The 72,089-nt window shown below is 39.2% G+C and overlaps 4 protein-coding genes across 5 annotated transcripts; 3 read left to right on the top strand and 1 right to left on the bottom strand.

Moving 5' to 3' along the window:
• The first annotated feature begins 5,717 nt into the window (after positions 1–5,717).
• On the top strand, positions 5,718–6,832 carry LOC139742748 (uncharacterized). Its single transcript, XM_071653273.1, has one exon. The coding sequence runs from the start codon at positions 6,032–6,034 to the stop codon at positions 6,830–6,832; it is 801 nt and encodes a 266-aa protein (XP_071509374.1). The 5' UTR covers positions 5,718–6,031.
• A 6,322-nt stretch (positions 6,833–13,154) lies between these two features.
• LOC139742737 (serine/threonine-protein phosphatase 6 catalytic subunit) lies at positions 13,155–22,152 on the top strand. The gene is made up of 8 exons (XM_071653264.1): positions 13,155–13,238; positions 15,059–15,154; positions 15,515–15,580; positions 17,035–17,176; positions 18,144–18,223; positions 19,566–19,683; positions 20,393–20,484; positions 21,502–22,152. Exons 1-8 carry the CDS (start codon positions 13,161–13,163, stop codon positions 21,748–21,750), a joined length of 921 nt encoding a protein of 306 aa, XP_071509365.1. The 5' UTR covers positions 13,155–13,160; the 3' UTR covers positions 21,751–22,152.
• An 8,870-nt stretch (positions 22,153–31,022) lies between these two features.
• On the bottom strand, positions 31,023–51,228 carry LOC139742718 (RNA-binding protein RO60-like). 2 transcript variants are annotated; one of them, XM_071653246.1, is made up of 6 exons: positions 51,169–51,228; positions 42,401–42,997; positions 35,516–35,736; positions 34,215–34,499; positions 33,068–33,304; positions 31,023–31,511 (listed from the first exon to the last, which is right to left on the bottom strand). In XM_071653246.1, exons 2-6 carry the CDS (start codon positions 42,930–42,932, stop codon positions 31,212–31,214), a joined length of 1,575 nt encoding a protein of 524 aa, XP_071509347.1. In that variant the 5' UTR covers positions 42,933–42,997; positions 51,169–51,228; the 3' UTR covers positions 31,023–31,211. The 2 variants fall into 2 exon arrangements, with proteins under 2 accessions (XP_071509347.1, XP_071509354.1); XM_071653253.1 differs by lacking the exon at positions 51,169–51,228 and adding an exon at positions 47,532–47,570.
• Positions 51,229–51,719: 491 nt separating this feature from the next.
• Positions 51,720–66,695, top strand: LOC139742706 (parafibromin-like). The gene is made up of 15 exons (XM_071653236.1): positions 51,720–51,872; positions 53,482–53,587; positions 54,182–54,251; positions 55,974–56,036; positions 56,659–56,741; positions 57,529–57,593; positions 58,227–58,446; positions 59,528–59,638; positions 60,453–60,531; positions 61,278–61,360; positions 61,736–61,917; positions 63,694–63,831; positions 64,920–65,017; positions 65,550–65,691; positions 66,178–66,695. The coding sequence occupies exons 1-15, from the start codon at positions 51,742–51,744 to the stop codon at positions 66,212–66,214; spliced, it is 1,608 nt and encodes a 535-aa protein (XP_071509337.1). The 5' UTR covers positions 51,720–51,741; the 3' UTR covers positions 66,215–66,695.
• The last annotated feature ends 5,394 nt before the right edge of the window (positions 66,696–72,089 follow it).

Here is a 72,089-nt window from a genome sequence, read left to right as displayed (position 1 = left end):
ATAATATCTTAGAACCTGAGGTGATGAAATGTGGAAGATATTAGCCTCTAAATATGCTTTGAAATTTTCAAAATTAACATTTAACACCATTTTCGGTGACCTCGTGCACGTTAACGAAAAGTCAATTTCGCGTCAAAGTCACTTTTTCTTGCAAAGACTATAAAGTTCTCTCAATTTCCAGATAATGAACACTTTTGCATAAATATCCATGCTACCACAATCGATCAAAAATGCATAATTTTCTTTTAACTTATATTTTGGAATGCGCATTGGTTGCTATGTGAGGCTGTATCTTAGCAACCAATTGACCTTGGGGCAAAATATTTTGGGATTTTCCGTCAGACACTTTGGGGAACATTTGGTGCGATTTTAAAGAAAATCGGAGGGGGTCGGGTGACAAGCACTGGATGATTTGACGTGGATTGACCCATGGCCAATTGACAGCATGTTGTACTGCAATCAAGATCACCCCTTCACTGTGTGATTAACTCATGATATTTTATGTCAACTCAGCATCAACATAACATCAGAATTTTGTTAAATGCGTGATGTAATGTGATGTACCCACTTGTACATGTGTCAAACCTAATCAGAGATTGGAAGGTAGAAAATATATATGAGACGATAAGAATGTAAAGCATGCTCAAAAAGGTAAGTTGAAATCATGAGTGATTCATCATACTGTAGAAGTGTGCGATGTACAACTGTACATGTTCCAAGTCGTCATCTTAAACTGATTTATGTGTATGACTTCAAAAGCTATGTCAAGCCATTCCTTAAACATCTCAAGCCATCCCGGTAAGCCCTCATGTGCCCATACTTTTTCATGCCACAGTTATCACAGCCGTAAGGTGTAGCAGTTTTGCATTAGAATATGGGTAAGGATGTTGATATTGTGTGTATCGTATCTACTGCCAGTAAGTTTCAGGAAATGTTGTCTGCACGACAGTAAGTGAAGATTGGCAGTTGATATAACAGATTAGCCATTGTAGCACAGTAAAGATTAGTGTAGGGTCTTGGGCGTACCGAGTTTATGTCGCCCTTCCTGTGAAAATTTTGTCAATTGGATTTATTATGAATCCACTATTTGCTTCCCTGTGGAGTTATTAATGCTTCCATTGCTTAGCATCAGGCAAGGTCTTATCTTGTTTCTGGGTAAATTTGTTCTCTGCCCCAGTGCCCCAACACCTGAGGTCTAAGGACAAACAGGTTTCAAGATGTCTCACTTGTCTGCCCAATAAACCATTATTTCATCTCTCCCTGTAACTCGAAATAGTATTTTGCCAGTTGTGATGTGATAAATGTAGCTTATTTGTGTATATTGTGAGTGCAAATTGGAAAATAACCCCCAAATATAGTCTTAAGCCCGCCGCACACTACGCGATTTTGCCCCGATTCACCGGTCTTAAGACCTTAAGACTAGAAGTGTGACGTCACAGTCTTGCCCTTTTCTGGTCATACGACTGGGTCTTAAGCCCGCCGCACACTACACGATTTTGCCCCGATTCACCGGTCTTAAGACCTTAAGACTAGAAGTGTGACGTCACAGTCTTGCCATTTTCTAGTCCTACGACTGGGTCTTAGCGCCAGTCGTAGAGATTTGACATGCTGAATCTCTACGACCAGTCGTGAGCTTTCAGCCATTCACAATGCAGTAAAATGCAAGCGCACGCAGTGCGCACTGCGCGCGCTTTACAGTCGGGTCGTATAGTGTGCGGTGTCCGGTCGTACGACTGGTCTTAAGACCCAGCTTGGCTTAAGACTTTAAGACCAGTCTGATCGTGTAGTGTGCGGTGGCCTTTAGCGCCAGTCGTAGAGATTTGACATGTTGAATTTCTACGACTAGTCGTAGGCTTTCAGCCATTCACAATGCAGTAAAATGCAAGCGCACGCAGTGCGCACAGCGCGCGCTGTACAGTTGGGTCGTATAGTGTGCGGTGTCCGGTCGTACGACTGGTCTTAAGATCCAGCTTGGCTTAAGACTTTAAGACCAGTCTGATCGTGTAGTGTGCGGTGGCCTTTATATGTCAATGTCTTCTTTGATGATATAAAGTGCAATGATGGTGCATTTGCAGTTGGTGCAAGAAGATCCTTTGCATTAATGATGTTGTTGTCCTTAATGCCATTAAAAAGAATAAAAAGATAGAGTTTCAAAACAAAGTACAAAGTCTGGAGTGTGAGAGAGCTTTATGTGAGTAGATTGAGGTCCAATGTTTGTGTGTGATGATAAAGAGTTTGCAGCTTGCATTTCTCTGCCCCCCCCCCCCCTTGTTACCCTGGAGGGCTGACCAGTGCATTCATCACCCATGCCTGTCTGATAAGATAACCTGGTTTTGCGGTGTTTGCATTATGATACAACTGTACAAATTGACATAGATATCATAACCTTAATTTTTTAGATAATGCGCAATAGGTGGGTTACGCAAATAGCAGTTCCCTGCCGCAATTTCCCAGTTGAGTTGATGTTCAAAGGAAAGGAATAAAAAGCATTGTATAACAGCAATCACTTAGCTTCATTGGTATAAATATACCCACCTGCTTTTTGCCCCCAGGAGCAGAATATGTGTAAGTGCACATTGTGTAGTTACATGTTTGATATTAGTCTCATTCATTGCCTTCATAAAACTGTAGGATTTCCAAATTATTTTCGAATATTTTTCTGTGAGAAATCCAGATATATCGAACTCCACTTTGTGTCCAGTGTGGGTTTGATGTAATGAATGGAGTAAAATCCGACAAATGGAAGACGGGTAGTATAAACTTCATCAAAAAATGGACAGGAAATAAGGAAGCTAAAGTGTGTGTGGAGTTTAAACTTTTCGGGGTGTTTTCATGAAACTATTGCAACAACCTCTCAAGTTGCAATAACCTGTGCGCAAGCACTTGTCTGTCTCAAATTGTTTCTGTTATATATTTAACTTGAAATTGGAGAGGCAAAACTTGATATGAAGTCATTTTTGGCATGATGACGAGTGGTGTGGTATTGTTTCCAGTGCATTTGAGTGTTGTTATTACCTATTGCTACACTAATCATTATGATTATAAAATCATATTGGTCATCGACTTGTGTATAGTGGCCACCTGTCTGAATGAGAAAAGGCAAGTTCCATTTTGTATCCGTTGTCCCATCATTTTCTGCTCTCCCTCCAAAATACACACCCTCTCCCCCTCAACCGACAAGTCTGCACTGAGAAAAAAAAAAATCAGATTTTTTTTTAAATTTTATTTTTATTTTTTTAGTAGGTGTGTCCCAAAGCTGTGTTCATGTACATGTATATTACATTCAATTCTCATCGTCATTCTTTGTCGTCATATGACGAATTGTTACCTTGGTACACTTTAGGTTGAAATTTTATTTCCATGCGAAGGATGTATAGTTGATCAGATGAAAAGACATTCTGGTATCATAATTACTGTCATTTTCTTTGTCATTATTGTTACAATATTATCATCGTCACGTCTAGGATGATTATGATTACTCTTTATTCGTATCATGATTATTGTCTCATTTATTATTGCTGGTTTTTCTCTGCTTCCACGGTGAAGAAATTTCGCAGTCTTGAGGCTAGACTAGGAGTATAGGTAATCGAGGTTGTGCCGATCTTTGATCCCCGTTGCCATAGCAACAGAAACACTCGAGCAACGTCTGTTCTCTCCTGCATCAACACGAGGTCAAGTTCGCGATCACTCAGTCATTTCATTTGCTGTCAGAGAAGAAGATTAAATAGAACATGTATGTTCCATCAAGCTCTTCCGACATCAACATAAAAATTTTGCTTTAGAATCAGAGTCCACGGCTTCCAGTAGTGAAATCGCGGGCAATAAACCATCCACACAACAGGCCGCGATAAAACGAAGCAAGACGAAATGATAAATGAGACCAAACCAGGTTAACCTTTGATGATAAATGACGTCAAGCTGCATGGTACAACTGGTAATGGGGTCTACAGTATTAGACGGTTTAAATGTTACCACTTTTCCTTCGTGAGCTGTTCACAGCACGCACGCACACACCCACACACACACCCACAAAACCCAACAAAACAGATAAAAATGGTCGAACAAACTGAGAAAAGTGGGTATTCTGTCACCATTTTTGTGCGATGAGTAACAACAGCAGAGAATCCAATCCTGATGAGGTAGATGAAGATTATTGCTGTTAAACTGTCTTTTTTTTTCACATCGATACTAAAAGCCCAGAACATTCTCAATTTGTCTGTTTGTGTTTGTTTGTGTGTGTGTGTGTGTGTGTGTGTGTGTATGTGCGCATAATGTGTGTGATATTGATCGATTGATGTATAGGAGAGAAATTAGTGACATTTTCTTGTCTATAATGATGCTCTGTTTCAATGATTTTAATCGTGTTTTGGTGTACACGTTCAAGATGAAATTTGCGTGATGAATGTAAATACAGATAATTGAAAAATAGAGAAAATTTATTTTTCGTTTGTGTATGTGTGCGGTCCTGGCTATGCCGTGAAACATGAAACAGACAAAAATTAGACAGGCGGAGATGAGCCTCAGACAGGGTGCACGTGTGTCTGTCATTGTTTTGATGTCGAACTTTGAGAAGTTTTCCATAGCAGATTGAGGGGCTTATTTACTCCTTGCTTTACAGGTGCTGCTGAGCGTTTGATAAACATTATTACAGGCAAAGGTTACTGTTCAAATCATAGTACGTAATAGCCGGTAAATTGACTAAATTCATCATTTTCGATGATGAAATCGTTCGATTAGGAAAACGTGGGTACATGTATTTTTCATCATGAAGTCTGAGCATGGCGACACTTGCGTTGACAGAGGTGCTTGATGTGTTTGTCACGGCCAAGTAAAGAGGGTGAGAGAATGTCGCGTTGCATAGGCCTACACGTGATTGTATCGTGTAAGAACAAATGGATTTCCTCCGGGGTGCAAGGTCATGTACAGCGTTACGTATGTCGTTTGCAGACCACCTGCGAGGATGCGGTACAACAGTTTGGTTTTGACTGCTCGTTTGTTTGTTTGTTTTTCTTAAATGTCTTACTATTGATCTCTTTTGTCTTCCCTGCAGGCTAGACGGAACATCCTCACCCATGGCAAGCTGACCGAGCCCCCCTTGCCTTGTCGATACTGACAAAGCAAGGTCAGCTCATCTGGTTCCTACTAGTATGGTTGCTTAGACGCGCCGACATCCGACGTGAGTCCCTCTCTACGTGTGCGATGCAAAAATCGACCGATCAGATGGAAATGTGGCGTGAACAATGCACCTGAGCGTAGCTGGTCCGAAGGATCACCATTCAGTCCCCTCGATCTTCCTTTGTTTTGGGCCTATAGAAGTCCTTTCGCGCGGGACTTGATCGATCGAGCCTCGTTGGTTTGGCCACTGCCACCGTTCGTGTAGAGGAGTTCTTGTCGCCGTCTTCATACCCGTCCTAAGTTCGAAGAAGCACTGACAAGTAGAATTTTTGAGCAGCAAACATCTTCGCGCGTTTGTTCTCTGCTTCCCATTTTTTTTCAGGAACGCATTGATTAGTATGAAGAGGATTTGCGTTTGCATCATCGGAACCGTGATATAACTCGGGACAACCTCAAGGAAAAAGGTGCTATCTAACTGCGTCCGTCCTCTTTGCGTACAGAGGTGCGTCGTAAACAAAGATATCTGAAGGGCACGTGGGTGCTTGGTGTTTGTATTCGGTTTTATCTTATTTTTCCTTCCTAAGATTTGTGCCCCACCAGCTTCTTGGACCCGCTTATCAGTTGTGCTATTTTTCCAGGCGACACTATCGCGTATTATTCGCAATGATTCACTCGCCAAGCCTTATTCCATTGCGCTCATTTGTCCTCCGCGAAACATTTGCACAAGTGCTACAGTATTCAGCCGCCAGATGTCTTCATTGGTAGGAACAAGATATGGTCATTGTTTCGTCGATATGAATATTAGTGCAAGCAGGGTTACCCTGCTCATAATTCAATTACTGTCGAATCCGTCCAAAGAAAATATTTGATGCTGATATAGGTATAAGTGACTTGAAAAGCAGCTGATATTTTGAAAATGGATGCAATTTCGCCGACGATTGGCGAGAACGGCTGTCCGGGCAAGCTGGACAAGCCTAGCGTGAGCAGAGAAGAACAAGCTATACAGACTACTAGTACTTCCTCAGCCAATCAAGAACCGATGTCTACCAGTGGTGCGGTCTCCAGTGGGGCACGCCCTCGAGCTGCCACCGATGTCACTCCGCTGATCGCACGTCAGCGCTCGCAGATTTCGAGTCCGTCCGAGGAGCAGCAACCGCAGCCGGGTCCCTCCACGAGGGCGAAGTCGCACAGTCTCTCCAACTCGAGCAACGACGTGCTTTCCGAGGACTTCTTCAGCGAAGACGACAACAAAACTCGCGAGCGGGAAATGTGGGCGATGCTCGCGGGACAGACCGCCTTCAAGTTTCAGTCGTACATCTTCCAGCGTGTGCTTCCAAAGACTCTCATCAAGCCGCATATATTCCCCCGCCACGTGGAGGACCTCGAGGCCGTGATCGAGAAGTATGCCAACACCAGCAAGGCGGCCCGCCTGGACGGCGCGGCGGAGAAGTGGGCGGCGCTGAAATCGGAGTGGAAGTGGAGGAAGGCACACGGACTTGTCCTCGGCGCGGCCACGTCGGCCTACCTGCACATCTCGAACCCGCTGGAGGTGATGATGAAGCTGGACCGCGAAAAGGGAGACAGCCTGGAAGACGCGCGAAGGGCGTACCGGAACGTGGTGCCACCGAACCTTCAGGAAGCCGGACAAGAAATAGTCGATCTCATGCACATGATAGGTCTCTTGACGGACAAGTCTTCCCCACCAAGTCCACAGTGATCCAGGAGTACTATACCCCTTGTGAGGATTGGACAGATTTTTGTCTCGTATTGGGATAGAGAAAATGACGCAATCTGATATGAATTATTGATTTTATTTTGCCATCCATTAGTTGAGATGAGTTTGGGTTGTAAACATTGGTTTGTTAAAGTCGTGTGTGCAAATATCATATATATATCTCATCCTGTATTTATTTCAAAGATTGATTGCTTTTGCTCCTTTGCTGTGAAATGGCATTGATGCCGTGATTGTTGAGTGCACAGCGAGCTGAGTCAGAAAATTACTGCCCACGCTCTTCCTTGTATGTACCTTGGTAGATTGCTACATATGGTGAAGGTAACAGGTCTCCTGTCACATTTTTACATTCAAAAGCATTTGTTGAAAATAAGTCTGATACACCCAAAAGCAAAAGTAGAAAATTAAGTTAGATTTCAAGTTTTGTTGTCTGTCCTTGGAGACTAAAGAGCTCTAAATTCGAGCAATACTCGTAACATCGAAATTTCGGCAAGTTAAAAATGTGTGGTTACAGTATGTAGCAATCTCTTTGGCTATTACACGGAAACGCAAGCCTCGCTTCATTGAAATCTGTTCTGCTAATACTGTTATTTCACTTGAACGTAAAAAGCTGACCAGAGTGAAATTTGAAGTAATCAGCCCATGGTACATTGCGTTGCATTTCTGCAGACTTGCCCGTTGTATGTCAAAAGTGTTTTTTTTTTCTCTCTCTCTCTCTTTGAAATTCCCATGTACAAAGACAGTAAAAGCTGTAAAGCTGTTATAAAGCTTGCTGTGAAAGAAAATTATCGGAACTTTTCAGCTGCTTTGCCTTTATATTAATCTTGTTTGTTTTGCCAAATCGTGAGTCAAAAATAGTTACAAAGAGTGAATGAAATGTAGTGAGGATGCATATAATAAGGTGTCCATTATTCCCACAGCTAGCATTGAACGACGACGCTTGATATAAAGGACTTGAAAAGCATCACTCATTGTCTTGTTAATGTGGGCGTTCCAAAAACACGTGCGACTCGTTTATTAATTTTTATAGGCAGGACTGCTGTGTGGGTGTGGCATCTGTTAAACCGTGTGTGTGTGTGTGTGTGTGCGCGCGCGCGCTTATATCCTGTGTTTACCGCTTGGATTTTCTTCCTCCGAAATGTACGGCGCCGGTTTGTCTACCTCCAGTTAAAACACTGTTACATTGTATTTAACCACATGTAACTTGACTCCCCGTAAATGTTTACTCCATGTAACATCTGGGAACCTCGTAGGTTTAGTTAGTGTGTCAAACTTGGTGAATGTAAAGCCAGTCGCACTTTATGACTTTCGGTTGCTCGACTAAGCGACTTTGGATCTGAAATAAACAAACGTGTTTATTCTGAGGTTATTATGGTTTATTTCGGATCCAGAGTCTGTCAGTCGTGCGACCGACAGTCGTATAGTGTGCGGCGGGCTTTAGGCTGTACAGCGACAGGGATTTCGCCCATCGTCAATGATGGCGTGTGCATGTTGTGAGTTTCGCTGCTTCCCGTTTTCTCGAACCCTGTGCTTGTTAAATGTCTTTTCAAATATGTTCACCGAATGACGATAAAACGTCAGGTATGTGTTTGAAATGATCGTCTATTTAGACCAAGGAGATAAACCTCCTTGGCTATAGCCGTATCACATCAATGCAACTTTTGTATTCGTCACAATTTGGATATATGTAATTGTCTGAAATATGTGCTGCACGTATTATTCCGAATCGGATAAGAGTATATATTTGTTGAAATTTGAACGGTTTGTATATTTTGATTGAAGAATGATTTATATGTGAAAAGTTATAATGCGTGATGATTTATTCACAGTCATGAAGGGATGAAATGGATGATTGTGATTTTTTTCTTTGTATTTTGTTGTTTGTTTATCTTTTAAGCAAAGTCTGGGAATCCGTTGCTACAGCGATGTATACGTGGTATTTGGAAACAATGATCACGAACTGTTCTGATTTCTTTTCTTTTTTTTCTTTTTTTTTTGTCAAACAAAAGGAGAGCGCATGCCCGACTACAGCTCTGTGAATGAAAGATATTCTTTTTTTTTGGGGGGGGGGGGCACTCTATCATCCAAGTGAAAGAATATTGTCATCGGTGTGTTTATAAAAAGTGTGCTATTTGAAATGCCGCTAATGTTTTTGCCTCCTGAGGAAGTACTAAAGCTTCATTTGTAATGCAAGAAAAAATAGGGGAAGGGATCTAAGGAGAAACTTAACCGCCAGTAAAAACAACTCAGTGAGTATTCATGCTTATGTCACATATATCTGTTATACGTGTAAAATCGTTGGGGCAGTTACTACAGATATTATTTATAGTATTTTTCGTAACGTATGCCAAAATACCTCAAACAGCTTTGAGAAACTTAGTGTATTCAAAGAGTGTTTGCTTTTTTTAAGGTGCACAAAGAGGAGGTAATTTGATTTCAAATTTGAAGAAGAAAAAATACTAGTGCAAATGACAATGTATATCAACAGCAAGACCTCATACGTTCGAGTTATAGTCATTAGAACACCGGTAAAATATAATGTTAAGCGGGGTAAATAGAAGCCATCAAAAGTGAAATTTAGGAATGATTTAATCATCTGCTTCTTCTTTTGAGGTCGGGGGCTGTGTATGCTAGGAAACTTACCGTAAGGAAGATTTGGAAAAGAACCCCATGCTCTTTATACAATAAAATTTATGCGGTTATACTGTACCACCTCGTGTTTATGGTTGCAATAACAAAACAGTCGGTTGAATTCTTTTAGATCGCGTGATGTTATAGCATGTCATGCAATGGTAAGTAGGTATATTGCTCTATGATAAACAAGTTAACTCACATTATTGTCAAAGTGTGCTTAGTCATTGTTAATGCACTTCCCTTCCCAGGTTCAAGTAGTAGAGGTATGGACAAAATGGGTCAATGGTGCGATTAAGTGAAGAGCGTTCGTGCTTCTACATGTTATGCTAGTGATATTATCATGTGCTACTGTCACATATTGCTCCGAACAAATTTGATCAAGTTTGTTTGCTTGCTTCCAATATACGGAGCACTTTTGCGGGGCATATTCCAAAGTGGAAATGTTACGCTTAGCAGAATCCATATCATATCGTAAAAGTCTTCCTGAGTGACATCATAATAGCATCGCTTACTACGTACGCGTCGTGTGCCATCACGTGACATAGAATAATTGTTATCATGATTGGGTGTACAGATATGGTGTGATTGCCGTGGAGCAAGCTGCTACAGTGTAATTGAAATTGCGCGTTTGAAGCACACATACAAATTGATTTTCCGTGGGGTGTATAATCACTTTATGATATTACTTTAGTTTTGAGTGAATGTGAGTGCGCGTCCTTGCCATTGCGCTTGTACAGTACTGACTTGGTATTCGAGTTCCCATCTGATTCAATAAAGACTTTTGGTGAAGTGAACCTCTGATTGATCGTGTTCTGTGTGTTGGTTGTGAACAAATAATAATAAACCGTTGTATAAGACACGACTCTACAACACAGACTGTTAGCTTACACAACATTAGTATGCGAGCAATCCTATCACTAAATATATTTATTGAAGGAATGAGGAAAAAAAACTACATGTCTTATAAGCTTTGGCGTAACGGCAGTCCCTGACTATTCAACAGGAAATACATTGTACAGTTATACACTTTATGCTTGCTATTCAGGTTGCGTAAGGGAGCTGTTGGCTGGGTAATTTATTCAAATTTGGATACTTCATTCGTTTCGGAACCTTTAAGAGTCTGCTCCAGTCATTCGTTTCAATATTCATTATATTTTCATACATGTACAAGTGTAAATTGTATTTGTACTACCATAAACATCAGTTTGTAAGTAAGAAATCCAGTTTGCGTGCGTAAAGTTGCTCTGACGTAAAGGCATGCAATCCTTGGGGAAACGCCCTTGTAGTCGGAAGCAACCACTGCGTTGCAGGTTGGGGTTTTCAGTGGGTATAAATTTGAATGTTGCATTTATCGGAAATCGGTCCAGCTGTTTTATATACACCGACGCATTGTTCCATGGTCATTGACGTGCAAAATTCCGGTTCTCCAACAAAGTTGAATGAAATCGGATGAAAAATAAGGAAGTTATGACATTTTGAAGTTTTCTTAATTTCTGCATAACATTTCTTATACAGTAGATATGAATAAACTACGCAAATGAGTAATCTAACCATGTCATAACCTCAATATTTTCCATTGATCGTGTTTGTACAACAACAACAACAACAACAACAAAAAGACAAAAAAAATCAATGTTTCTGTCCTTGAAGTCTGAAACATGATGTTATTCCTGGTTGAATAACTTCGGAATAGTCATCAGTTAGATAAGGCTTTGAGCCTCGGGCATAATTGCGTTTGAATGAAAAACCGGAAATTTAAAAAAAATATATGTATATATATATACAAACTATAATGGTAAGTTGTGAGGGGATGACATGTTCGCTTTGCCATTTGCATATTCATATTGACCGTTCAAGTAATGTTTTCTGAAAAATGGCGAAATTTCAAAATGTCATAATTTCCGTAGGCCTATTTTTCATCCTATTTCTATCAAAACTATATAGGGTGCCTACTTGAACTTGTAATATTTTACTCTTTCTTATCAGACTATACATGTATATAACTTATATTTTGACTGGATTAGCCCCTTTTATTCACATACACACATAATTATCATAGGTCCCATTCTTCTTTAAAGACTTAGTTCCATAGGACAGGCTTTCGAAACCCTTGCTGTCAGGGACCTATACATCATGTGTCGACTGTAAACTCATAGGCCTGCATTAAGTTGCTGAAAGAAAAAAAAAATGTTGCTAAAAGGTTGCAAAAACAAATTAAAGTTTTACAGACTTCAAATACTGTAGTGAATGGGCAATACCGGGTTTACAATCTATACTACAAGTCTTGTGCGCGAAGGTACATGAAAGCGATTGCATGGCTCAGACTATTAAAGACCATAGAGAAGGGCACGCACTGATTAATATTGCTAAAACGCCGTAAACCGTGTGGAGCCAGGATTTGTAGACACGTCTCGCCGGGAAATTGTAAAAATCGATCCCCAAAATTACATCAAAGGGAAATAAAAAAACGTCTCGCCGGGAAATGTAAATCTGTATGTTCAATTTTGCCGGAAAATGTAAGAATCATGCTCCTCAACGGCACTACGTACCGATGTTAAATGAACTCCATGTCAAATAAAACTGCTCATAACCGTTACCGTTTTCATCTTTATGGTTTATGATCTTATTCGTTTAATTAGGGGGGCAGAAGCTTTCAAGTCCCTGAAACTCTGGATTTTTTTTTTTAATTTCCTTCTTTCGAATCGAAAAAAGATAGAGCTAATTATACTGGTGCTATGAAGACATTAATGACTGAAATTTCATGTTTGTTATCAGTGGCTAATCCAGGGGTCATGATTGGTGGTGGGGGGGATTTTCCACATTTTTTTACTTCTTCTTGAAAATCTACGATGGATTTTAATTAACCAAACTTGGCAGATAGCATCTTTATGGTGATGATAACCACCCCCTCCACCGTCGAATGGGGGCCAGTGGGGATTAAGTCAAGTCTCTGGAATTTTTTGTCTTCTTCTGTCGAACCGAAAGAGATAAAGGTAAGTTAGTGCTATGAAGACTGAAATTTCATGTTTGATTATGGCGGACCCATGGGTGCCTTGATAGGGACGGGGGGGAGGGGGACGCCATAGGCAGATTCCGTGAAGCCAGACGTATAAAGATCCTATAGTCTCAGCGAAACATGATTTATTATCCCACCTATCTTGTCCCACGACAAGATAAGACTGATCTTTCAATCAAATCGCCATAAAGATGCTGTCTGCCAAGTTTGGTAAAAATATGTTGTGGGGTTTACAAGAAAATGAAAACGGTAGGTCCTAAAGGTTCTATGAGCAGTTAAAGTTTTGCTAGACGTCGCGTTCATCTTTCTATTAACATCGGAGGCGTCATACCGTTGAAGTAAGTCATGCATGATTTTTGCATTTCCTGTTCCTGGCAGCGTTTTTACATTTCCGTTGATACAATTTTCGAAATTTATACATTTCCTGGCGAGACATTTTTACCATATTCCCGGCGTCTTTATACAAATCCCGGCGTTTTTACAAATCCCGGCGTTTTTACAAATCCCGGTTATCAATGAACTACTTGGGGAGCAGTATGCATGCAGTACGCAGTACAGGTACGTGTAGATCTAGATCATGTTCATAAACGCTGTCTTGTCTGTGAACTGCCCCATGACGTCATCGAACGTAACGTTATTCAATGACAAACTTCCGCAGTCAAAATGGCAGATACGTCGAACGTTGATCGGTGGATTGAAATCGCCAAACAGTGCAAGTACCTCCCAGAAAATGACTTGAAGGTGAGATTTTTAGTTAAAATGTATTTGCTGATATAGTCTGATGATGACTGTCAGTGAGTAATGACTGTTTGGACGAAATTGTCTTCCAAATCATCGATGTGAATTTGAATGTGTACGCAAGGGTTACCTACTTCCAACAATAATTCGAATATGTGGGACAATACACTAAACACAGATTCACACTGATTTTGGCTGAAATGGTTTGCCTGTCACATGCATAGACTCCTACTGTAAGTGCTGTATTAAAGCCTCCATTCTTCTTCTCTGGATTGTAGGGTGGACGTCATATTGCGTTTCTGATTAAGCCATGAAATGTGCATCATTCGTTTGTGATATTATATTTGTTCAATCAATAATGTCGCCAGCACAGCCATTCAGACAGCGACAGACGCTAGACGCTCTCGTTTCGATCTCACACACTCAAAAGTAAATCCCGGGGCGCTCCTTTATCCTTGTACGCAGTATCATTCGCGTTGGGGCTGGTCGCAGTTAACTCGGAAGCAGCGTTGCCAGGTCCCAACAGAACAAAATCGGCCACAAAATCACCAAAAGACGTGAAAAATCACCGAAAGTCATCTAAAATCACCAAGTGAGAGTGACAAAATATGCACAGATTATTGTTTCTACAGGAAATTGCAATGTGGTACAGCTGTATGTGTACTTGATCGCGATTAGGGGAGAACTTTGGGCGAAATGCATTTTCGTTTTCATTTATTGTGATTATTTGTCATTGGTCTCAAAATCACCTAAAAATTACCAAATTTCACCCTTTTTTCTAACCGAAATCACCATCCAGCAATGCTGCTCAGAAGTCACAGTCAATCACGACTCACACTCTAGACTATCTAGAGTGTAATACTCATGTTGTGAGCACTGTCTGACTAAAACCAGTCATCATTAGAATATAATATGGGGCATTATCGTGAAAAATTACCCCACTTATTCAGTGCGCACATGCATGTGCATGTAAAGTGAATGGAGGTGGGACAGTGTGACACATGCACTAAACGATACTTTGAAGTGAATGAGTTGGGTAATTTTTCACAATATAGCTTAATGGTTTACAGCCTGGGCAGGAATATGTTACTGAATGATCTAAATCTAAAACCCTGAAACAATAATACTACTGGAACTCTCATGGCATGGCTATAAGGGTACCGTAATTTATAAATCTACATGTAAGAGTCTATTGTGGTTAATGTGGCTTTTCCTTTGCTTGACTGAAAGATCAGTCTGTAGTGTATCTTGTCGTCGCGGATATGTTCCGCGGAGACTTTGGCTGGCTGCACAGAACCCCCTCCTATACGGAGGAGAACCGTAAAGGTCAAAAAATGATAAAAAACTCCTAAAGACAGAGAGTTTTTTGGTCTATTTCTCAGCGGTAGGATTCACTGCTTGTGCTTGGCTTCAGCAATTGTAATGACCGCACATGACAGAAACTGTAGTAAAGCAAGCTGCCCGTATAATTCGACCATAACACTGTCCAAAATTTGACCGTCGGCTGCGTGTAAAAGCCTATGCTTTTGCATGTGGTTGACTTGTGGCATGGGGGGTCGAATCTTGGTGTGGGTTTTTTAAATTGACAACTTCTCCATATTCTGTTACCCAAACCAGAGTGTTGATGTTGTGGTCATTTGATTAACAGTATTTTAAGCTTCTACATGGCCGTGGTCTGTGAGGCTTGATTGCATTTGTCCCACTGGAACTGTATATCCTGCATTAAGCAACTTCTTTCCACAGGACATGCCAGTTAAACACAAGATGTTTTTATTGTCTTTTTGCTGATTGTGGCTAAGCCTTTCCTTGTTCTCTTTGTCCAGAAATTGTGCGATGTTGTGTGCGACCTTCAGCTAGAAGAATGCAATGTCCAGCCAGTCTCGACCCCAGTCACAGTGTGTGGTGACATACATGGCCAGGTAACTTAATGTCCAATCTTGTTTTGTTGTGTGATGTGTGCAGCATTTTTTTTTTTTTTTTTTTAATCGAGAGAGAGAGAGGTATACATCATTTTACACCATGCATGTTCAATATCAAACTGATATAGGAAAGTTATGTTTATTCTTTTTTTTTATTTAATTTTTTTTTTGGCTGTATGTCCTTAGTTGTTTTTCACATGCACTGTGTTTATATGTTGTGCTTAGGTTATATACTTTAATATAGAAGTGATATTTAAAGTTTCTGTATGATTTTAATGACAAAAGAAAAAAAAAAGACTTCTCATTTCTCAGCAGAAACTAATTGCATGGTGTATCTCACATCTTCACCTTTTTCTTCAGTTCTATGATCTAGAAGAACTCTTCCGAACTGGAGGCCAGATACCAGATACAAGTTACATCTTCATGGTAAGAGGATTTGTGCTGGAATTGGTTGCAATTATTTATGGTTAGATGAGACAGATAGTTGCCTAAGCAACACAGTTGTAGATAGTGTTGTAAATGACATGACCATTCATTCTGACTGTCTAAATTATACATCCTCTTTGGGTATTGTCTCTCCTTTTACATGTACTGTAAGTATTCCCTCACATTCCCTGAACTTGTTACTGACAATGTCAAGGGCAACATTATTCCCCTTGCTTTCTGAAGGAGGTAAGTCTAGTGCTCTTTCATTATTCGAAAAAAGTGAAAAATCTTTTAATTTTCTTTATATTTTCTTTATATGGTAGTCCATATGTGACCCTCTACAACAAAATGATCCTAAAGTCGGGCGAGGTCGATTATTTGAAAATTGCATGATATAATCCCCTAATCTTTCTGCTTTAAATTGAGTATCACCAGATTTTATAAAGATAATCGGCTGCGGAGATATCGATGTTTAAAAGAGAGCATGTCGAGACGTGTGGAAAATCACAGTTTCGAGAAAAGCGCCCTAAAAGTCTTCCTTTCGACGCAATCGCGATCAAGGGACACGCAAGTCAGCTTTCAGCTCTGGACGATAGAAGGTAAGCCCTAGCAACCCCCGAAGAGGTCATTCAAGCACATCAGCGTCGGCGGTCTCCCCACCAACCAATCAGTGACCAGGATGTGAGAAGCGGCTGAGCATAGCGCACCCCGCCCGCCCGCACCAGTCGACTGGGCAGTGTGCGAGCTTCACGCTTCGGTTAGCAGCAAGCAGCAAACTGACCAATGAGATCACTCTGGTCGTTGTTAGGGGTGGAACCTATCTGTGGCGCTCAATCCAAATTTTCGAACCAGTTTCTGCTTCGTTGAAACGCAAAAAAACATGGCTCAGAAAAACATTATCTTTTTAAATATCTTTCCTTTGATCATTTTGCTTCAAAATTTCGACAGATGATAGAAGACATGTAAGACTCCAATAATATATCAAAATCAGAAAATCGTAAGTTTTGACCAATTTTAATGCTCTGACTTTAAACTCGATTTTCACGGCTTCCACCGTGCGCGACTTTAGGACCTTTTTGTTGTAGCGGGTCACATATGTGATGTCATGATCGGTAGTAGTCTTCTGATCCTGCGGTCTCGTCACCAAAACTTCACAAATTTATAACTTTTGAACGGATTGCCCGATTTTCCTCAAAATTTTGCTGATGTATTCTACTAATATTGCTCCATTCACTCAATCAACATTTTTTTTTTCCTTTGGGGGGGGGGGGGGGAGGGGGGTAATTCCCCTCTAAATGGTAATTTGCAGGGAAATTTAAAGACTTAAAACATCAAATAGCTCAAACATATAGTGCATCTCAAAATTTCCAATGGGTATAATTTTGTTTTGCAAGTATTTCTTTCTCATGACATACTTTGCTCTTACATTCCCCATCACTCTGTGTGCTGTGCAGGGTGATTTTGTCGACAGAGGTTACTACAGCCTTGAGACTTTCACAAGGTTACTGACTCTGAAGGCAAAGTGGCCGGACCGCATTGTTCTGCTGAGAGGGAACCATGAGAGCAGACAAATCACTCAAGTGTACGGCTTCTATGGTAAGTGGAAGTACTGTGCATATTGTAAATGCACAAATTATTGCGTTACATTAATTTTCACGCATTTCGCGCTACCTTTGGCTAGTGCGAATTCTAAAACCGGCGAAGATACCTTCACAATTTTCTCTGCATATTTTGAATGGGTTGACAATCGTGCAGCGCAAATTCAAGAACCCGTGAATATGTTTTTGAGCTACTTAGCTCAAAAAATTAATGCCCCAAAAATATGGACATTTACAGTATGAATTTTAACTGCAGCCATTCCTGTTTGCAAAATTTTGCATCAAACTTCTTAGAAGATTGCCTTTGCCACCAGCCTAGCTAGTTTCAAATTCCAGCTCAGTTTTATTATTCTGATGCATTGAACAGCAGAAAGAAATGTTGCTGTATCATCAAATAGACCCCTCCCCAGTTAATACAGGGTTAAAACCGTCACTGACGAGGAAGTGGGCTCACTTTGAAAGATGCTGTTGAGCTCTGAGCTCTGCTTTCTGAGATGTACAATAATGTCCAAAGGGATGAAGGAGTTCTCAGGCATGTGTAGGTGTATTAAAAATTATGCCATCACTCACAAGACCAATATGAACAGATTGTCAGCATGCTATTAATTGTTCTGTATGGTTAATTCTGACACTAATGTGTATTGCAAAAATTTAGTTTGATAAATCTTGAAACATAAACGATTTGATGATCATTTTCAGCAACTTTGATTGTTCAACAGCTTCATTTTTAAACAACATCAGTTACACAGCTAGCATGTAAGACCATTTGGGACAGTTTTTTCAAAGTGACAACATGATAAAGAATGCCTTTTAAATCCTGAAGAGGGATATGATATCACTGATGTATTTGCACAGAGATGTGTTTTCAAATGTTATATGACGTGTCATTTATACATGGAACATTGCTCTTGGGAGTTAAGAGTTCACAGTGTTCCATCACCAGCAATTTTTCCTTCATCTCACAGATGAGTGTCAGACAAAATATGGAAATGCCAATGCCTGGAGATACTGCACCAAAGTCTTTGACCTTCTCACAGTGGCAGCGGTAAGTGATGCTGTTTTAACCACATACGTTTTTTTCCGTATTTGAATGTTGGCTGTGAGATTAAAGATGGAACTGAAAGAAAACATGTCACACATATTGATTCCCTACACACAGAAATTTTTGGCCAATCACAATACTTCTTTAACAGATTGCTTGACTCCGAGCACTAGTGTTCCCATTTAATCAGTTTTTAAAGATTTTTTCTTGAGAGAGAGAGAGAGAGAGAGAGAGAGAGAAACTTTGTTCATTTTTTTTTAATTGTTGATTTTAAGTGTTTCAATATGTCAGCAAAATAGAAGAAAGAATGAATAGATCACAGAAATATGAAGAATATTGTCATGACAAGCCCCAATAAAACAATGGAAAAGAGATGGTTGTGCAGTTATTTTTTGTTGGTTGAGTATAGCAGGCCAGAAAATCATAGTCATTTGTGAACGTGTAAATAAAGCCTTTTGGACATGTGATTGTGAGAGTTATGTACAGATATTCTTTATCTTTGAGATTGCTATTCTTGTTTACACCTGTGCTTTGATGTACATGTACAAACTAGTATATGGATGACACATTTATGACTGCCATTCACAGTTTGGAAGATGGAAACAACACATTGCAGCAAAGTCCCTGTGTAAACTGGGCAATCAAACTATTACGCAGTCTGATTGATCCACTAAATTGATAGATAAACAATCGCTTGAACAGTACATCAAAATTGTCGCTAGAAGTAGAAAGCTGTATCTCAGAACAGGGAGGAAATGATGAATTATGTTAAAATTGATTTTCGATTTACAACCACCATAATCAACACATTGACTTATCAAATTATACTTATAAATGGAACTGTATCTGTATCCTTAGAGGGATCGTATAGTTTTGGTTGAGACCTAATTTCAGGTTTCTAACAGGTTTTGGTGAGATAGTGAGAAACCTCTAATGAAATATGAAAGAGCATATAATTCCATGAGGAATTCAACGTTTATTTGATGAAAATTGGTTTTGAAATGGCTGAGATATCCAAAGCGTAGCGATTCTGATAAAGTGTTGGACCCAAACTTTATTACGATCCCTTTGTTTTACTTTGTTTTTGGATGTTTCAGTTATTCCAGACCCGATTTTCATCAAATAAACTTTGAATTCCTCTTAAAATGGTATGCTCGGTACTATTTCATAAGTGTTTTCTTGGTAACTCGCAAAAAAGTTAAAGCCCAATTTTCATCTCCACCAGTACTGTACCATCCCTTTAATGAAAAATTACAGGATGACATAAATGTAGGCAGCATTGAAACGATCAGAGTGTCCTCAAGGATCAAAATCCAATCTTTGTGTAATCTCCCCGCCCCATTAGATCATCGATGAGCAGATACTGTGTGTACACGGAGGCCTGTCGCCGGATGTCAAGACACTGGACCAGATCAGAATGATCGAGCGCGCCCAGGAGATCCCCCACAAAGGAGCCTTCTGTGATATCCTTTGCTATGCTGCCCAGATCACACCTTGTAGCTCAGTGCTGTCTTTGAGATGAAACGTGGTGATGATGGGGGGCTGGGGAACGTGAGGGGGGCTTGATAGATTCTCTTCCAGGGGTTTTAATACCGCTATAAAGAGGAAAGTTTTCAAAGGATGTCAGATAATTCTCTTCTGCAGGAAATTCTGATGAATGATTTGGACCGGTAGTTAATATTCTTGTCCTCAGTGTATTATCATGATGAGCACATCTTTCCACCTCTCTTGCTGTTGTTGTTTGTCTTGTTTTGTTTTGTTTTGCAAGTGGGAGAGATACAGGATGTAGGGAGAATTGCTTCAGGGAGGAATTGAAATTCATCTGTCTTGCATTTGAAGTAATTCTTGGTAACTGCACAATTACAGTGCATCTCGGTTCAAAACCGGGAGTAGATGAATATCACATGATTCAGAAATATTCTTTTATCATCATCATCTAGCTCTGGGAAAAAGAGAAAGAGATCTGAATTTGTTTTGCAACTTATTTTCCATGTGTACATACACTGTGTACATGAGCAGATGTACCAGGTATGTCAACATTCCTCTTACTGTACGGTGTGCACAGTTTATTGAAGCATATGCATAGTATAATATGCTTTCACCTCAAAATAGGTGGCACATTTTTGTATCTGACTGTGAATCTGTAGTCTTCCTTGACAATCTGTTCTTCACATTTGGTATGGTCTGACCCAGACAATGTAGACACCTGGGCCATCAGTCCCCGGGGAGCAGGCTGGCTGTTTGGGTCAAAGGTCACCCATGAGGTGAGAGGTCGTGAATGTTGACAGCTTGTGAGAGAGAATGCTGTTTTGAGGGAAAAGTTTTTTAAAAAGCAGATATTTGATAGTGAAAATGTGCTGCAAAGTGAATTAATGAAATCATTACAGCATGACAATCAATCATTGAGTTCAGTGATGTCTAAGGAGCACTTTAACAAGGTCCTGTTCAAATATCATTTTACTGCAAGGTTAGTTCTGTACTTTGTGTCTACTCCGTTGTGATTGGTAAAATTCCTCAAGAACTTGTGTGAAGAAATGAACTCCCCATTGCTCGGAAGTAGCATATGATTTTACAGTTGTAGTAATATGGTTTTTATGAAAGAAGATAGCTAGGAGAGAACAAGATGATGTGCACTGTACTACAGACATCTGTTTTTTTTTTATATTTTATATTCGATTAAAGGAATCAACAGACTTACTCTTTAGAACTGTTCATATGTGTCAATACACAGCAAGCTCCTCATTTAAACAAATGAATATCACAGAAGACACTCTCAAAGTACAGCTAGCATTTGTTTTGTGGAGGGAGAAGATTTGAAAAGAATCTACCTTTATGTAATGCCCTAATCCTTCACAATGTATTGCTGGAGTTGTTTGAATGTCGCAGACGTCATTTGCGATGTTTCATTTCACCTGCGTAACAAAATGGATGGAAAAATAAATAAAACAATTACAGGTGACTCTTGTTACAATAAAGTCCTGGAGACAGCAGTGTCTTTCATGATGTCAGAAATTTGTTATATTTGGGAAAAATAAAGTGTATAAAGATAATATAGAGATGATCATTTTGTTGCAATGGGCATGCACTGAGGATTATTTGCAAACATTTTATGTAGGCAAGAAAAAAATGAGACTTCTGTATCTGATTTATCTGATCCAGATGGAGTCCCATTTTCTTTGCTCATTTTTTCACTAATGATTTAACTTTGAATAGTTTTGATTTCAATTCATTCTTGCCCCCTGTCTATTACTTTTCGCATGACCTGTCCCCCTGTCTGACAGTTTGTGCACATCAACAACCTCAAGCTGATCTGCCGGGCCCACCAGCTGGTGCAGGAGGGCTACAAGTACATGTTTGACGACAAGCTGGTGACGGTATGGAGCGCTCCCAACTACTGCTACCGCTGCGGCAACATCGCTTCCATACTGGCCTTCAACGACTCCAACAACAGGGAGCCCAAGCTGTTCCGCAACGTTCCGGACAGCGAGCGCGTCATACCAGCGAGAACGACCACTCCATACTTCTTGTGATTGCTTTTGTGGTGTTATTCGTATTTTGTTCTTTTATTTGTTTTTGTCATTCCGGTGCAGGTGTGGACCTTTGGACACCAAAGAATGTGATAAAAAGATTTTGCGATTGAGTGCAGGACAATTGATCAAATGTTACCGAGGTATCTTGGCAAGATGCATCACTCATCCCAAAGTTTGTCATTGAATTAAAAATCTGACATCACTTTTGCCATCTATTGTGGTAACCTTTCACCCTGACAATGACTCAAATAAACTTAAACCTCGATAATATAGGTATTCCAAGAAAGTCTTGCCTACATCTTTTCTTTCTGCGTAAACCAGCAGTGGGGAGGCCATGGGCAAGTTCCATCCGTAGTGATGTCTGCTCTCGCTTTCTGAGCGCTGTAAATGTTGATGAGTCAAAGAAATATACATGTCCATTTCCAATACATTTTGTCCAAGTCAATGTGCAGTGATTTATTGCAAAAGGGAATTTGTTTGGTAGAGAACAAAGAGTGCTTACAATGTAGATCTTTGTAAATTTGTGGTGTGTTATCATTCCCCAGTTTGCATCTTGCTGCACATCGCTGAAATTTTTCTGAGATTTTGCGCTCGACGGAAATGTCCATCAAATAATAGAGCATGCAAGAATTTTGTGAGAATAACAATTCTTTACAGACATGTTCTCATCTATGCCATTAAAAAGTAAACTTTCTACTTTTATGATAGTGTGGGGAGGGGGAGGGATGGGAAATAACTCACTCTTTTGTTGTCTTGTGTCAAATCAGAAACCCATGTCAATTATGAACATCAATGTTGTAGTTATAATGTAAGATCTTCATTGTATTTTCAGAATACTACTATTTCTAGACTGACAGTGACATACTGAGTATATTTGAGTGGTCCATGTCAGTGGCACATAATAAAACAACAACCTTCTGTCGTTCATTTTATTCCGTGTATGACTCTCCCCCCCCCCCCCCCCCCGATTATTTATGCTCAGTTTAAAAAAACCCCAGTTATTTGTTACTGTACAAGAGAGATGAGAAATGAAATTATTTGTGCATTGCTCCATTCATATACTCATTTTTAAAAGCATAGTTTGTCGGATACTATACAATGATATAACAATTGTTCATACAATGTACAGGGGAATGGAAATGACCATTTCTGCTGCAGAGCATATGTAGAGCTTTAAAGATTTGTTGTACGTCACCATTTCTATCGCACTGTATCATGATGTAGATACCATCTCATAGATTGTATGCCAGACTGTGGTTTGATTCAGATGTAAAATATATTGTACATAATGATTATCAATGTTGTGCATGTGTAGCTAGAATATCCATCCGAGAATGAGCGAAGAAGAATTAAATTTTGATACCTCGGGCATTGTTGATTAGGGCATCTAAACAGAAAAGACAGAAAAATATTGCAGATGAGGAAATGTCCGTATTTTTTAGAGCAGTTCTGCTTCAAGCCGTAAAGACAAATTTGGAAATTTATTTACCAAAAAGAGATATTGTTGCCTGTCTCCTGTAATGTTACTAATTTAAAGTTAGATGGCACACTCTGCTTAGATCAACTCTCAAATAACCTTGGGCCAAATCTAATCAACAGAACTGAAGACTTTTTTTATTGGAGTCTCATTTTGATTTTATTCTGTTTTCCAGCATCAACTTGAACTTGGGGTTTCAGTTTTATTCAAATCATTTGATTTGTTATGTTTCATACATGTATATTTTTTTTTTCCATGGTAAGGGTACTGAGTGTAATAAACAGCTTTGCTCATTTTATGCCTTGGTAATTATGTTGTTTTGTTGAACACTACAGTTTGTGTATTATTTTTTTTTTTTTTCATAGTTGATGAGTGGATTGGGGGGGGGGGGGGGGGGGGCTTATGATTATGAATTCCTGAGTGCAGCTAAAATAACTCTTTATTTTGTAAACAGTTGAATATGACCGAGATTACAAACTTTAAATCCATGACCAAATACATGACAGTACAATGTACACATATGTAGCTTTTGTACAGTGAGGCAGTACATGTATTGCATTGGAATACATGTATATTCTGCTTAGCTACAATATTGGGATTGTAGGCAGTTTCCCAACCCTAGACATGACATTTTTCTTAATGTAGGGTTTGTTCTCACTTTCAGGGATGCATTTGCCATATGTGCTTGTGGTTTTCAGTGAGTTAAATGATTAGATAATCTCTCTACATCACCTTATGTAAACTAAATGGTGAAGACATTTCACTAGACTGTTTTCCCTCATTGTTTGTTCGATTTTTTTTTGTCAAAGAAACTGTAACTGAAAACATGGCAACGATACATGTATTTATCTGATGTAATAAATGGATAAAATGATTTAAAGTTTTACTGTCGCAGACATCTTTTATGTCATGTGTAATGGGAAAATATTTTGAAGACAGGTTACTTTACAGTACATGTAATGGATTCTTATACACTGTATTGTATACGCCATATATTTCTTGAGTCTAGATTTTTGCGAATCTGGAATTCCCGACAATTTCGCGAGTGGTTAAATTCGCGATCGTGGAGTCAAGTACTGAACGGAGAAGTGTACACGTGTACGTTACATTCACATCGGGATCAGAGTCAATATTTTCGCGTGTGTTAATTTCGCGAATAGCACCCGACTCACGAAATTCGCGAAAAATAAAAACCACGCAAAATATTCGGGGTATACAGTAATTCTGTTGTGGAATAACCCAGACCACATTAATTTTTTAAAGGTTTTTATATGCAGGTGCAGTGCACTCCTGTTACATGTACACCGAAGACAGTTACCAAGGTGCATTACGTTGTATAACCTTTCATTATGATGAGAGCCCACTTGTATCTGCTTTTCAAGTTAAAGTTGATGAATTTTCTCTCGAAAAAAAGTCCCCCTCCCCTCCCCCACCACAGCTAAAACCACCCTAGATGGCATCGTGAGAGACACATGTTGAATGTTACTGAACTTTGGTGATGGCATGAAAGCATTATGCTGAGTGTGCAAGATGTGACACCTACCAATATTCTGAAGAATGAATTTTTGATGACAAATAATAGATGCGATAATGCCCTTAGTGATGAGCACTGTTTATGTCTTCCCAAGAAGTAACATTTGTATCACACCTTTATCTACCCATGAATCTTTTACCTTGTGGAAAATTTAATTGCCATTACACTTGTGACCCTTCATACTGTATATTGTTTGCTTTCACAAACTGGTGCTTAGTGCTCTGATACACGAGCATGAAACCAATAAGGATCGATGGACACCTCTGGGAGATACGACATCCCTGACGTACATGCATAGTCACAAGACACACACACACAAGCATACTTGCATGAAATGACTTTTAGGCCCGAATTCGCGAAGGTGGTACAAATTAAACCATGGTTTAAACCATGGACAAAAACCATGGAGCGCCAAGTGTCGCACAGAATATTTCATTACGAAATTGGTCATTTTGTCAACAAAATGACCGTTTCGTTAACGAAATTATCATTCAGTGGACGAAATGTTCATTTAGTTACAAAATGTTGTCATTTCATTACAAAATAATCATTTCATTGACGAAACGACTGATTTCATAACGAAATATTCCATGCGACACTTGGCGCTCCATGGTTTTTGACCATGGTTTAAACCATGGTTTCATTTGTACCACTTCCGTGAATTTGGGCCTTAGGGACTTGACCAAACGCTTCACATTGGTATCTGACCACAGTACATACGTCCTTCATGCTTTATCTCTCCGTCCCTGTGTGGCTGTTTGGAGATAATTTCTCACTGTGCTTTGAGTTGGTATCGTGAAGTTGGCAGAATATATGTACACCTACTACTGATAGTAATTCCACTGCTATGTACAACTACAATGTACTACCACCACAAATATTACTACCTGGTACATACACAGGAAAACCCTGATATGACAATGCTGTCGTGACCACCTTTTTCACCTAGTTATAATAACAATATCTGTACAATTTATATTGCGCCATTTCCATTAAAGGGGAAATCCAGTCCAAATATGTTAGTCTGATAAAAAAAGAGTTAAATCTTACGAGTTCAATGGTACAAATTTAACTGAAATCAGATGAAAAATAGGAAGTTATGAAACTTTGAAGTTATGCTAATTTCTGCAAAACAGTTCTTGTACAGTGGATAAGAATATGCAAATGAGTGAGCTAACCATGTCATAACCTCACAATTTTCCTTTGATCGTGTACCAAAAAAAAAAAAAAAAATGATGAAAATTCAATGTTGCTGTCAAAGAAGTCTGAACCATAATACAGTATTATTTCTGATTGAATAACTTCAGAATAGTGATCAGTTAGATATACTAGGATTTGAGCCTCGAGCATAATTGCGTTTGAATGAAAAACTGGAAATTTCAAATTTCATGTACAAACTATAATATGGCAGGTTGTGAGAGTATGACATGCTCACTTTGCTATTTGCATATTCATATTGACCGTTCAAGAACCGTTTCCTGAAAAATTGGCGAAACTTCAAAATGTCATAACTTCCTTAATTCTCAAATGATTTCAATCAATTTTGTTGTTATTGTTGAACATGAAATATCTTATTCTTTCTTTTCAGACTAACTTATATGTGGACTGGATTTCCCCTTTAACGAAATGCTCAAGGTGCACTCAAAGATGATTATGAAACAAACAATTTTTCAACTCAGTCTTAAATAATTCCGTCCATGCTTTTCATTTGTGAAGTGGCAGTGAATTCTACAGAGATGGCCCAGCATGTCGCAAGCTGTACACGTATGTCATTGTACACATACCTGGACTTGAAAAAAAGAAAGAAACAAACAAAAGAGACCAGCTAAATACAGTCCTGGAAAATCAAGCCACCAAATTCACCTAATAAAAGCGGTACCTCATATTAACTTATTCGTGAGCTCATTATAAAAGGGTTTCCCTATACACGTACTACTTGTTGAAAGCATGTACTATCCAGTTTTCTCATTTTTCTCGCACAAGCCAGAAAAAAAAATGCAGCAAATCAAACAAGAAATTCACAACAAATTTTCATATTTATTATGTTTTCTCTTGCTGTTGGATCAATTCTGGTAAATTCATGTGTACTTTTGTGTATTTCATTGTTACATAACAAATTACTAGTAGTGAGCACTTTCTACATACTACTTTCTACATATAACTCATTCAGTCAACCAGGAATATGTTTAAATGCAAGTCCACACACAATACTACACATTCCTCCATTTCAGTCAGGCACTGTGTTTTGTTAGAATAAAACTCTTTTCTGAATTATTTTTTCTTGTTATAATTGCAGTACACTCCTCAGAAACATTACATAAATACATCTTTCCTTTTGGGTAATCACATCATTTATGATCCAAGGGGAGGGAAGATTGGTAAACTTCACTACTTTCCCCTTGTTGGTAAAGCCATTACTTGCTAGAAAACTAGAGAGTAAGGAGGCAGAGTGGTGAGGCCTAGTTAACCACACCATGCATAATGTAAGATTTCCAAAACAGCAGCGGTGAAATTACAGTGTGCAGTCTATGACTTTGCGACACTAAATATGTGGTTCATTGTTTGATGAATTGACGTAAGACCAATAAAGTGTACAAGTGGGAAGTATGCTGGCTTGTGTATAACCACTCAAAAGCTCTGGTACATTAGCCACACCACTTTCCTCAGATTTGTTCTCCCATCAACTTCAAACGAACACACGAAAATTTCACCCTCTCCACAACAGTTCTCCATGATTCCCTCACCAATGGTAAACTTTCAACATAATATACAACACAAAACTTCTAAAGTGCAAGGAAAATCAAATGAACTTCAGTTCATCAAATTCTACTTATTGAGTAAAAAAAGTTAAATGGAGAGAAAAAACGTTTTCTTTACGTCAATGGTCAAATATGTAGATTACCATACTGGAACCTAAATTGGCACTAGTGCAATGTAATTGATATGATAGTGGGTGGGTTGGATCGTTCGGATGAAACAAACATTTATTGAGGTTAATCTGTGATACTGTAACTCAATCTTACATTTATTTTTGAACACTAGACTGAAGAAAGATAGAAAGAAAGAGAGAAAGAAAATGGGGAAAAAAAGAAAGAGTGATATCTTCCTCTAAAACATTCTTCAAGAATAATCTAAGTTGTAGATTAATCAGCTGTAGCACATTACACATGAAACTTGCTAAAAAGGAAATTGTATTACACCCTGCATGTGCATTCAAGCAAAAAAAATTATGCTTACCCATGAGAATTTTCTCTAGGTGTTGCCCATTCATAAACTATAACAAAATTAAAAATCATATAAATTGTTTCATTGGCAGACCACAAATGCATATATACAATTCCTCGATAAAAAAAAATGCAAAGAAAATTAAATCATAATTAATAACCCACCTGTGGTTACAAATGGACATTAGAAACATTGTACAAAGTAAAGATTTGTAAAAGTTGCAAAGAGCTAACAATTATTTTCCAATATACATTAATGCAATGATCTGTCACAAAAAAAAAAAAACCACGCAAAAAGGCAATTCTTCAATTTCCAAATAGTTTTGGTGAAATGAAAGAAACTGGCCAAAATTTTGTTCAATTGTTAACAATGCAGTTCAGTTGCAAACATTTTCCATCAATGAGGAGTCAAATATACCTGTAATTATGAAAAATTAACCAGTCCGTCAAGCTTACAGGAGAATAATGATAATAACGTAGCTATGTCATAGCATCAATTCTTGTCATGGGTGATTTTTGCAAACATGAAACATTACTTTTTTTTTACATGACACACAGGCTTCTATTTCATATGGCATTAAAGGAAAAAAAAAATTGGTTTGAGCAATACTCAATATGGTCCTTTCCCAAAGCTTTACCCAAAGTCTCATAGCACTTTTTTTCCCCCAGATAGAACACCGTAAGTTCTAGACAGAGTTGCGCACACAAAAGAGGTAGAAACACAAGTTAGAAAAAAAAAGGGGGGGGGGCATACTAGTAAACAACAAATTGGTACAGAGCTGCCAACTTTTGTGAAAGCCTTTCAGTACTTTGATGGCTGAAAATCAGTAATTTGCACCCTTTTTGAGTGAAAATCAGTAATCCTTAACAGTGTAATAGAATATATCACAGACAATAATTTCTAAAATCAGTAATTTGCTTGCAACCTTCAGTATTCTTCTCCAATTTCAGTAGAAATTACTGAAAATCAGTACTAGTTGGCAGCTCTGTTGGTATTAAGCACAAGATCTACACTTACTTTTCAAACTTTCCCAAGCCAGGTGAGGTGTGGAAAAACAGGATCCACTGTTGACATTTTTCCTGCTCAAACTGCATTCCATTTTTTTCCCCCGAGATATTTCCCCACAAAAATATGATATTTACTTGTAAACTCAAGTTGGTACTGATGCCTGCTGTTCATGCAGCCAATCTATCATGTCATCATTAGGCACATTTAAATCATCACAAATACTCATACAAATACTTTACAAGGTGTTAATTATGTGTTGAAATACTCCTAGGTGGGGAATAAAAGCCCAGATGGGAATAAAGAAACTGGAATTTTAATGAAGTCAGCAATATACGAACTTTGAACACTGTCTTCATTAATCTTAGGCTAGTTTTTGGTCTTCCTTTTTCATGACACATTAAGTACCTCACTCTCCATTTAAGATGGAATTCACAGGACCAGGGTAAGCAGTTTGGGCAAGTATTGAGAACCACGATTCTTGTGGGAAGAGAGTTAAGATTCACCTTGAAGTATTTTACAGCAAGAATAGCATTATACTCCATACAAATAGCTAAAACATATTCACCTGTGTCGGGCTGAAACTAAAACATAGCTACACTAGGTAGAATAACACAGGTCTTTAAATAGGAAAATTTGACAAAAAGAAGGATTAAATCTGACCATTACTACAGCTTACAGACTTTAATTACATTGCAGCATTAACTTAAATATCTCAGCAACATCAGCTGGTCATGACTTTCAATTTTACTCTTTGCTGGATACCCTCAAGAAGCTCTTACATTCCATTCACATACCGGTATTTCCTCCTTCATGGGAAACCAAAATGCATATCTCAAAATGTTCTGGTGGGATTCTACAAAGCACATGAAGATATCCTGATTAAAAAAAGAAAAAGTACTTGTAAACTAAATGAGCAAAAACAAACATACCCATACTGCTTGATGGGCATGTACCTTTGCAAACTCACTCAACATTTGCATTATGAAATGAAGCAGTACTTTTTTTCCTTTCATGTCCTGTAAAAATGAATAAATAATGATTCGCAACATATGCATCACAATTTCCCCTTTACTCTGCTTACATTTTCTAAAAAGATTTCCAAAGATTATCCAATTCTTCAAAACAAAACAAACAAACAAACAAACATGAGATGGAACTGTATGGTCCCCTTCTTGTATCGCTGTGAGAAAGTTTAAGTATTGGATGAAGCGGAAGGCTATAAGTAGTAGCTTTGAAACTCGCAACAAATATCAGGGGAATTGGTGCATCAAACGCATGAAACACGCTACAGTGGAGAAAGTGGCAATATTTGTCGGAATACATTGTTGCTCGGGTGTAGCAAATACAGAATCGGAAGTATCATCATACACATTGTAGCTTCCCTCATTTTCCCTGACAAATATTGCCCTGGCCCCCTGAATGTGTAGTGATGTTAATATGTCGCAAGGATCATCCAGTGCCTTCATGTTCCCTTAACAATGGTTTTCCTACCCTCAAACAGTTTACTCGAAGATATTCCGCGTCACAACTACTGTCACAGTGGAAATTTTTTGTGTGGAAATGTTTGCACATTTCGTGCAACTGGATGCTAGCGCAAAAATAAAAGCATGCTAATATTTTTGCATGCTATATGTTCCAGTAATCAATGTCCCGATTCCGCAAAATAAAAAAATTCATCTTACCTGGCCAAGCGTGAAAAATTACTCGCACGAAAATATCCTCTTTTACAGTATTATGACTTGCAGTGACTTGCACCCCATTACAAACAAAACAAAAAAACTTTTTTTTTCCTTGCACTGTACACTACAGTAAAAAATAAGAGGGGAGGGATAATTTTTGTCTTCTTTTTCAAACATTTGACACCATTGAAAGTGCAATTTCAGAATGTTGCCAAAAAACTTTTCAGTAATGCCTGCTGTGGAGTTTGCTACATTTGTCTTGCTCTCCTTTCATCCCAGTTTTTCACTCACTTCCTCTGTCTCCCTATTTCTATCTCTCCATCTATCTCTCTCTCTCTCTCCATCTATCTTTCTCTCTCCAACTCTATCCCTCTCTCTCAGTCTCTATCTCTCTCTCCCTATCTCTCGTGCGCTCTCTTTTATCCTCGAGGAAATAGGCCTTGCATCCATCTCTCTGCTCTCACTGTAATTGCGATTCGACACTCAATTCATATATATGACAATAAATATTGATATATTAACGATGACGCGGACATCATCATTGGAAGTCCTGCGCCATGCTTTGTAAGATGCCGGCGGCAGTGCCGTTGAACCCCGCGATGTCCAGCATCCGAATGTCGCCGGCCGGGGCCATCGAGAAGTTGTTGGACGTCATGGCCACGATGGCAACCTTGGCGTCGATCTTCATGGCCTCGCGGTACTGCGCGAGGGCGTCTGCCGCCGACACGTCCCCGTTATACGTCTCGCAGTCCGTGCACATGATGAAGTGGTCCACGGCTACCTTGTTCTTGGCGGCCCACAGCATAGGCTGGGCAAAGTCGGTCTGGCCCATAGACAGCTGCGTACAAAATGAACAAAAAGTAATTAAGAAACAAGTCTTCTAAATTAAAGGAATGGCATAGTTTTGGTTGAGATGGGGCTTCAGGTTTTTAACTTATTTTGTGAGATGAGAAATATGAAAGAGCATTAATTCCAAGAGGAATTCAAAGTTTGTTTGCTGAAAATTGGTTCTGAAATGGCTGAGATATCCAAAACAAAGTGATCCTAATAAAAGGTGGGACCCACCTTTTATTAGGACCACTCTGTTTTACTTTGGTTTTGGAAATCTCAGCCATTACAAAACTGATTTTCATTGAATAAATTTTGAATTCCTCTTGAAATTGCATGCTCTTTAACATTTCATGGAATGGTTTTCAAAGTATCTCGCAAATAGTTAAAAGCTGTATCCTCACCTCAACCAATACTATACCCATCCCTTTCATACCGATGACATAAAAATATTCTATAACATCTGATTCAACAATAATTATGATATTCATTTCTTGGTAGGCATACCACCATGCAGTCAATCTAATCATGTTGATTACAACAACAAAAAAATATTCAAGATGTCCGTTCAACTAACTTGCAGGAGGTGATTGATCGATCAAAATACAGCAGTTTGTGACATCAATCTAACACTGGTCAAATTGTTTGATTCCAGTAGAAAATTCCATAAACTGGTGCCCCTGTGTCAAATGCTACATTTCCAGAAGTTGAAAGTCTATGAAACCCTTGAGCCAACAAGTTTCTGAGCTGGACTGAAATTAACTCTTAATGTCCTCTGCTATACGAAAAACAAAAACGAGCGAATCTTAGTACAACCATTTACAGCATTTACAGTTTTGTAAAGTGATATGGTGAAAAATAAAAAATAAAATAAGAATATGTAAATATATATATGCATATATTGGAATGTGAGCACTGCAACTGATTGACAAAGTGCCTTTCAACTCTACAGTTTTGTGGATTGCATCGCAGGCAATGTGTGTGCCGAATTTTGTTGCAATCATGTGGTCAAAGACTGAGATCTGGAGGGGGGGCCTCGGACCCCCCCCCCCATTATCTATCTGAATAGCCTGGCCTACAGGACTTTGACACCGAGATTGCATAGGGTAGCAGCAAAGTGTTGCGTACCATTTATGCACAGGTTACACTAACCTACACTGTGCTTACATCTGCCTATGTACTTTTTGTACATGAAATTCTTAATGCATACTCTCAGCATGGAGCACAGGACACATAAAAATATGCAGTCAATATGCTACTCTGTGCAACAACTACGCTACTGTACACCGTGCCTACACAAGGTGCGCAACACTACATTAGGGTGCGGCAATGCCTACATAACAATACTCTACCCTATGCCAGTCCGATGAAAAAACCTTTGAAGAAGGGTCCAAGGATTGACCTTTATACATCTTTTTCTCATTCTTGCAAAACTTACTTCTGTCAAAAAATTTTTTTCATGGGTACACAGCATATTTTGATGTAGTTGGTACGCATCACTACCCAACTCTACGCAGGTACGGTGTGAAAGCTCTTTGAAAGAAACAAGCTGAGCAATAAATGCACCTCTCCCATCTTTTTCACAGCATCCTCCAGCTTCATGCCGGCCGTGATAGGGATCTCCGTCAGTTCAGACGTGAAGCCCATCACGCGGCCGCCCTCCTCTTTCTTGGCAATCATCAGCGCTATCGTGGCCGCGGCCTCCCGCGCCGCGATGTTCCTCGTCCCGTTCACGCCGCTCAGCGCCATGGAGGAACTGACATCCACAGCTAGCAGGAATCTCTTGCCTGTCTTGTCTGCAGCCTGTAGAGGGTCAAAGGTCAACACTGGGCTTGACTACAGTAGTTACAGTACAAGCAAAAGATGTCATACTGCACACTGCCTTTCCCTTACCTTTTTTTTTTTTTCAAACGCAAGTCACCAAACTTAGGGCATTGCAATGACTATATGGAAAATTTTTGCTCTTCTATCCCTACATTTTCAAAAAAAATTGCAACTACCTTATTACTCATCACTTGTGAGTTAACCTCATATCCCTGTTGGCGGTATACAAGGCATATGATCCTCAAAGATTTCGTCTCCTCAATTAAATTTTTTTTTCCAGCTTATGGGAGCACACATACAGTGCACTCTTGTTATAACGAACAAAGAAGCAAAAATTCAGGCTGCAACATTATCCACTCTATGTATTTTACTCTTTATTTGTTTGGTTATAACGAAATTTCGATATAACGAAAGAAAACTGCCGGTCCCGAGGACTTTGTTATAACGGCAGTCCACTGTACATGATTACAGGGGAATATACAGAAGCTATCATTCACAGTATCACACACAATTATGCTTGTTTATTCCCTCCCCAAACCAACTTTTCAGGTTATCAACTCTGGACACAAAACAGTTAACAATTAAAACATAGTTTTCATATGCAACTGATTGACAAATTGCCCTACATCGACGTAAATAAACACTGAATTGATCAGTGTTTTTAGTAGTAGCCACGATAAAAAATCATGGGCGTACATACTCGAGCAGGATTCGTAGTATGTACGCCCATGATTTTTTATCATGGCTACTACTAAAAACACTGATCAATTCAGTGTTTATTTACGTCGATGTAGGGCAATTTGTCAATCAGTTGCAATGAAACATCTCGACAAAAGAATTTCATGAATTTGAATAGTTTTCATATGTTTCACATTTCTTTGCTTCTGACCTCAAACGCCTTGTAGTAAGCTTCTGTCAGTGCCTTCATCAGCTCCTTGTTGATCTCCCAGTGTAGCTTTGTCTTCTCCACCTTCTTGGAGCGGTACACCCTGAGAGCCATCAGGAAGCTGAAGGGGTGCAACCGCGCCCCCCTCAGCTCCTCGGTGCTCTGCAGGCGCCGGCACACCACTTCAGCCTCGGCGCTCTTGGGCTTGAAGGTACCCATGGCAGCCAGCTTGACAATGTTGGCCAGGATACTCTGTAAGGGGACGTGTGGGAGAAGGGCTCCCCACACCTACAGAAGAAAAAGGGAGAATGGAATTAGGTTTGTCAAAGATTGATTTTCTTGGTAATGTAAAAGTGGTTTCTTTCGCGGTGGTTTTATTTTCCCGCTTTTCGCGTTTTGAGGTTGAACCAAGAATTTAACATCACGCGAAAATGTTTTGAACTCGTCGCTTGTTACAATGCTATCAAAGTCGGCACCGATGGAAACCGCGAAAGTTTCTGTACGCGAAAGAAACCACTTTTACAGTACTACCACAAGATCAGAGAGGAAACCTATGAGTCTAGTTGGTCACCTGAACATTGCACTTTGCCTCCATGGTGCTCCACTTGCGAGAAAAAAAAAAATCTTGTGATTAACTGCAGGCCTCTGTGGCAACACCCTCATAATTTGGGGTATTTGGGGCCCCATCCTAGGAGCACCCCCCCCCCCCCCATTGGAACAGGGCACCCCCACCACCATCTATACAGATTATATGATCTTTGCCCACCCCACCTCCCCCCCCCCCCCCCCCCCCCTGCATTTTATGATTCCTGCCAAGTCTGGCCAAATTTCAGCCCACAATTGTCAAAAAATCGAAAATGTGAGAAATTGTGCAAATAAGCAAATTACAGGTATTTGGATCCTGCTCCTGCCCACCCGCCAGAACAGCACTGCCACTGGGACAAACTATGATATCCCTTCCTCTATAAAGAATTTCTGCTATAACTTTGGTCAAAATCAAGCCCCCCCCCCCCTCCAGTTTTCTAAAAGAAGACTAAAATGTAAAAACTCATGAAAACTTGTTCATTTGGAGTATTTGGGTCCAGCAATACCAGCATCGATACACCTTTTCTGTATGCATGTAGGCTATGCTCTGACTAATATACATGTACGCGTGAATACCATCATGATTAAAAGCTTCAGTTGGTGGCCCAAAAAGTTGGCCTCAAAGAAATTCTTCATACTGCATGGTTGTCGAGTCAATATTTTACTTTGCAGACATCCCAAGGGAACGAGACTTTAACAGCATTGTGCCCAATACGTACTTCTCTGGATTTAAGACTCTTGGTAGGAAGGTGCTCAGGACAGAGCTTGTGTTTCTCCGCCAGGCCAGCCACTCGCTGGAAGTCTTCTTCCTTTTTCAGGCCGTCTACATCCTTGAGGAAGTCGTAGATTGCCTTGGTGCCGTCCGCCGTTACGTCGACGCTCTCGTCTATCACCTTCAGTCCCCGTATGATGTACTTCAGGACGAGGGCGCTGCCAGCATCTATGTGCATGGGGAAGAAAAGTTGACACTTAAAATAAGCAAATCAGGTGATCTACATCATTCCAAAGGTTCGTTGAACTGAAAATTAAATAATGGTTATTTTGTCATTCCCAAGGTTTGTTATTCTGAAACGAACAAATTCCCTATGTACCTAGAGGGTTGTTAGTCCAAAAGTGGAAAAAAAAAAAGGTTCAACAATCAAAACATTTGTGGCATTATCCGAAGATTTGTTATTCCAAAGGTTTGTGGATAACAATCTGAATATGAAATGATGTTCATTATTCTGAAGGTCCATTAATACGAAAATGAAATAAGGTTTGTAATTACAAAGGTTCATTAATATGAAAATGAAAATGTGTATTGAATGAACCTTTGGAATTATGAACGTGTTTTGTTTTCAGATTGACAAACCTTTTTCTTTTCTTTTTTTTCCATTTTTGGATTACTGTACCTTCGGAATAAAGAACCTTGTTTCATTTCAGATTAGAGAACCTTGTTTCATTTCAGACTAACGAACCTTGAGAATGAAAAAACGTATTTCATATTCAGATTAATGAAAAAAACGTATTTCATATTCGGATTAACAAGCCTCTGGAATAGCAAATCTCCAGAATAAGGAACCTTATTCCATTTTCGGATTTCTTGTCACCATGCAACTCATTGTCAGGCGGTGCTTTTCATGTTGATGGTACTACTGACTGTTTTTGCACACTTGTACCTCACTGTATTTAGCAATGAGAGCTCAAGTTTATAACATGAGACAACATATGGTTACACTGTACATGCTTAAGACTTGTGAGCAATAAAGTGACATCAATTACCACTTGTATGCATGTGGCCTGCCTGTGTGTTATCCCGGCACATTCATAGACTCTCGAGGTAAGAATGATACAGAACAAGGTGACTGAAAAGATGAATTTAAGTTTAATATTTTGTTAGAAAAAGATCAACAAAATTTGCATTTCACCATCTCCTGTCCAAACGTCAAGATCATCACTTGTTTAGTAGCATGGTTTTGTTTGTACTTTTACCCTATAGATGCATAGTTCCTCAACCGGACTAAACCACAGACAAAATGTGTTCATATGAAAAACTGATAGCCCTCATACATGTACAGTACATTGTACAAGTCAAAATTATTCCCACATGTTTCATCTAAATGTATTACAGAGAAAGACATGTTTCAACAGAATCACACATCACCACTGTCCAGGTACAACTACTTCACAAAATTGACAAATATCAAAATGTACATGTGTACACACTTGTAACTGGAAATGCACAATGCTTACATGTACAAACGACTGTATGAAATACTTGTAATCCATCATACTGAACAGTTGTACTCTCATAAAAAACAGCCATTTTGAGCATGTTATCACATCTTGTTCCACACTCGGTTGACTGTCAACAACACACTCGAGATAAGTGGTAAAACACACTGTTCATAATATCATGCATTCATGGTACACTGACATTTGACAATACCAGCAGCAATGAGAGCACACACCCCCACACTCCGGTATGAAAAACAGGCCAATGGAGCAGTATTTGCAAAGGCTGACACAGATCTCTTTTTCTTGGTAGATCAAGAAATCGCCAGCTATCATTGTGAGAGCATGTCAAATGCCCGAATTGCGTCAAACACTGAGACTCTAACAGTGTACATATATGCCCAATAATCCCTTTGAAGGCAAAACACAGTTTTGTACATATATTCTGCACAATTGTACATGTACAAGTGTATCTCACTTGGACATGAAGAAGAGCTTCTGTTCGACGGTCTGTGAGTTGTAGTGGCACTCTCTCTCTCTCTCAGTCTCAAGGTATTAAATTTCTACACATGTCTTGCCTTGACCTTTGACACATACAATGTAGTAACCTTTACCACCCACTGCCATCTTGTACAAAATGTACTGTATTACATGTGCACATACATTGTATTGTACTATACTTGTACAATGTATGTACACATATTTGTATGTACCAAGATTGCTGCAATGTGCAAGCAACAAAATCTGTGATGACACAATAAACAATAAAAATGCACTTTGACATCATGTACATTATGTACATTTGTACATGTACAGTACAACATACAAACCCAATACAAATTATGTTGAATTGATGAATGGGTGGGATAAATACAATGAAGGATCATGTCATGAAAATTTCTTTCTGTACTTGAAATATTCTACCTTCAATGTGATACATTCAAAAATAAATGCCATGCTTTTATATGCACCCTCCGTATATAATGTAAACATGTATGAAGATGTTTCCATAAAACAAAAGAAATGTTCATTGGTAATAATCACTGAACATAACAGAAGAATTTAAAGAGATCAAAAACATCAAAACAAAACACACTGCATGTCAGTATCTTTTTTTTAAACATATTAAATTATTACTGTATTTATTTACTTATTCATTTATTTATTCATTCATTCATTCACTCACTTACACGTTTTTGTACTTACAGTTTGTACATGTACAATGTACTTATCTAGATTCATTTACAAATGTATTTATTCATTTATCTATTTATCTATTTGCATTGCATTGATCTCTTTATTGGATGCAGGGAATTCAATTTTTTGGCCACAAATGAGAATTTTACACGAAATGGGACAGATGAGATGAGGGCAAATGAGAGATTTACTGTCAACTGATATTAAGAGTTGTCATTTTTGAATATGAAAAGGCAATGTATTCAAACATGGGTGCTAACAACGTACAAGTAGTACATAAATGTGTAAGCTGCATGAAAATGTCATATGATGACCTCATAACAGCTGATGACATTCAAATTGCCGGCCGCTGTGGCAACCAGAATGTTCTCCATCTCCGGCCCATCCTCCATCCTCCTCCCCCCCCCCCCCCCCAAACTTCCCCTCTTTCCCTTCCTGTACCACCCCTCAATTCCACATCTCTTGAAGATGGAGGAATGTGGACTATGTTGGAGAGGGAGGGCCAAGGTGTGTGGATATATACAGAGGTCGTCCCCAGCCCGTTCAGGCAAAGGGGGGAAAGGAGTCAGACAGTGGACCCTGAAGAGGAAATCATGTCCGACGTGCCGCGCCCGTTTGTGTTGCACGGGCTACCGCATTCCACCGATGACGGGACGCATAATGAAGCCGTCTGCCGTGACGGGCACGGAGAAATCTTTGCCACACGTGTGTGACCCTCTTGTGAGTTCATGGAGGGCTTCCCCCATCCCATGCACATCTCGTAATAAGATGGAGCCTCGAGTAATAGAAATGGTCCAAGCAGACACACACAATAGACTGCTAGCTCTTACACAGAGTAGGCATCATTCCAAAGTCTTCACAGCATGTTTGAGCTCAGTCACCAACACATAACATATACAGAGTATGTTCACTACATTTTCAGTACATTTGACGGGTGGAGAGAAGTTCCTCACAATGAGAGACCTTGCCTCAGGCTTGCCTGGCACTGACATACATACATGTACGTACAAAATACCTAATGCATGCAAATTGGTTTTTACAACTGTACATGTAGGTACTGAAATGTGGGTACCACATGGTATGTACACTACACGTGTAGTACTGGTAGGAAATGAAAAGACTATTAATACAGAGCTCTGTAACTTGTATTTCATTGAAGAGTGGGCGTGGGAAGTACATAAGTACGGGGGTGGGGCACTTCTACAAATTTGAATACACCATAAAAGTGAACTGGACTTTTGATCTGGCTTTATAAACATTTCTGTAAACATGAGATGACTCACATCACTGGTGAGATACAGTATTGTAAGGTACTCAAGTACAGTTTTTCCACATGTACAATGTATCTCTATATTATTGTACAATGTACATGTACATGTGTGATTTGTACCTGTACAGGGTCAGTGCTGGGAATCCTACTGTACGTGCAATCAAATGAATGAGGGAAACATCTCAGTCCAGATTTCCTGTGGCCACTATTCTCACTTCCAAAAATAGGATCTGTATAGTGTAGACAATTATGCGTTGATACAATCGTCATTCTCTACAGTACCGACATGGAGTCCCCTCACTGCCTTATAAAGGTGCAAAACTACAGGTCTATACACCACATACTGTACAGGTGCAATGCGCAGTGCACCAAATCATAACTGACATGCCCTTTATGGCAGTAGAGCTCCTATATTTGGGCTCGTGAGCATTGCAGTCCCCTTCCCCTTTTCTGATAGAACATCTGAGCTACAATGTCAACAAGTAAAAACATTCTACATGTTGTACACATACACTACATACTGTACACTTACATTGTACATTTGTACACCAGCTGTAATGTACACTGTACTGGTATGTGGGATGAAACCTTGTTTTACACTTTCTGTATTTCAACATGAGCACCATTGTTCACATCCATACAGTGTACAGTACATCACCACCAAATTTGGGGTCTTCGGATCATCAACATCACCCACATTATCATCATCATTTAATACCATCATCACATCCTCCCCATCATCATCATCACCATCATCATCATCTAGATCATCATCAACCCTTGAATCCTTTCCATTGGAGTGGAGTCTGAAATTAACTCATATCTCACCCCTTGAGGGTCATTCAAACAAAACTGTTTATCCCACCATACCCTGGAACCCAAGCATTCAGAGGGAGGATTCCATACTAAACTTACAGGCCAAATGTCCACTCATATCACTCGCCCAACAGGTGCACTTCCTCGCCTCAACAAAGAGTGCAAGCAGATTTAGAACACTCTGCTTTGCTCTGTTTGTAGCCAGCTCCAGATCTCTTACACTAGTATGTACATTAAAATGTGTCATGATCTCATATTGTGTAGATTAACGACAGCAAGGGCCAAACTGAAATGGAGGAAAAAATGAACAGACAATAACTACCTACAGCTGTAAATAGAAAATAAATTATGCAAACATTTAGAGTAAATTATACAAATGCAGTACACCCTCTCATGGGCAGATAAACTAAAAAAATATGATTTATAAAATTAGATTTATAAACAGAAATAAAACTAATGCATCCCCAGAAATCATGTTATCTATATCATATGACCTATTTACATGTAATAAACTATACGGACAAAGTAAGGACATAAAATCAGTCATTCCCTACTTTTATGATCCATAAACGTACAGTGTACACCTCTCCCATTCAGGGTTCACATTGCACTACTGTTGGAAATCATCCAATAACTGATAGTCCAGCCATTCACTGGGAAAAGTGACTGCCCTTTCTGCATTCACCCTGAGCATATCACCTTCAGAAGTTCTATGCATGATATGCACATACAGGTGTATGTAAGTACATGTACATGTACATCACATGTGAGCAGAATTTATTGGTCTGCACCTATACTGTAGTGTAAATATTTGTCATACCGTATGGTAATAACAGAAGTTGGTACATACTTGAGATTGACAATGTCTATGACATGCACATGTTGTTTACATTTGTGTGCAAGTGTACAGTGCACACAAGTCATTATACACAACGTACTATGGAAAAACTTCAAATCCTACAGAAAAAAGCAAAACAATCATACTTTTTTGTAGTTACTGAAATAAAATATTTCAAGAGATTTTTTTCTTCTTCTCCTTTACCTCATTTTGATATAATCTATTAATCTGAAATTGCTTGTCCACACTCCTACTGTGATTTTGTGCACTTGTATGCCTACTACTGTACAATGAACAGTGCATAATACATATTTCAGGCCTTGTACGTTGTAAGTCACAACACTGTGTCATGTATTGCAGGGCTGCCAACTCTCACGCATTGAGCTTGAGACTCACACATTTTGGTCCTTTCTCACTCTAAAACTTTATTTCATTTGCATGCATTTCTATTGATCTCACTCATTTTGACTCCTAAATTATAGCATTGGCCTATGGGAGTCTCACTCTCAACTAGTTTCCAGTGTTGGCAGCCCTGGCATTGTACAAAACTACAGTGTATCTACTGTAATACGCAATGTTGCAGCAATTACATGCTGGCTTTGTGGAAAAACTGACTGCCATGTTGTTTCCTCATTTATTCCTTCTTTCCCCATCTCCTGCCTAAAAGCACAAAACAATGAATATTGACTGAGAATTATAAGCCAATGTTCCAAACAACGAGCTACAGAAATTAGAAAGCATTCCTACAGGAATTTTACAGAAAAAAAATATATATGTGTCAATAGATTGGGAGCAGCAGTCATGAAGCGTGTTTGCTGTCTTGGAGCTGAGCTCAAATACAGGACTTCGTGTATGAAACCCACTTTCATGAGATCATCAGCAACTCACATCAGAAACAAGAACATGAGAAAACACATTCCACACACATCAAGAACACACACACAAACAAACAAAACAAGACAAAACAAAACAAAACTCCATCACTTACAGTACATGTACTCATACCTGTTATACATAAAATGCAACTTAAATTCAGAGGATGCAATACTTTGCCACATCCCAAAAATACAAAAGTACCTACCCCTGGTACAACTGCAAATGTCGTGGGCTTGTGTTGCATGTGACCAGAATGAAACAAGCTACTGTACTGTAGCGCATAGTCTGTAAGCGTAGTGTGAGGTGAATAGCACCCAAGATACAGATCAAATGGAAAAGACACAGAATCTGCCAAAAATAACAACAAAGGGTATACATGTACCATAAACTTACTTTCTGCAGGCGGCTTCACGTGAGCGAGGCGTATGAGATCCCGATGTGACCAGCCACTCCGCTGCTTGCATCCCGACACTAGCCTGGCCAGTTCCTGGCCGTCCTTCTCACAGTACCACTTGCTGATTGCCTTCCTCTGCATCCGACCCCACCCCGTTCCCTCGCCCCCCTTCTCCACCCCGTCCACAAACTGGAACAGTTCTGTAGCCGTTGGGCAGAGCTTTCCCAGCTCGTTGTACACGGCCTTCTTGGCCTTCGTGTCCTTACTCCGAGCCACGAGCACCAACACCTTCATGAACGAGTCCTTGTGCAGAGGATGGCCAGGCTTGGCGAACCGCACCAACTCCTTCACAATGTCCGCCCCCTTTCCATCATCAATGAGTTTCTGAGTGCACTCCGGGACAGGCGCTTCCTTGGGTTCCCTGTTCACCACGTAGTACGTGCCCGACTCTTGCCCCATGCACAGGTAGCGCCGGAGGGTGACAAGATCAGAGCTGACTCCCACGTTGTTCGTCTCGTCTTCGGACGCCATCTTGCGCAAGGTGACGAAACAGGTCTCGGGGTAAGGTGACCTAGAGACTTGAATAGTTTACGTGCCTATGAAAACAACGAAAAGACCGCATACACGTAAGTGATACTAAAAGGTATAGGCATTAAATGTATTTGGTCAAACTGCAAATGAAGCATTACATGGCATCTTTGTTATTTTGCTACTTACTGGGATTTCTATTGAAAACATACACCAGTTGTACAAATGCTGTAAACATGAATACACTGGAAAGACATCATAGGCCATAGTGCACTGAACATTGAAATTACACAATTGTAGATAATGGCCACTGTAAAAAGCAATATTTTCGGAGCATGAAATTTTCGCAAATTGGAGCCGACAGCCTTTTTCGCGGCATGAAATTTTTCGCGAGTTGCCTCAAACATTCAATGCATATAGTGAAGACAAGAACTATTGAGTGCATTTGAATTTCACGATTCTTGGCTCTCACGATATACGCAAAATTAGAATGCATGCCAACATTCAGTGGGATGAGATGTCAGGATAACGTCACGGCAATACACTTTGCAATGACTGCATTCATATTTTTGTTTGACTGATCTCTTTCACACAAAAAAAACCCACCAAAACATTGGTCTGATTGTCATTTACCTTTCACTAATACATCATATCTGGAACAAAAATTATTTCCTTGACTCTACACCCCCAATGTTTCCTCATAATCAAATGCATGCTCCTATAAATGGTAGAAATGTACAAATTGTGCATTTTCACATGTACGCAGGTACAGGCTGTATACTATTTGAAACAACCACAGTATGCTGTCCCACTAAGGGATCTGAGTACTGGTACTTGACTATGAAGATCACTTGTCATTGTAGTTGGATGTTCGTAAAATGTAAAGCCATACATAATGCATGTACATAGAGGCTGTATATCAGTTGACAAAACAAGAAAGTAGTGCGATAACACAAAGCAAAAATACTGATGGTTTGCTATGTACAAGTACAGGTCTGATAAAAAATGCCCAATCTGTTGCTGCCACACCCTACCACAGCAAACATTTGTCAGTGAAGAAAACCGAGCATCAAATTTACAGACGAAGATCGAAGGGACAGGATGTTGCAGTTAAGTTTTGCATGAATCACAGACTGATGACATTTGATTGTGACTAAATGAAGGCTGAAATAAAGAGCATTGCAAAGAGTGTCAAATATTACAGGTAGAAAGGCCAGGATGAACTACTCACCCTTTCACTTGTTATTAATTATAGCAACATCATCATCCTGAAGACATATTTGGTAATGTAAGATGAAACAATAGCACACTACATTGGACATGAATTACAGGGTGGTCCACAACTCGATAGTCTAGCATGCTGTGGAGCTCTGAAAGTGAGAATGTTATGGAAATTGTGCAATTGTACATATGTATGTGCGCAGAGCACACATCACGAGCACAGAGCGCACAATTTTTTTTGCGAATTACATTTATTACCTCTGCCAAGAGAGGAGGTTATGTTTTCGTTACCGTTGGTTTGTCTGTGTGCAAAATCACTAAAAAAGTAGCTAAGAGATTTGGATGAAATTTGCAGGAAAGGTTTAGAATGATACAAGTAACAGACAATTAAATTTGGTAGTGATCCGAGAATTTTTTTTTTGAATTTATGAAGGATTTTTCATATTTTGGCAGGTTGGGTCAATGAACTTGGGAGCTGCGTGTACAAGTGTATTTGAGGTGTGCATGCGCGCACTCAAGTGCGTGCTCTAGTTTCTGCTAGGGCGAGGCGCGTCGTGCAGCTGAGGGTTTATGACGTAAAGAAAGGCTTCTATATTGGGAAATCGGGTGACTTTCAGCACACAATGCTATAAGTACATGTACGTATGGATGGAAATCACTGATATCTCTATGGAAGAACAAGATCAGTGGTGGAAATGAGCTGCATGCTTGGTGGAGGTCTGCACTCTCAGAGTGCTTCTCTAGTTTGTATAAGGTTCCTGTTACGCTGCTTTACGTTTGATGTTTTGCTCATGCTTAATGCAAAAATTTTCTAAGTACAGTGTAGTTTGATGAATTTCTAAAGTTACTATATACATGTAAAGTATGCAGATATTATTCAAATGTTTGATTACATTTTATTTCGAGAGTATGTTGCCAATTCTTGAGGATGTTGCATAACACGTTACTGGCTTTTGACGATGTTGCATAAGAATTTGAGCACAATGCAGCAACATGCTCAAACCCCAATAGACCACCTTGCATTATCATGGTAACAACCTGCAAATTGATTTTAATAAAATTCATGATGGAAGACTCCACAGATGTATTTGACCTAGAGCCACTGTCTACTCAAGATATAAAAAAAGTGCAAATTTGCCATGTAAACGTAAGGCTGCGTTCACATAGAAGTATTCGGTATTCGGTATTCGCTATTCGGTATTCGCTATTCGCTATTCGGGCACCGAATACACCATCACCCGCACCGTCAACTCACCATCCCATGCAGTGAGGATTTCTTCCTCCTACATCCCAGCAAATCTTATTAACAATTTCTAAACTGCATCAGAATGTCAGTCTACATGCTTATTTTTGCTAAAGGGCAAATCCAGACCTAAAGTGTCATTATTTCATAAACGAGAGACGGTATACGCTGCAAGAAAATCGAACAAGCTCGATTCCCACTTTGCTATACTTTTCACAGCTATTCGTACTTTCGAATAGTGCCCTCCTATGTGAACCGGTGTGAGGAAATCCTATCATTCGATTCAAGCTATTCGCATGCCCTCGAAAAACGAGCCCGAATACCCTAATAGTATACTTCCATGTGAACGCAGCCTAATGTACTGTACGCATTCAGAAAAACATAATATGCTACAAACCTGGGCTAAAAGTATACATACTATGTACACATGACATAACAGTGTACACATTAACACATGGGAAGTGAACATTGCATAGTGTACCAGATACAAATGTACGATGCACTACTGTACATGTACAATTAAGTAACTCTTTTTTTTCCTTTTCTCTTTTTTTTTTTTTTTTTTTTTTTGCTGCTTTGTGTCCAATTTTGTGTCCACTTTCACACTGAACTTTCTTTAGGAAACATCCAAAGAACACTGATTGTCACACAGGCAGAAACTTGAAAGCATGTCATGACACAGTGAAGTACATGTACACCTGTGGCCAACATTAGATTGTATGTTGGATGTACAGAGTTAAAAGGTCAACACTACAACTTGTACATGTACAGTTGTACACTGTATGTGTTTGTAACCCTTACAGTATGCAACCAAAAATCACAAAACCTTGATATCCTGTTTCGGGGTATTTTTTTAGGACTCCCAATTATGGATTTATAGTGACAAATACCGGTACTTTATCAGAATTTATTAAAAGAAATAAAAAATAGAAGTCTCCTTACGAGAATTAGTGGGCAACCCTGCAACCAAATTCTTGGCTTCATACGTGATTTTATGACTTCATACTTTGAAGGAAAAACAAACACAGTTATAATGGCTTCTAGTACATAATACAATGAGTAAATAAACTTTAACCCGTTGAGGATGAGTCCCGAGTATACTGTAAACGTCAATATTTTCGCGCGATTAATTTTTCGCGCTGAGCGGCTCGAAAACGTATTCGCGGGTTCTTAAATTCGCGCTCCGCAGCAGGTTACTTTACTGTAGTACACATTCACTGCTTTCATCCAAAGCCTCTGCTACATAGCTTGCTATGCCAGCGTACGACAAGCGACGTAGCGAGCGGCTCGACTGCGAGTACAAGCACTCAAATACGTTGTACAGCTGTGACTCTAGTACCGTAGTCACGGGGGACTGTAGCATCGATGCGTGCGGTGCACACATGCATGCTACAGTACACAGCAATCTAGGGTATCGTCTCTTCGCACAGTACTAGTAGCGTAAACATGCCTGTACATTGTACTACGTAGCAGTATCATCGATGAAGCGCACACAATTCATCCCGTTCAAAATGTGCGTAGAAAATTGTGAAGATATATTCGCGCGTTTTTGAATTCGCGCTAGCCGAGCGTAGCGCGAAATCCGCGAAAATTAATGTACCGCGAAAATTTCCACGTTTACAGTACTCAGGCAAGTGTCTATGGGAAATACTTGTTGTAGCCAAATCAGCCTGTCCTCAACAGGTTAATAGTTGCCCTATTATAGTCTTATTCAGAAAACACTATCAAGTAGATAAAATGCATTCTTTGGGAGGCAAACAGGCATAATGACATGGATGTGCCCCACCCTTTGACAGAATTTGCCCATTTTGATGGCAAAATATCATTCTTTGGGAAATTTATAATCTGCCGTAAATGTCAAGAAATTTTTGTGAACTTTACAAATTATTCGCTGGCTGAGCTCGCAGTACAATTTGTTTGACATGCTCCACTGCTCTGACAAATTTACAATGTACATGTAAACAAAGTTCATCCCACTTGTACTATACAGACTGAATGTCTTTGAGAGTAATCATTTCATTTTACCATCACATTTCATTTAAATATATCCACTGGGTAGCAAATGAATTGGGCCACCTGTGAATTCCCAAGTTATCAGTTCTTAAAGGTACGTACATGTATACATGTGTACTGTTTACCATTGGCAGCAGTGATTTAGAAAATGTCCGAGATATCACATTTGATGCATCCAGTAGCTGTATATGTAGGTCAGTATCACAAAACATCCTACATGTAAAAATTTTGCGATAAAGCCCAAAACATTTACAATAAATGATAAAATTAAGGAGATATCATTATTTTTCTCTATAAACCATAACTGTAGACAGTTATGAAGTCTAAAAACATAATTACATTGTACCTCCGCCAAGGGAGGAGGTTATGTTTTCCTTGGCGTTTGTTTGATGGTTGGTTTGTTTGTCCGTGTACAAAATTTTGCAAGAAACTTGCAGGAAAGGTAGAGAATGACACAAGTAATGTGAATTCAGATGATTAAAATTTGGTAGTGATCCGACAATTTTTGTGGATTTTATGAAGGATTTTTGATATTTTGGCTGGTAGGGTCAACGAACTTGGGAGTTCAAGCTGCGCATTTTCGAGGTTTTCATACGTGCACTATTGTGCTTGCTCTAGTTTCTGCTAAGGTGAGGCGTGCTGCGCAGATGGAAGTTGATGACGTAACAAAAGGCTTCCATATCGGGATATAGAGCGACTTATGTATGGGTGGAAATCACTAATCTCTATGGAAGAACAAGATCAGCGGTGGAAATGTGCTGCTTGGCTGAGATATGCGCTCTCAGAGTGCTTCTCTACACTAGTTTGTTTTTACGACTATTATTCACATTTTGTATATTCAACAATACTAATAACATTAATCATACTGATTGGCATTTATACAGTGCTTGTTTCTATCCCTACCTCACATGTGAGAACTGTTTTGAAGCACTATGGGTTAATTTTTGTTTAAGTCTTTATGTGCCACGTTCACACGTCTGACTCAGTCGACAGCGTGCCAACTTTGCATATTCCGCTCAAACGTACAAACCCGCCCAAATTGATTGATAAATCGCAAAATGTCATGGGACAATGAAAGCATTTCACGCGATTACGTTCCTCTCGTCTATGGCTTGCATTTTATGTGGTGAATGACTATTAAACAAGTAGTGTTTCATACTGGATTTACGTGCAAATCATAAGTTTCTGTCACTGCTTTGTGTGCAAAAGTCATACATTTACAGTAATGTATCTACTGGGCATATGAAAAAAAAGCAAATATTTGTCATAAAATATACATCAATGCAAAGCTTGGCATTTTCTCTATAACTTTGCTAACTTTGTCTACAATTTAACTGAAATTCATAAATGTTACATTGATTTGAAAAACAGATTGTCTTCTAAACGTATGACTACGTTGGTGTCTCAGAATAATGTGGCACACTGGGGGTTTCCGCCATGGCACATAAAGAGTTAATCTGCAAATGGTGAATAATGTCTTTAAACAAAGATTATCCCACTTCTACCATACCATACATGTGTAGGTCCATATACAATGAATGTCTTTGATAGTAAGCATTTCATTATATCATCACATTTCATTTAAATGTACCCCACCCGTCGGCAAGAAATGAATTAGGTCACCTATGAATCCCCAGGCTACCAGGTCTTAGAATTAAAATCTCTCGGCCATTATGGTAAAAAAGCATTAAAATACAAAGCGGACAAATTACCAACTTGATATCACCACCAAATATCCTGTCACCAAAGATCAACCGACATCTCTAAATTTAGAAAAGCTTCATCATCATAATGCCATGGCTGACAAGCACATTTATGTCATATTCACATCAATACCCAATACCTGAATGCATCCGCCTTCAGATCCTTAAAAAAAGAAAAATTTTAGCTATCAAGCATGCACGCACAATTTATTTCACATCTGCACCCCCCTCAAAAAAACCCAACAAATCTCCATGGTCTCGAAGGTGGGACACCCCCCTCCCAGACCCTTCCCCGCTTGCTCATACAGGCTCATTCACTTCACTAGGCCTCTTTTTTTTTTTTTTTTTTTTTTGCTTGTCAGCTGATGAAACCCGACAGGGGAACCAGAAACATAAAGGCATCCAGCCCCCCCCCCCCCAAACACACACACACACACACACACACACACACACACACACACACACACCTTGAAAAATGCTGGTGCACTGCCCTGGTCTTTGATGTACAATAAATTATCATGTGCTCCAGTACAGCTCAGCTTTGATTTTGAAGTACAATACAGTACTACCAAGGAGGTTTCAGAAATGGAGTTCCAACTGGTTGTAAACATTCAAACAGCTGTCAGTTTTCTTTTGATGTACAAAAGAATTTCACAGGTGACTTTGATGATAGCGGTCCGATGCCGCTGTCTTTCCGAGCAAAGAGATGTTTCATTTAAAACGCTGACATAATGTCGGCTATATTTTGTTTGTTTTTGTATCAATAAAGGAAATTAAATTTCAGCTAATGATAAGGCATATGAAAAACAAAGTAACTCCTGTCCAGGATTATGTTTAAAAAAAAGTGTAAATCTGAGCCAAAGGCCTACGTTGTGAAAATATTTGAACTGCACCCTTACTGGAAAGTCAATTTTATCATCTTTCCGATCACTTTCGACAAATGAAACTGATATGGTATAATATTCAAGTGTTGTTCTTTATTCATATATATGTTAGATTAGTGTCAAAACATGCAACATCGGGTAATTTTAATTCTTTTTTCATCAATTTTTGTGGAATTTTTATTCCCACATCCCTGTGTCTGTACCTTTATGTACCACTCACGTTTCAAAAGGAGGGACAGCGAAAAGTAATTACCATCATAAAGACATATCTTTAAGAGTGACGAGTTTATGAATATATGATATGATGCAATGCCACATGAATCAATTGTCTTTCTATCTGTGAGGCAGCTCCAGTTTAGCACATACTTCAAATATTTCATAGTGGCAGCATCAAACATGGGATCAAAGGGAATAACACTGTTTACTCCATCTCTTTATTTGAACCTCCTTACTTGGTACTACCAATGCCAAGCTGTACTGTCACTCTGTCTCTAATGTTAGTCGAGTGTATCACTATTGAAACTTTAGTGTCAAATAAATATGACCCCCAAAAAAGCACAACACTAACAGTAACACTAACAGTAGTGACAGTAACACTCACAGTCACAATGCACTCACTAAAAATATGATTCATGAAAAAGTGCCAGCCATTGAAATCTATAGTCCAGGGGATCTAGACCTAATCGACCTTAATACACTAGTAACTACATGTTGTACAGCTAGCAGCTGTAGATTGTATTATTACATGTCTCTATTTGTAGTACATTTCTCTAGGCAGTTTACATGCGTGGAGCTCGACTGTGTGAACGTTTCACGCCCAGCTCAGCCCACCCGCGCCGTGCCCCAGTGCAGAATGGCTTTGAAGAGTACACGGCTGGCTCGGATGGACTGGCAAGAAGCGATACATGCCGTACACTGATCACTGCTAGGTTTACTGAGCTGTGTACGCTGCTGAGAAGCAAAAGCGGTGGTGTGATGCAGGGAAATCAATGCAATTGACATGTTTGACGAACGGAACAGGCACGATGTAACACACGCCTTTTTAGCATTTACAGAACATATGCAACGTTCCATTACTGGAACCTGGCACACTGATAATCATAAACATTACGATATAGCTCATGCACGCACTATGAAGTACAAATATGGGGGATTTTCTGCAAAAATACACATACTTGCCCTGAGTTCCAGCTCTCCAAATTCTTTCCGCTTCGGCCAAAAATACTCGGTAGCAGCGCCCGAGCTAATACCAGTGACGTCACTTCCGCGTTTACAACAACATTAAAAAAAGCTCTCGAGTCGAGTTTCATTTTAGAGCAGTGTCAGCAGAAACAATGAGCATTCCATTCATCTGAAATAGCAAATTTGAAGGGTTGATCTTATGCAGATTTGAACGATTTCTATCATTATTATCATTCAGTCTGAAAAACAGTTGCTTTTCTGTTCTTATTGATAAATCGTTATATGTAAAATGTTAGTTAGTTCCAGCAGCGTGATCAGAGGTGCTTGAAAGAAGACTAAGGGAGTCAGCCAGCGAGCAAGATAGAGCAACCGCGTTTAGTATGGGACTTGCAATTCTTCCGTACATCACTACGTACATGTACCATGCAAATGCAGCGCAGTGACACGCAGGCTAGCAATGCATGAGCGCAGAGCACCCCCGTGTGTAATAATTCTGTGTGATGTGGTGATGATATGTGCTGACTACACATCGGACGGACGCCAGCCTGTGAAGGGATACGCTAACCATGGCCGATGTGCTGAGTATTCTTCGTCTTTATCATTCTCAAAACAAAGAGATCAACGAAAGAGACAATGATGTCATATTTGGAGAATTCTCATGGCCGAAGGATACCAAAACAAACTACGTGATCTGTGGGTAAGTGGCGTCATCTTTGACTTTGTATGTGTGAGTATGACGACGGTAGAGAGATCGTCGGCAGGCATGCATCCTCGTCTCGCAGCATCACAACACAACAGCTGCGCTGCGCCAGCCCAGGGCCAGAGGAGAGCATCCATCGGGCAGCTGTAACGTGTTCGAGTGTAATTTTCTAACGTTACGTATTGTAAATATGAGTTAATTAGGCAAATTATTATAGAGCGTGCATTTATAAACCATATCATATTCTAAGGTACAACAAGTAACAGATCAAGTTTGGAAAAAAGGTTTTAGTTAAAGGAGGCGCATAAGTAGGTGGGTGAGAGGGCGCTGTTGATGATACTGCTGATCACCATTTACGGCGTTAGCATGATACAATTACAAAGATTGACGAAGTTGAGCTGTCATCAATTCTAAAGCGCGTAGGTGTTGCTAGGTAACGTTGCCTTCGTTATCTTCTCTGCGCGTCACACAATCTAGTGATGCCAGGAAGCATGCTTATGTGCTTCTTAGTATGACATCACCGAAGAAGTTTGCTAAAGCTGCCATCCCCCTCAGCCAAATCATGAGCCGAACTGTGATCACACCACTGACTACGGTGGACTGGACTTCTTTGGACTCGGGGGGTAATGGGTCAGGGTACTGTAAGTGCTAAAGAGGAGTCCATAGCGTAGGTCTCTAGGAAACTTGCGCCGTGAGCCCGCGTATGCATTTGACTACACCACCGGGACCATGTGCCTTTAAACGGGAACCTGAGCTGAGTTTCACACTAAATTCCCAGTGAGGAAGAGAGACCTGTACAAAAACTACAATATGTTGTACTGTAGCTGTCTAACATTAGTCTTCTTTCTTCAAAGAGTCAAGTTAAGCTCAAGTCAACAGCAGTGTCCCAGGGTCTGCATCAATGCAGGAAATCCGCTCATGAGGGGGGGGGGGGGGGGGGGGGGGCTCCATCTCACAAGGCACTCTCCCTCTCATGAGTACCTCTGGGGTAGTTAAGGGGCTCCCTCCCCACAGTGCTCATGAGGCCTCCTCTTTGCTTCTCATCCATCTCACATCTGATATATAAATGGTTGCAAATTCGCACTGTGATTTTTTGTTTAATACACACACATGGACATACATGTCCACTGTACATGAAGAGAATCTAAAGAAAAATTCTATTTGTTTTTATTAAAACTTGGATTTTTGTTGAAACAAATAGAATATTTTCTTCTTCTCATCAATTTACATTCTCCTTCTCATCAATGCACCACATCTTTTTCCTTTTTCCCATACTCAGAGTCATATTTTCTTTTTTTACATCTGTACAATGTATTGCCATTCATTCAGTTTTTTTATTTGTTTATTTAGCCATTGATGTATGAACACACAAGTTTGAAATAATTATACAAGCACGCTCGACCATGTGCATTGTTGTCACATGTCAAGTACTGGCTGGTTACCTCACACCTCCGTGCAGCTCCACTTAAACTATCATGGGATGGTGGAACAATGTTGTATGTCAGCTCAGTGAGGGATGGCATGGTGAACAATAAGTGTAAATCTTACTTATTTATGTCTCATTTAAATATCTATGGTTGTATTTATCCACTTTTTCCTTCCACAGTACTGGCAAAGAAGGGGAAGCCAAAAGTTACTACACTCTTGAATCCATCTTGTATCTCTTGAAGCATGACAACATTAACCATACAGCTTATGTCAAAAAGGCTCTTGTGAGTATAGCTTTTTTTATTTAGTCTGTGTTTATATGGAAGTTTTGCTGTGAAATGTGTGAAATACATTGTAGATGTTACAACGGGATGTAGTGTTGAAATCACCTTTTTTTTAAAACCAATTTGCATTTGCAACTTTTTGTAAATTGTTTTTGTGTATTGCGGATCATGATCGTACAAAAGGTAGGAATATCTGTCATATTTAGCTCACAATTATGGCTTGTACTGTGTGGTAGTATTTTTGACCGTTGATTTAGCATGGGAATAAAGAGCACTGAGTAAATGAATGAATAAATGAATGAATACAGCCTGTGCCCATACAATGTACAATGTACTTCATGATTAGAATGGCTGATGTTTTCCACCCTATGATAATGACAGAGATGTGGCATGAAGTTTATACTGAATTTTCTTGTAGAGCATGCAGATATAGTCTCAACTTGAATTCAAAGTAAATTTTACACAAATTTTATGCTTTGTGGTGACTGCCAGTGTCTGCTTACTACACAAACTTTGTATTCTGTGTGAACTGCACAGCACAGTCGGTCTGATTGATTTAATTTGATTCATAGATATAATATCATTTTCTTCCAGGCTGAAAACATTCCAGTTGTTCGTCGTCCAGACAGAAGAGACTTGCTTGCATACCTTGGTGGTGAAATAAGTAAGTGTGCAGTTATTCTATGATTTATCTATTAAAACATTGCAAAAATACAGACAAATTTCAAGTTTCAGAGATGGCCTTTAAATCTTTACCTTCATAAAATGTAGGTGATCGACTGTTAATTCTGTACATAGCTTCAAGTTTATTTTCAGTATATCCATACATGGGTCCTGCTGATAGCAGTGATTTATTTTTATTGTCTATGGTGATATTAAAGCACACAGGGTATACAATCATTACTCTCTCACTTTAAAAAATTGTAACTTCTAAAAGAATGCCCCAACTGACTTAAAAATTCACATGCAGCATGCTAAGACATTAGTAATCACATGTGGTAAGACAATAGCTAATTTCTTCTCATTTACTGTTAATTATTAAAGATTAGTTACCAAAAAGTCCCCCAAAACCCATGTAATGCGTCAAAAAAATGTTTTACAACTTACGTAAAATCAAGATTTGAGGTCAATATTTTAAGTCTACCCCTATGTGTTTGGTATCAAATTAATGGATTTTTTTTCCTGGCATTACTTGCATGCTATAAAAAACAGTGGTTCTTTCAGCTGGAGAAAGTTATGAGGTCTGAAGTCCCATCCTGGTAGGAGTGTAATGCTGGCTTATTTTTGTGACATTGTGACCTTTTAACCCATGCTGTACAGCTATACATGGAGAAACAGCTTATTTTTCTGCTTTTCCTTAAAGTACTGAAGACACACTACAATATGATGTGCTGTTTGCCAATAAATGTTCCGCCAGTTTTGAGTTTTGAGCCATTTTCAAATGCTGAGGAAAATAAGTGCAGCCGTTTTTCAGTATTTTCAGTGAGGTATATCCTAATTTGACTACTTAAAAGAATCTTTTCCCCTTATTGAAAATCCTTGTTTTTTTAGCCATGAATTGAACATATGTAGAAATCTATTGTGTGGAAATTTGAGCAAATTTGAGCAATAAGAACTTATTTTTTTATATTTTGTGATATGTCATGGCTATGAGCTGGTGGTGAATGAAAGGGATATTTATCAGGAATATCTAACAGCAATATCAGATGAAAAAAAAATATTCTCTTATTTTTTAATGAATTTTTCCAATATATTAGTCATTTCAATGTAATTTAACACCCCTAATGAAAATGCTAAGTTATGTGCAGTTTAATGCAAAATTTTGACTCTTTTTTTACATGAAATGAAAATTTGAACACTCAGCTACAACAAACAGCAAAAAAAGCATTGTCACCAAGTTTTTTCATTTTCCCCTGTTACACAATTGCATACCCTGATTGTGCTATTGACCCTATATGACTTCTCCAACTGTGAAATAAATCAAGAGGTATAGCTTAGAAATTCTCTAACTGTGTGGTGTGATGTTTTAGTATGTCCAGTAGGATACTTCAGAGGTCAGTGGGAAGAATCTAGTGGTCATCTGGACAGAATGTTGTCAGAATTTGTTTGTGATCATGAAATGAAAAGAGAAAGATAAGTTTCAGACAAAATGTGTCAAAAGATGAGACATCAAATGCATGATGTCACACTGAATGTGTATGATCATGTGACAAAATAGTGCAGGTGATTTCATGAAACTTAGTTTAGCATGCTTGGGTACCTTTGTGATTTGGTTTTGGCAGAGAACTATGAGGGTCATTAACAACAAATTCTTCAATTCTCATATCATTTGTGTGTGTGTGTGTGTGTGCTAATCGTGAATTCTTCTTCCATTTTTACCCAAAAGAAACCTCTGCGAATATCGACAAGAGTGCACCCCCGGAAATATCAAGACAGAGACCCACACAAGGTATGTTGTTGTTGGTGGTGGTGACGTTGTTGCTGTTTGTTGTTGTTGCTGCTGCTACTGCTGAAAGTCTTGTTGTTTGACTTGCCTAGTGTGGGAAATAGAAGACGCAAGTGTCTACCTGAACATTAAAGTCTTGACAATATTTAGGATATTTCAGGCCAACCCTTGGATTGCAGATCTTCCACTACATAAAGATGAATTTGTGACACCTGATTTAAATGGAACGTTATTATTGGATGGGAGGTTGTTTCATTTGAGTTGTTTGAACATCAGTCCTCTGTATTGTCTGCTATGGTGCTATATTGATCAGGAGGAATTGAAACTCATGGAATTGAGAGATGAATTGTAAATATTAGACACTTTTACAGTTATTGTTGGTCATCAAACTTGACCTGAATCTTCTTTGATATAAATCATCTACTCAAACTTAATTATTGTATATTTCAGTAGCTGTAAACAAATTTTGTAATCATTCAATATTTCGCTCTGATGGGACTTTTTGTGAGGAATGTGAGAAGGATGCCACTGAAAGGAGATTTTGCTATGGTACATGTATCTTTAATTTTTGTTCTCATTGGATACTGTGGAATGAATATTGACATTGGTTCTCTTTCTGTTCCAGTATTCAAAAGACCAGCAGAAGAACCACCTTCAGAACCCTCAAAGATCATTCGCTTTGAGGATGAAGAAGTCAAACAGGACAAGGTATGCAGCAATCTAAAACACTTGTTTAATTTAATTACAGGTATTAGCGAGCTGTAGACCTGAGACGCGAACGCTAAGACGACACAGCCTCCTGGGTTGGACAATGGAAACAGCTGTCTCGCGCATGTGAAAAACATCATCTTTTGCCTAATTAGCGTGGTCTCTATAGCGTTGCATCACAGATGTAAAGTTCACTAGTGATGGAGGAGGGAGACATCATATTGTCATTAATGGGATATTGACTTCATTTGATAGAACTTTGAAAGTTGTCAGGAGCAATGGATAAACTGTCAGCCTTACTAAAGAAGCATTTCAACTCCATCGAGCACACTTGTGATATGTTAGAATGCAAGAATGCATCCATTATATATATATGTATATATGTACATTTATTGATGAATCTAAATCTGTGTGAAATTGCTACAATCTACAGCTCTGGAGCTGTGCATTGCAGCTGCAGTGTCCCTATCATGGGATACTCTGATTTTCCTACTCTCTTAAGATACTCCATTTCTTTGAAGAGGGAGAAACATATATTTAAGAACGCGAAGTCTGATGATGTTGATATTTCAGTACTTCCATTGCATCATGATGGATTAGGAAGATCTTTCTCCATCTGCCGAGATTTGCATAATTGTTTCTTTGCTTAGAGTAGGCAATTTGTTATTCATTGTATTCCGGTATTCTTTACCAGGGTAGTCCCATCAGCGCTCTCCAGAAAACAATGCAGGCAGCGACTATAAGTGTTGTATATGTTTGCATTCTCATTGTGGTCTCGTTACCATAGAAACGTCTGTTGGAGAGGTTGGAGGATCACAAGGAAGGCGCTGTGGCCACGACAAACCAAATCAGGTGAAGACTTTTAATCCACTTCCACTCAAAGTTGTCTCTAATTAGGGTAGTATGAAGAGAAAGATGAATTTGCACCCTGCGTGCATATACATGTAGCACATGTGATATGATTTAAATCGCTTACAACTATTGCTTGGTATGCCTCCAGCTTAAGTAAACTGTGCAGGAATGGTTACATCTAGTTTTTTCATGTTTTTGTAAAGGCTGGAATAGTTTGCGGTATGTGAATTTTGGGCACTTCTAAATTTGTGTGAAGAATGAAGTGCATAGTTTAAGAGGTACTAAGACATGTATAGGAATGCCCCCTTTTATGATGCTTTAGGCAATTGAGGTACAGTGAAATTGGTCCAGCGAGAAAAACATTATGTTATGCACATATGTTATGCACAAAAAGTACATTTTACAATACTGCTTGAGAAGGATCCAATCATGTCACGTGACATGCCTTGTTTAGTTACAGGTTGTAAATATCAAAAATGCATGAAGCTTGAGATAACATGTAGCCTGTGTTGCTTGTGAAGTTGCCTGCAATAGAGGTATGATGTGTATGTGCTTTGTGTCCAATGTCATTCCGTAAGCATTTAGGAATATGTTTTAAATAATCAAATTTCCCCTAACTCCTTAAATTGGCAGCTCCCTGTCAGACACGCTGTCCATCGAGCGTATCGCCTCCATCAGGGCCAAGATCCACATCAAGAAGCGAGTCACCATCAAGCCCGACGACGACACACTGGGCATGGGTATCCTAGAGCAGCGCAGCTTCATCGACGCCGAGGTCGACGTCTCTCGCGACATTATGAGCAGGGAGCGCTACTGGCGGACGAGGACTTCGGTGCTCCGGAGTAATGGCAAGGTGAGCTGGTGCTCTTCTCTTTATCAATGTGACTGGCACCGACTGGACTTTTGTCTGTACTACATGTAGCTGGGCAGACAAGTTGATCCGCATTTCCCTAATACCTGGTCTGCTCCCAGTTCTCATGCTGTTGGTGTCTTGGATAGGTTTGCATTTAAACCACAATCTGTGGAAACTGCTTCCCACTTTAAAGAATAGGATGGATTAGGTGACAAACGTCCTCTTCCTGTATCGTGAACATAGTTTCATATCTCTTTCATAAACTTATACATGTATGTGTCCATTAACCTAGATATGAGCAACATGAAATACCTATAAAGTGTAAACCAACTGTTTCATAAACTCACTACAGAGCACTCCCATTATAACAAAGTCCTCAATACTGGCAGTTGGGTTTTGTTGTATTGAAATCTTGTCATGACTGAAGGGAAGTTTGCACCATGGATGTCAGTGATAATAATCTTGGGACCTGAATGTCTCCTTCATTGTGAGGAATGTAACACAGTTTTGATACAACGGTGTTCATTGTAATGGGAGCCTCCTGTGTCTATTAACCTAGATATGGGCAACGTCTCATCATATCAACTCACGTTTACAGTTTGGTTGTCTTTTTTTCAAAAAAATGATAATGTTGTGACTAGTATGTATGTATATGGTATTAAAGTTAAACTCCAAGAAACGGCTATCACTGTAATGATTTGTCTTTACAAATTACTACGCTGTCATCACAAATGTTCAGACTAAGGACTCTTAGTTGATATCTGCACTCTTAGTTTTGTGTCACCATACATTTTCAACCTCTAGGCCTTTTCAGCATGAGAAATCATTCGAAGTATGCTAGTGGACTTTTTTTTCCCCCCTGTTAGTTGCCTTGTAACTGGTTCTAGTCTCAGACGTCAAACCCTAACTGGAAGAGTTATTTAAAGTGATTGCATTTTTATTATGATTCACAAACATATCCCTTCTCTTTCATTTGAGAATGAAAGTAGTGTGCATATACTGATTGTTGTAAGTGTTATGTTATGTGATGTAAAGTGTTGCTTTGTTTATTTTTTTAGATTTTTTTTTTGTTTTCCCACAGGAATTCAAGAATATCTTTGCCATCCTGCAGTCAGTGAAAGCCAGGGAAGAAGGGAAGCAGAGTCAGCAAGCTCAGTCCCAGAACACACACCAGACCCCCTCACAGAGTCAGGTATCACATACACCGTCTACAGTATGGATACCCTTTAACTCTATTACTGTATACGCTGTTATTTTCACGTATGACGAGGCCATAGACATTTTCACGAGATGTTGGTTTCGCGAATTGATGCCGACGCTTCCATTAATGCACTATTAACAGGGCGCATAGAGACATTTTCGCGTGTTGTTAAATTCGCGATCCAGCTGTGATTCCCAAAATTCGCGAATATTAAACCCTCGCGAAAATAACAACTTATACAGTACAATGCATTCTGAAACATGTCACAATGTGTTCTTTCTTTTTCACAGGAATGAAATGCCTCCAAGCACAAGGAAAATCACCCGTTGTTTTTAAACACTTGCAGATATTTTGAATCCAATTTACAGCCATTACATTAATTGTTGCACTGTCAGCCAAGCCTCAGGCAACCTTTGAAGTAGTCACAGCTTCCTGTTTGTTCTGAAAAAAAAAACACACACAAACAAAACAAAACAAAACAAATTTGTAGAGCTCTAAGAAGGTGTGCAGAATGAGCAAATATATCAGAAGACTGGTCTATTGATTTACAAGGCACTATGTACATTATTAATGTGAAACTAAGCAACTCTGCTTATTTATCTGAAAGTATGATTCCTGGTACCAGCACTATTGATACTTTTGTTTAGTTACAGTGTAAAACTGGTTGCAATGGTGTAATACTGGTTGCAAAAAAATAAATAAGTAATTAAAACAAAAATAAAACAAACAAACTCCAAAATATGAAGGCTGTATCATCCAGATATTTTTCATGGAATTGATCATATTTGTTTTTTTCTCTTCAAAGCCGGAGAGAAGGAAACCTGTGCAGCAGACCGCTCAGCTCTACAACAGATACGATCAGGAGAGATTCAAGCGGAAAGAAGGTAAAAGCAGAAACAGAGGCTAGACGACAAAAAAAAAAAGAAAAAAGAAAAAAAATATATATATATACCGGATACAGAGACAACAGCATCTGTTCATTCTATATGAATTTGTCATGCACTTTGACGGATCTACATGCGTACCTGAAGATCAAAATGGTGTGCAATGAAATATGACATCAGAATATCAATGAAATTAAAACTGCAAACTATTGGGTTGTAGACTCAAATGAATCTTTCATTCAGGTCGAATTGCCATTGGCATTACATTTGTGTTTGATTTGCTAGACATGAATCTTTTCCAAAGTGAAAATGTTTGTGTTTTGGTTTGTTTGTTTTTAATCCTGTGGCCAAACTTTTTGTACTCTGAATAGAATCTCACTGATTATAGCATGAAATTTTGACTGATTTGAGTAAAATGATATGCCTTTGGTGGTGAGAAAGTGATGTTTTCATTCCTATTGTGAGCAAACATTTATGTGCACTTGTGTGAAGGGGATGTCACACAAATGACTTCAAAGTCTCCCTTTTTTCAACCATTGCTTTAATACTCTTCTTTGCAAGTGAATTTACATAATCATTTAATGTTTGCATGTTTACTGAATGTACATATATTCATGGGAAATATTTACCATAGTTGTACAATGCCTTTTTTAGACATTCACATATATATAGATATGTCATTGTGTGGGTGTACATGAATTGTGAATCATTCAATAAATCCTGGATTCATATTTGTCCCATGACAGAGACGGAAGGATTCAAGATTGATACTGGCGGTACTCACATGGGGTCCTTCCATGGCATGTCAAATCTCAACAAGCCAGCACCGGTGAGTAATGAGTAAAATCTGCTCTCAAAGAACAAGAACTCTGCCACAAAGAGAATATATTGCATGAGTAATGGGGCAGTCACATGACCAAGTTGGCCTCTTTTTTTCCCCTTTTCTGAGGTGGGTGTGTGTGTCACCATATGAGATGATTTGTGCAGATTACAATTGTCATGACCCTTTTTTATCATGTTAGTGATTTTTTTTTAATGGTTTCTTCATATGTGTTTGTCTTACTTCAACATTTATAGTCACATGACCATTTATGTTTGGCGTAGCATGCATATATTTCATGGGAGCAATTTTCCCAGGAGCAAATGTCATGGAACTATCAGAGATATCGACCTTCTCCTATTGTAATCTTGTCTCTGTGTCCAGGATGCCACACCCGTTCGCAAGCCAGTTGCCCCCACCCCCGCCCCAAGACCAGAGCCAGCTTCCACCCCCAAGGCCCAGACTCCCACCAAGAGGGTATCCCGCACCCCCATTATCATCGTCCCAGCGGCCAACACGGCACTCATCACTCTCTACAACGCCAAGGATCTGTTACAAGACTTCAGGTGAGCCCTCATTGGGTTGATGTGTGGCAATGGGATATGAACTGGCTCTCCATGTTTGAGTTGACTTTAATACAGAGATTGAAATAGAACAAATCAGAAGTTCATTGCAGTTGAACCTCATTTAACAAATTTGCAGAATTTTGCATGTCAAAGAAAAACCAAAACACAATGATATTGGTGGACATAATCCAAACTACATGTAGATGAAGCGTTGATATTATTGTCTCACAGCTGTCCCATTGGTTTATATAGATTAATGTTATACAAATTGTGTGCTTAGGTGATAGCAACTAAAATCTCACCTTCCTATGAGTCTCCATTGTGGTCATTTAAAGGACAAGTTCACCTTCATAAACATAAGGATTGAGAAAATGCAACAATAATAGTAGAGCACATCAGTGAAAGTTTGAGGAAAATTGGACAATCGATGCAAAAGTTATGAATTTTTTAAATTTTTGTGTTGGAACCGCTGGATGAGGAGACTACTACAGCTTGTGAGTCATATGCGTACAACAGTATAAAGAAAATGTAAAAGAAAATTCAACATATTTTCACTTTTTTCGCATAATAAAAGAGCACTTGACTTGCCTCTTTCTAAAGGCAGGGGGAATAATATTACCCATAACATTTGTCGGTAACGAGGCAGGGGAATGTGTACTTTTTTCAAAAGATGGAATTTTGTGAAATTCTCTTTATATTTTCCTTATATTGTTGTACGCATGTGACATCTAAGTTATTCATACACTGCAGTAGTCTTCTCATCCAGCGGGTACTGCACAAAAACTTCAAAAATTCATAACTTTTGAACGGATTGTCTGATTTTCCTCAAAATTTCAATGATGTGTTCTACTAATATTGCTACATTCTCTCAATCCTTATGTTTATGAAGGTGAACTTGTCCTTTAATGCAGAGGGTACATCTTTTTCTTTTCGCATAAAGATATGGAAATTTAGCAAAGAGTTGTGAGCAGACCCATTGGAGACCTATAAGATGACAATGATGTCACCATTTGTATCTAGTTTTGATTGTGGCCAGTATCATGGCACCATGAAAATTTCTCTGAAGTGCATATTCCTCACTATTGTTATTTTATTTATTCTTTGTTTGTAATCTCTCCAAAATGATTTTGGAGTGTTGCTTCACTTCAAGAGCATCTTCCTTTAATTGTGTGTGGTTGCATTAATCAATTTAGAATTACCCTAATGTGAGCTTAGCCTCAAGCAAAGAAAGGATCTGTGTATACCATTACAATACATATACTGATTTCTTGTGCTGTTTCTGCCCTTGTAATCTTCTCTATGTGCAGTGTCTGTGCTCTTCACTATTTGTTGGGTCTCGTTCTGTGAAAGTGTTGGTTAAAGGGTGTGTACAGTTCTGGTCGAGGTGAGGATTTAGCTTTTAACGTTTTGCGAGATATTCAGAAACCACTCTATGAGATGTCACAGAGCATGCAATTCTAAAGGGTATCAAAAGTTTATTTGATGAAAATCGGTTTTGAAATGGCTGAGATATCCAAAAACAAGGTGAAACAAAGAGATCCTAATAAAGTTGGGGCATGTCGCCTTTTATTATTATCACTTTTTTGGATATCTCAGCCATTTGAAAACCAATTTTCATCAAATAAACGTTGAATCCTTCTTAAAATTATATGCTCTTTCATATTTCATAAGAGGTTTCTCATTATCTCACTTAGAAATGTTCAAAACATGAATCCCTTACCTCAACCAGTACTGTACAGTCCCTTTAAACTCTTCATCCGTCTTGGTATTTGTCAGATTTGTCACGTCGGATGAAAAGAAGAGGCAGGGAGCGAGGAAGGAGAATGACGTGTTGATCCAGAGGCGGAAAGACGACGGCAGCACGGTGCCGTACCGCGTCATCGACACGGTCACCAAGCTGTCGCCGCAGGACTGGTGAGTCACGAGATCTTGAATCTCCATTCTGGTAGAAGGTAGACATTGGCTTTTTGTCTGCAGTTAAATCTGATATCTTGGTTCCTGTTCATGAGGAAAGGCAAATTTTATTGCAGACTAGAAGCAAAGTCAAACCTGCTGGGTAGATTGGCACCGGATTTGGCAAGTGAATATGTTCAAATCAGTGGTCACATGTGTACAGATGAAGTGAATGCAGAGCATGCACTGAGGACTGCACAAAGACAGCTTGGAAACAAATTGTGTTCTCATTTATTGATTTAAATGAAAGAGACAAAGATGGAGTCAGAGGGCAGAGTTTGATGGTGGTTGTTGTTGTTTTTCCTATCTGGAAGGAAAAGCTTGTGTGCAGAAAACATTTCAAACATTTCTTTCTCCCAATCTATGGCATTTAATCATCTGCCAGATCTTGACATCCAACTTCACGTATGAAATTGGCTTGAAGTAAGCTCCACCACCAACACTTAGTCTGGATGGAACACAGGTTTTGTGAAGGCATTTTTTACAGTTCCCTAGTTAGTGTGATGTCTTTGTGTTTTAATGATATTCACTTGTCTCATCTTAGGGCTGCAGTAATCAGGCCTTAGTGATTTTAGTTGTGAAGGGACGCGACGCGTGCACATCTTCTTGCTATCTTTCGTTTTCCAGTCATTTTATCCGATAAATAACTTTGGTACAGTGGTATATTGTGCTATTGTATTGTTGGTGCATTGTTACTGTTGGCATCAAATGCAGAGCATTCTCGTAAGTGCAAATGAGATCTGAGGCATATCATGAAGCATTTTGGTCTGATATTTTTCTGACAAACTGTTACAAGCTACTGAAATCCTTGCATCTGATTGGCTGAGAGCAAATTTGTCCGACAACTTCGTCTGACAAAATGCTTCATGAAATGCCTTCTGTGAGATATGGACGTGGTTCCAGTTGTATCTCAAATCCTATCTAATGTGTACTTGATATGTCATGTTCTTATCTGTCTGTGTCTTTGTCTCCATGTGTCTGTCTGTCTGTCCGTCCGTCTGTCCATCTGTCTGTCCGTCTTTCTGTCTGTCTTTGGGCTGTGTGGACAGGGATCGCGTGGTTGCCGTCTTCGTGCAGGGTCCCACCTGGCAGTTCAAAGGATGGCCGTGGATGAACGGAAACAACCCTGTGGACATCTTTGCAAGGAGTATGTCTATTTCACTTGTGATTCCATCTGTCGTTTCTTAATCATTCATGCCATCATCAGATGATGTGAAGATTATTTCAATCCCACACAAATTGACTGTTAGACACGTATACATAAACCAAGTCTACTTTACACTTAGAACAGTGAGCAGTTGTTGTAACAATTTTTCCCAACAACAAAATTTAAGTTGGAAATTCATTTTTACCCCTTGGTGTATTTCATGGCTGTGAAAAGTGATAGAACCTTATAGACTTATTAGTGTGACACCTTTGTGAGCAGGCTTCTTGCATATACAGCAGAACCTCATTATAAGGATTGTTGTGTATATGAAATTCCTCTTAACACAAAGTGATTTTGTAGTTACAACTCTTTATATTTTTCTGTTCTTGTCTCCTGATATAGCAAGATAATTGTCGTGCCTTTGAGGTCCTCAAAACATGGTTCCCCTGCAGTGGCCCATCATTGATATGTTGCTTGTCAGAATAAAGAGTTCCTCTCATGACTTTGCCCGCTCTTCTTCCCACACCCACAGTCCGCGGATTCCACCTCAAGTATGAGGAGTTCAAGGTGGACCCCAACGTCAAGAAGTGGAATGTGCACATCATGGACATCAGCCGAAGCAAGCGCCACCTGGACAAGGCCAGACTGCTCAAGTTCTGGGAGGTTCTTGACAAGTAAGACACATTCCTCCCTCATGTAGGCTTGTGTAGAGAGACAGTACTTGATGAAGAAAATGATGCTATGTCTTATGGTAAAGGTCATGTGTAGGGCCGTCTGGATTTCTATGAACGCCATGAATGGTTGTGATGTAACATTGACAAGTGTAAAGTGTTGTTTTAAAAAAAAGTGCAACGTTAAAAAAGAAATGTTGGTGAGTATACACGTGAAACAAGTGTGTAACTTTGAACTGCATTTTAAAGCTTGCGTCTTTCAAATTTGCTTCATGTGCTCTGAATTCCCATATTGTACTGATTGTTTTATTCTTCCCTCACACATATATCAGGGCTTGAGAAGAGGGACTGTTTATTTTTTTTTCTTCATGTATATATTTTGTAATGTAATGGTACTTTGAACTAATTACTGTTGTACTGTCATGAAGAATTCGCACATTGACATACTGTTGCTCCTTTCTGTCTTTCCATTTCTTATCCAACAATCAGGTACATGGTTAAGGAGAAGCCTCATCTTCGGATCTAAAATAATTTGTGACACAATCCAAGCCTGCTCGTCAGAACTCAGCCACAGATCAGTCCGGGAACAACACTCTCACCCCAAGGCCGTCATTAAAAGGATGGCTCCAGGGAACTTCCTCCCACAGTTGTGCAGTTTGTGAGAGTGCCATGGAGTTTACATGAAGTCAATCTGATGCCTGGCTTCCCTGAGTCGCTCACTGAACTCCAAAAGAGCCTTAGCACAGAGGGCAAGTTGTGTTATTGTCATTCGTACAGTAGTGATGCAATACATGGTCATATGGGGATGTTCAATTGTCTTTTTTTTTTTTACTGCTTCTGTTTGTCATTTATATTTCTTTCAGAAGAAAGCGTAATTTCTGTGCTTATTTAAAGCTTCTGAAAAGTATTTCCAAGATGAATAAAGCATTTAGAAAATTCAAAGCATCGTTACATTATAAGGTACAAAGCTTCAAAGGTAGAGATTTAACCCTATTCTGGTCTCAAAATATGCGGGAGACTTCAATGAAAAAAGTCATTAAACGACATGGCAAAATTTCTGCGCGTTGTGGAATCATGGCGCAAAATGTCGAGGGGGGGGGGGGATCCAGTTAATATAGGGTTAAAAGCACAAATTTTTCACCCATTATAATCCATCTACATGCTGGAGTTTTAATCAAGAGGTATCCATCTTGAAAGTTGCCAATGTGGACAACAGTTATCTTTACTTGTCACTATGTAGCAGTCATTGCACAACTTCAGATATTGTATTTTGTGATACAGCATGAAACTAATGCAAACCTCTGCATTCTGCAGATGATACAGTCATGAAACTCACTTGTGAATGAATAGCGAGAAAAAAAAGGAAATCTTGTTTTTAGTGACTTTGAAAGCTAATAATGAGTCACTGCCCATTCCTACATGTGATTATATTTTGGATGAAAAATGTATCATCTTATGATTAGCTGAAAGAGCTTCATGTGACCATATATATTTTCAATTATAGAATGGGTAGCGAGAATCCTGCGATCTGATTGGTCGAGAGCTATGTGTTCATTTTTACTGGCCGCACGCTGAGTCACAGTGGTAAACATGTTATCGCGCACTTAGCAAGAGTACGCGTACTTGTAACAAAGGTTCGCGCACTAAAGCAAGCGTTCGCGCACTCAGGTTGGCCATGCGTCCAGTAAAAACTGATGCACGGTTGGCCGTGCGTCCAGTAAAAACTGATGCATGCTCGTTTACGGCAAGCCAAAAGGAAATGCATCCAGTAATTTTGTCATTGGGTAACACGATAGAAAAATGGGTTTTTGACAAGAAAATTACCCATTCTATAAATCAGATGACGCACATGTCTTTTTCGTGCATCAGTCGGAATATAGTGTGCATGCGGTAACTATGGAATTTAGCCTAAACCCACTCGGCTTCGCCTCGTGGGTTAAGCATTCCATAGTTACCTTATGCACACAATTCCGACTGACGCACTCAGACCTGTGCGTCATTTGTATACTATTTCATAATGTTGGCATGTTTCACACTTAGTGGTATATTATTTGGAAAATGACGTTACTTTTTATGACGATATCCCAAATAATACACTATGATTTGTGAAATGATGTCATAGCTATACCTTTGATGAACAATCAACTCCCTCAAAAGGCAAGTATTCAGCGGCCATACGAGAGCTCGAATACCTGCCATGGGCAACTCTTGCAGTACCGTGGCTATCACGTTTTTCAATTTCACAGCACTGGCTCAGTCGCCAGTGGGCAGATACAAATTCTGTCCTGTTTATTTTTGTATAAAAGACATCAAACAAATGTTCTCTGCCTAATATATCGAGTGTACGATTAAAACTTTGGGCCTCGGTGCCTCCAACACTATACTATACAGTACTATTCACTTTGGGCTGCACCCCTCAGTGAGTAGTCCTATTTTGGACTCACCTCTGCCCATAGTTTGAACTAGAAACTCGCAAGACAAGGTTTATTGTGTACTATGATGATCTCCATGGTAAATCATGCACAAATTCTTGAGAAAGCTCCAGACAGCTGTGCAGTGGTGAACCTTTACATAGACCACGAGTACTACATCGGCCACTTGTACTTGCAGGCTGCCGCAGTGCGTCTACAGGCCTCGGTGCCTCACATAGCTTCGTCAGTTGTTTTGAACTTAACCAGGTGTTGCGGTACACAGGTGAATGGCCATGGTTATACTTGTAGGTGGTTTGGGGCATTGGCAACACATGAAATCTTGCTTGCAAAGTCTTCTCTTCCAATAAAATTACTGGAGAGAGGAGTTGACCCCAAGTAAAGGAGTGGAGGTCTCTCTTTGGCTTTCATGATCTACTGTATACGCTGTTATTTTCGGAAAGAGGAGGTCACGGACATTTTCGCGTGTTGTTATATTTGCGGTCCAAATGTGATTCGCGAAATTCGCGAAAATTAAACCCTCGCAAAAATAACAGCTTGTACAGTACTCTGTATCCTACCAAGCAGACTCCCCATGTGTTTCTCATGCTTCGTGTATCACATCCCCACTAACACTTTTCTGTGTAGGGTGTGTACAAATGTTGTCATCGGCTTCAGCTTCATTGGGTTTGTCAGTTTTTCGTACAGTCTCCCTGGCTATTGTTTATATCAAATGTGACTTTGGAGTCCACCCTGGTCGTGTGATGGTGTCTGAAAACATGTTGTTAAGTTGTGCGATTTCTGTTATCACATTTTCAACACAGGATTCTAATTTGCCAAGGGATAAATGCTGAGATAACAGGAAAACATGAAAGTTGCATCACAGATGTTGTTTTTTCAAAGGTCTTGACAGAATCTTGGACTTTGTTCCCAGTGATGTTGAGATGTGCAGTACAAAAAATCTTGTGACAACTCTATGAGGTGATAGTAGGAAACAAAAAAAAATGTGTGTCTCTAGTTCTGAACAGCTTATGTTTGCATTAAAAGCTCTAGAGATGAGGACTTATAATGAAGTCTCAGGTGCTGAAACGTGAAGATAAAAGTGAAATATGTAACAAAAAAAGATGGCCACATGGAAGATGGTCGTAATTAATTGCAGCATCATGAGAAAAGTTTCAGGCTTCTTGACTTTCTGGTTTCGTAATGACACTATGTACTGTCAGTGTATGTAAATCCGAGTTCTGAAAGAAGCTTGTATATAGCACAGTTTGCTGTCAAAATTATTGGTGGATTGCCTCAAGCACCACTTACTGTAAGATCAAGCAAACAAAAGACACACACACAAAAAAAAAAATGCAGGATTGGTCTTTTTGTGTTTTGTACATAAATTTTACTTCTCAACATGGTAATTCATGCTACTGTACATACATGTCTTCCCACGTTCATACATGTGGGACTAATGCTGATAGCTATCCAAAGTACTGACTAATCAGAAATAAATGATTCGACATAGAACGATTGTAATGTATGCTTTTCAAGTGTCATCATTTGTCACCATTCAATGAAATGAAAAAAAAAGCAACACCAGCCTTCCCTAACGGTGATAGACTGAATGAGAGGTGGTGGTTGGAACAGTGCACTCCCGTTATAATGAACACGGTTAAAACGAAATTCCGTTTACAACGAAGTAAAAATTCAGGCCACAACGTAATCGGCTCTTTGTTGTTGTTGTTGTTGTTTTTTTTGTTCGATTACAAAGAAATTTTGATATAACGAAAGAAAACTGCCGGTCCCAAAGATTTCGTCATAGTGGGAGTCCACTGTAGTGTGGAATATATGGTGAGAGATGATGAGGTCGGAGTAGATGAGGAAATGGACGGCAGCACGGGCCAATAAATAGAAACTAATGATTAGGTAGCCTGTATGATGAGGTTTACGGCTAGAGATAGGGTAATAGTATTGCTGTTTAGGCTGTTTTAATGCATGCATGGGGTTTATACACCCTTTTAGAAGTGTGGATGAACTGACTGATGAAGGCCTTAGGGTGCCTGTCAAGTGGGTTTATACTTGAATTTGTGGATAAATAAAAAATAGATACATACATGGATAGAAGGATAGGTGGATGGATAGATAGATAAGATGTTCGATAAATAGGTAAGTTAGTAGATAGATCAGATATTAGTTAAACTGTGTGACATGCAGATGACTTTGTTAATAAGAATCACACACACCAAAAAAAAAAGATACATGGACCATGCTTTACTCTTATGAAGGTCCTCATTCGGAACATGAAAAATAGAATGACTCAATGCAGGCAAGGCTCACCAGGGCTCCATTTCATGATAAGTTGCCATAGCAACTCTTGCTGTAATGCCAAGTGTCATGGCAATGACAGGAACCCTGCTTCCCGATTGGCTGTTGCTATGGATAGTTGCCATTCTAGCAAGAATTGCTATTACAGTACTCTCCGCGTAATCGGGGTATTCCGTTTAATTGGGTAGTAATGTCAAAATCAGTTCCAATGCACATTAGAATTACCTGACAATTGGGTTGCCTCTCCGCATAATTGGGTAAATATTTCTCTTCTAATCTAATTTCTACCCACATTTTATCGCAGACATAACACTTTAAGGAATCATGAATGTCAAATTTCCCACGGCTTGTCACATTCTCTGCTTATAATTTGCAAAGAAGATCGATCATTTGGGGAGTGATTAAACATGAAAACACACTTACCAACTTGCCACACGTAAACAAACATTACACATGCAGCTGGCACTCACAATTGCATAGACAGACAGGAGTTGAACACACTTGCGCTCCTCTCGCTCCGCAACAGCATTCAAAATATGTGAAGTTTGCAACGAAAATCAGGCCACGCACCAGCTCCATAATTTTGCTTTTCTCTAGTCACTTCTTGGAAAGCAACCTGATGTTCTACGTGACTAGTGCACGCAAAGAGACGTGTTCATTTCGGAAAACACCTGCGTGTTAGCGAGGAGTCTATAGTGAAATGACAATTTTTTTTTGAAGACATATTTGTCCATAAAAAGAGTGTAAATTATTGCTTGTGACTGAGCAAGTGTAATGTAGGCCTATGTATAATGTGCCGTGCAAGCACGCGTGTTAAGCACACAGTGTAGGTGTCTGGTGCAGTGTACAAAACATGTACATACACATTGTGTGTGCCAATTGTGAATGAGACGTGTTCTTCTGTTAATCGGGTACTCCACTTAATCGGGTAAGAAACGCTCTGCCCTAGCCTACCTGATTATGCGGAGAGTACTGTATAACATCTCGTAAGAAGGGAGACGCAGTGCTGTGTTCCAGAAAGGGAAGACTCCTGCCGACGCTGCTTCATAATACACATACAAGTGTGTCCTGATTTCATGGGAGAAACAATATGCGTGGATGTGTGTGTATGTACATACATCTGTTATGTATTTGAAACTGGGTTTGTGTGTGTGTGTGTGTGTGTGTGTGTGTGTGTGTGTGTGTGTGTGTGTGTGTGTGTGTGTGTGTATATAGAACAGAGATGACTGAAACATGTATGATGCAAACTTACATAATTTACATAATATACACATAAAGATATAAGGAATGATAATTGTTGTGCAAAAACTTATTCTACACACACAGTATCAGCTTTATTGTTAAGATACACTTGTGAGGCAAGTACAGTGAACATATGGGAAAAAACAAGCATATACTAGACTTTTTTTTTCATTCAGTATTTATTGGTAAAAAAAGCAAATGCCATTTACAGCAAAGAATAAAAAAGAATCAATCGAATTACAGAATCACATAATAGAAAAGTGCAGCAAAACAAAGTGGATACTTAAGATATCACATATCAAATATGACAAAAATACCTTGTAGAAAAAGTATACAGTTCAAATTGTTAACCAGCATAAAGTATTTAATGTTATTACTGGCTTGATTTTGATTTTTAATCGAGTTTGATTTGAGAACTTGAGAATTCAGGCAATCACT

The sequence above is a fragment of the Diadema antillarum genome, unplaced genomic scaffold (assembly GCF_040938485.1).
Source record: "Diadema antillarum isolate AM-2024a unplaced genomic scaffold, OU_Dant_1.0 scf00000033, whole genome shotgun sequence".
Taxonomy (NCBI): domain Eukaryota; kingdom Metazoa; phylum Echinodermata; class Echinoidea; order Diadematoida; family Diadematidae; genus Diadema; species Diadema antillarum.
The sequence above is the reverse complement of the archived record's forward strand: the minus strand, read 5'-3'. Positions and strand labels throughout refer to the sequence as shown.

Bases quoted from the DNA above. Each gene is read 5' to 3' on its own strand.
- LOC139742718 (XM_071653246.1), bottom strand. From the start codon at position 42,932: ATGGCGTCCGAAGACGAGACGAACAACGTGGGAGTCAGCTCTGATCTT. The intron at 33,305-34,214 runs GTCAGAAGCAAA...GACCCTCTACAG, and splicing joins CTTACTACAAGGCGTTTGAG to GCTGCAGACAAGACAGGCAA. The intron at 31,512-33,067 runs GTGCATTTATTG...TTTTGTACGCAG, and splicing joins CTGTGAAAAAGATGGGAGAG to CTGTCTATGGGCCAGACCGA.
- LOC139742706 (XM_071653236.1), top strand. From the start codon at position 51,742: ATGGCCGATGTGCTGAGTATTCTTCGTCTTTATCATTCTCAAAACAAA. The intron at 57,594-58,226 runs GTGAAGACTTTT...TTAAATTGGCAG, and splicing joins GCCACGACAAACCAAATCAG to CTCCCTGTCAGACACGCTGT. The intron at 59,639-60,452 runs GTATCACATACA...TTCTCTTCAAAG, and splicing joins AGACCCCCTCACAGAGTCAG to CCGGAGAGAAGGAAACCTGT.
- LOC139742737 (XM_071653264.1), top strand. From the start codon at position 13,161: ATGGCAGATACGTCGAACGTTGATCGGTGGATTGAAATCGCCAAACAG. The intron at 13,239-15,058 runs GTGAGATTTTTA...CTCTTTGTCCAG, and splicing joins TCCCAGAAAATGACTTGAAG to AAATTGTGCGATGTTGTGTG. The intron at 15,155-15,514 runs GTAACTTAATGT...CTTTTTCTTCAG, and splicing joins GTGGTGACATACATGGCCAG to TTCTATGATCTAGAAGAACT.
- LOC139742748 (XM_071653273.1), top strand. From the start codon at position 6,032: ATGGATGCAATTTCGCCGACGATTGGCGAGAACGGCTGTCCGGGCAAG.